The sequence below is a fragment of the Nerophis ophidion genome, linkage group LG25, assembly GCF_033978795.1.
Source record: "Nerophis ophidion isolate RoL-2023_Sa linkage group LG25, RoL_Noph_v1.0, whole genome shotgun sequence".
NCBI lineage: Eukaryota > Metazoa > Chordata > Actinopteri > Syngnathiformes > Syngnathidae > Nerophis > Nerophis ophidion.
Window position 1 is genome coordinate 36,920,884 of NC_084635.1, and position 72,089 is coordinate 36,992,972.

At 39.4% G+C, this 72,089-nt stretch overlaps 3 protein-coding genes across 8 annotated transcripts in view; all 3 read right to left on the minus strand.

Annotated features, from left to right (window-relative positions):
- Window positions 1–1,968: 1,968 nt before the first annotated feature.
- On the minus strand, window positions 1,969–28,592 carry LOC133542997 (high-affinity choline transporter 1-like). Its single transcript, XM_061887338.1, has 9 exons — window positions 28,542–28,592; window positions 28,045–28,244; window positions 24,978–25,091; window positions 17,510–17,665; window positions 17,273–17,421; window positions 12,089–12,232; window positions 9,103–9,256; window positions 6,885–7,102; window positions 1,969–3,328 (listed from the first exon to the last, which is right to left on the minus strand). Exons 2-9 carry the CDS (start codon window positions 28,226–28,228, stop codon window positions 2,654–2,656), a joined length of 1,794 nt encoding a protein of 597 aa, XP_061743322.1. The 5' UTR covers window positions 28,229–28,244; window positions 28,542–28,592; the 3' UTR covers window positions 1,969–2,653.
- An 11,543-nt stretch (window positions 28,593–40,135) lies between these two features.
- On the minus strand, window positions 40,136–59,331 carry arl6 (ADP-ribosylation factor-like 6). Of its 2 annotated transcripts, none has more exons than XM_061887659.1 (8): window positions 59,158–59,331; window positions 54,772–54,919; window positions 53,532–53,593; window positions 53,370–53,438; window positions 53,198–53,292; window positions 50,126–50,255; window positions 47,315–47,370; window positions 40,136–40,519 (listed from the first exon to the last, which is right to left on the minus strand). In XM_061887659.1, exons 2-8 carry the CDS (start codon window positions 54,889–54,891, stop codon window positions 40,494–40,496), a joined length of 558 nt encoding a protein of 185 aa, XP_061743643.1. In that variant the 5' UTR covers window positions 54,892–54,919; window positions 59,158–59,331; the 3' UTR covers window positions 40,136–40,493. The 2 variants fall into 2 exon arrangements, with proteins under 2 accessions (XP_061743643.1, XP_061743641.1); XM_061887657.1 differs by having other exon boundaries at window positions 47,299–47,370.
- Window positions 59,332–68,059: 8,728 nt separating this feature from the next.
- Window positions 68,060–72,089, minus strand: part of LOC133542827 (ephrin type-A receptor 6-like) — a 223,251-nt gene continuing 219,221 nt past the window's right edge. For all 5 annotated transcript variants that reach the window (XM_061887022.1, XM_061887021.1, XM_061887018.1 and 2 more), the window contains one exon: window positions 68,060–68,650. In XM_061887022.1, the coding sequence (XP_061743006.1) occupies window positions 68,536–68,650 (115 nt within the window). In that variant the 3' untranslated portion in view covers window positions 68,060–68,535. The remainder of the gene's footprint in view (window positions 68,651–72,089) is intronic.

Below are 72,089 nucleotides of genomic sequence, written 5' to 3' on the forward strand. Positions count from 1 at the left end.
AGTATTGTATCATCAGTAGTGTAGTAGGTTCTAGTCAGTATTGTATCATCAGTACTGTACTAGATTCTAGTCAGTATTGTATCGTCAGTAGTGTAATAGGTTCTAGTCAGTGTTGTATCATCAGTAGTGTAGTAGGTTCTAGTCAGTATTGTATCATCAGTACTGTACTAGATTTTAGTCAGTATTGTATCATCAGCACTGTGCTAGATTCTAGTCAGTACTGTATCATCTGTACTGTGCTAGATTCTAGTCAGTATTGTATCATCTGTACTGTGCTAGATTCTAGTCAGTATTGTATCATCTGTACTGTGCTAGATTCTAGTCAGTATTGTATCATCTGTACTGTGCTAGATTCTAGTCAGTATTGTATCATCTGTACTGTGCTAGATTCTAGTCAGTATTGTATCATCTGTACTGTGCTAGATTCTAGTCAGTATTGTATCACCTGTACTGTGCTAGATTCTAGTCAGTACTGTATCATCTGTACTGTGCTAGATTCTAGTCAGTATTGTATCATCAGTAGTGTAGTAGGTTCTAGTCAGTATTGTATCATCAGTACTGTACTAGATTCTAGTCAGTACTGTATCATCTGTACTGTGCTAGATTCTAGTCAGTACTGTATCATCAGCACTGTGCTAGATTCTAGTCAGTACTGTATCATCTGTACTGTGCTAGATTCTAGTCAGTACTGTATCATCTGTACTGTGCTAGATTCTAGTCAGTATTGTATCATCTGTACTGTGCTAGATTCTAGTCAGTATTGTATCGTCAGTAGTGTAATAGGTTCTAGTCAGTGTTGTATCATCAGTAGTGTAGTAGGTTCTAGTCAGTATTGTATCATCAGTAGTGTAGTAGGTTCTAGTCAGTATTGTATCATCAGTACTGTACTAGATTTTAGTCAGTATTGTATCATCAGTACTCTACCAGGTTTGAGTCAGTCAGTACTGTATCATCTGTACTGTAGTAGGTTCTAGTCAGTACTGTATCATCTGTACTGTAGTAGGTTCTAGTCAGTATTGTATCATCAGCACTGTGCTAGATTCTAGTCAGTACTGTATCATCTGTACTGTGCTAGATTCTAGTCAGTATTGTATCATCAGTAGTGTAGTAGGTTCTAGTCAGTATTGTATCATCAGTACTGTACTAGATTCTAGTCAGTATTGTATCGTCAGTAGTGTAATAGGTTCTAGTCAGTGTTGTATCATCAGTAGTGTAGTAGGTTCTAGTCAGTATTGTATCATCAGTAGTGTAGTAGGTTCTAGTCAGTATTGTATCATCAGTAGTGTAATAGGTTCTAGTCAGTATTGTATCATCAGTAGTGTAGTAGGTTCTAGTCAGTATTGTATCATCAGTAGTGTAATAGGTTCTAGTCAGTATTGTATCATCAGTACTGTACTAGATTCTAGTCAGTATTGTATCATCAGTAGTGTAGTAGGTTCTAGTCAGTATCGTATCATCAGTACTGTACTAGATTCTAGTCAGTATTGTATCATCAGTACTCTACCAGGTTTGAGTCAGTCAGTACTGTATCATCTGTACGGTAGTAGGTTCTAGTCAGTACTGTATCATCTGTACGGTAGTAGGTTCTAGTCAGTACTGTATCATCTGTACGGTAGTAGGTTCTAGTCAGTACTGTATCATCTGTACGGTAGTAGGTTCTAGTCAGTACTGTATCATCTGTACTGTAGTAGGTTCTAGTCAGTACTGTATCATCTGTACGGTAGTAGGTTCTAGTCAGTACTGTATCATCTGTACGGTAGTAGGTTCTAGTCAGTACTGTATCATCTGTACGGTAGTAGGTTCTAGTCAGTACTGTATCATCTGTACGGTAGTAGGTTCTAGTCAGTATTGTATCATCTGTACGGTAGTAGGTTCTAGTCAGTACTGTATCATCTGTATGGTAGTAGGTTCTAGTCAGTACTGTATCATCTGTACGGTAGTAGGTTCTAGTCAGTACTGTATCATCTGTATGGTAGTAGGTTCTAGTCAGTACTGTATCATCTGTACTGTGCTAGATTCTAGTCAGTACTGTATCATCTGTACTGTAGTAGGTTCTAGTCAGTACTGTATCATCTGTACGGTAGTAGGTTCTAGTCAGTACTGTATCATCTGTACGGTAGTAGGTTCTAGTCAGTACTGTATCATCTGTACGGTAGTAGGTTCTAGTCAGTACTGTATCATCTGTATGGTAGTAGGTTCTAGTCCACATTGCCGGCAGTAAGTCGGACACGACTGACTGCCCCCATTTGGCGTCGGAACCGTGCCAAAATCCACACGTGCAAAAAACCATGTATTTATCCACGAAGTATTTTCAGGAGTATTTCTACGTTGTGTTTTAGTGCAGCACAGCCGCCATGTTGTCAGGCGGCCACTGGCTAAATCGAAGGTTTATTCCGCGGGATCTCCGCACCGCTTGTGATCTTCGTGCGGCCCCGGGTGTTGTTGAACTACATGACGCCGTTGTTAAAGTTCTTAGTGAAGAAGAAAAAAGTCCAGTCGCACAACTTCCTGCTAAATGAGTAAGAAAGACGTTATTCCAGTCCGCGTTGTCCCTCGCGGTCGGTGAGAGGACTTTGGCTCGTCGTCTTTGATTGACAGCATGACCAGAATTGGGTCACCTTAAAAATCCCACCCCGAGTTGTTATTTTTGTCTTCATTCTTCATCGTGATGGGAGGAGTCCGGGCTTGACTCCTCCTCCTCCTCCTCCACCGTCTCCGTGGGCAGCGTGTCGCGGCGCGTGAAGGCGGCCGCCAGGGTCACGCTCAGCCGGGGCTTGACGGGCGCCATCTCCGACAGCCCGATGTTGTTGCCCCGGGTCACCAGCGTGGTCTTGTCCATGATCTCGCCGCTGTGCTTGGACACCACGGCGTCCAGAAAGTCGTACTTGTGGGACAGCTTGCCGCTCTCGAAGAGGTACTTGGCCAGGTAGGAGAAGGCCACGTTGCCGAGAAAGGAGGCCAGCATGGAGGCCGTCTTGAACGGGAACTTCTGGATGACCACGTCCTCCATTTCTCCCGTGATGTGATGCTTGCGCTGCTCCGTGGTCCAGCCCGGGTAGTGAATGAAAGGCGGCAGCTGCAGGTAGGGCTCGCCTCCGCCGATGCGCAGCACCATGCCGAAGAAGTAGGCGGCCACCGAGCCGTACGTGTTGGTGCCTTTGACGAAGAGCACGCTGAGGAGCTGAGGGAAGATGATGACGTAGACCAGGTCGGAGCTCAGGTACCACAGTCCGTAAACCGTGCCAGTGACCAGCGCCATCACCGTGGCCAGGCCGCCGAACACGAAGATGGTGATGCGCATCACCCACACGATCTCACGATCCGACGCCTGGGAGGGGGCGAGAGAAAGGGAGGAGGCGGAGACTTTAGAACAGGGGTTGGGAACCTAGGGCTCGCGAGCCAGGTGTGGCTCTTTTAAAGACCGCATCTGGTTCTCGGCCGAATCTGAGCTGACATTGCTTAACACGATAAGTAATGAATAATTAGGGACCGATGTCCTTTTATTGAATTTATAAGGTTTTATTATTATTATTATTCTTTCTTATTATACCGCCGCCTCTATGACACACACACCAGGACTAGAAAAAATTGCGATCTAATCAAAAAACCAAACCCCAAAACTCAAAATTGCGCTTTAGCGCCCCCTAAGAATAAAACACAGACAAAACTATCTGTAACTTCCTGTAGGAATGTCATAGAAACATGAAACACTATGTAGGTCTCAGTTAGACCTATATTTCATTCACTGAAACCCCCCGGCTAAAATCAATAGGAAGTTTGCTATTCCCACTTCAATACAAAAGTTGGTTAAAAAATGTCGCTGTTTTTCAAACATTGTCTACCCTGAGGCCGTTTGTCGCTTCGGCTTCAAATAAGCACAGAAGAGAGATTGAACCCTTCTGATTAATAGTTAAAGAAAGTGTTTAAATTACCACCCCGGTTTGGATTTTATGAGCCCGCATAAAACCATTGTGCTGCTGCTGTTGTCACAAAATGGCGGCTTTCTGCTCAGACAAAACTGTAGGACTGTCATACACACATGAAACAAAAACCCCAATGTAGGTCTCACTGAGACCTATATTTCACACACTGACCGCCCCCAACTAAAATCAACGGGAAGTTTGCTATTCCCACTTCAATACAAAAGTTGGCTAAAAAATGTCGCTGTTTTTCAAACATTATCTCCTCTGAGGCCGTTTGTCGTTTCGGCTTCAAATAAGCACAGAAGAGAGATTGAACCCTTCTGATTAATAGTTAAAGAAAGTGTTTAAATTACTACCCCGGTTTGGATTTTATGAGGCCGTATAAAACCATTGCGCTGCTGCTGTTGTCACAAAATGGTGGCTTTCTGCTCAGACAAAACTGTAGGACTGTCATACACACATGAATCAAAAACCCCAATGTAGGTCTCACTGAGACCTATATTTCATACACTGACCGCCCCCAACTAAAATCAACAGGACATTTGCTATTCCCACTTCAATACAAAAGTTGGCTAAAAAATGACGCTGCTTTTCAAACATTATCTCCTCTTAGGCCGGTTGTCGTTTCGGCTTCAAATAAGCACAGAAGAGAGATTGAACCCTTATGATTAATAGTTAAAGAAAGTGTTTAAATTATTACCCCGGTTTGGATTTTATGAGCCCGCAAAGAACCATTGCGCTGCTGTTGTCACAAAATGGCGGCTTTTTGCCCAGACAAAACTTTAGGACTGTCATACACACATGAAACAAAAACCCTAATGTAGGTCTCACTGAGACCTATATTTCATACACTGACCGCCCCCAACTAAAATCAACAGGAAGTTTGCTATTCCCACTTCAATACAAAAGTTGGTTAAAAAATTTAGCTGTTTTTCAAACATTATCTCCTCTGAGGCCGTTTGTCATTTCGGCTTCAAATAAGCACAGAAGAGAGATTGAACCCTTCTGATTAATAGTTAAAGAAAGTGTTTAAATTATTACCCTGGTTTGGATTTTATGAGCCCGCATAAAACCATTGCGCTGCTGCTGTTGTCACAAAATGGCGGCTTTCTGCTCAGACAAAACTGTAGGACTGTCATACACGAATGAAACAAAAACCGCAATATAGGTCTCACTGAGACCTATATTTCATACACTGACCGCCCCCAACTAAAATCAACAGGAAGTTTGCTATTCCCACTTCAATACAAAAGTTGGTTAAAAAATTTAGCTGTTTTTCAAACATTATCTCCTCTGAGGCCGTTTGTCATTTCGGCTTCAAATAAGCACAGAAGAGAGATTGAACCCTTCTGATTAATAGTTAAAGAAAGTGTTTAAATTATTACCCTGGTTTGGATTTTATGAGCCCGCATAAAACCATTGCGCTGCTGCTGTTGTCACAAAATGGCGGCTTTCTGCTCAGACAAAACTGTAGGACTGTCATACACGAATGAAACAAAAACCGCAATATAGGTCTCACTGAGACCTATATTTCATACACTGACCGCCCCCAACTAAAATCAACAGGAAGTTTGCTATTCCCACTTCAATACAAAAGTTGGTTAAAAAATTTAGCTGTTTTTCAAACATTATCTCCTCTGAGGCCGTTTGTCATTTCGGCTTCAAATAAGCACAGAAGAGAGATTGAACCCTTCTGATTAATAGTTAAAGAAAGTGTTTAAATTATTACCCTGGTTTGGATTTTATGAGCCCGCATAAAACCATTGCGCTGCTGCTGTTGTCACAAAATGGCGGCTTTCTGCTCAGACAAAACTGTAGGACTGTCATACACGAATGAAACAAAAACCGCAATGTAGGTCTCACTGAGACCTATATTTCATACACTGACCGCCCCCAACTAAAATCAACAGGAAGTTTGCTATTCCCACTTCCATACAACAACTGCATTACATTCACCATGCATTAGAGTCTCAAAATGGCGGCACCAAGGCGTTCTTATAAAATGCCCAAGCCACTTTACAACTGTTATTACTATGAGACTGATGTATAACACATGTGTATACTACTTTTTCTCTGTGTAATAATCCATCCATCCATCTTCTACCGCTTATCTGGGCTTGGGTCGCAGCCAAAGCGGTCCTGTCCATCGCTGCTTGCAGCTTTAATTCCACTTGTACTCAAAGTGTTAAAAATAACGTCCAAAATATAAAGCATTCTCATGCATTTTTAATCCATCCATATGTTTTCTACCGCACCTGTTCAAGAAGTTGCGGTAATGGTAAGAAGTAATTTATTTATTATTGGTTAGTGTGGGGCTTGACCTCCTGGGGGTTCTTCAGACCACCAAGCACCGACATGAGAGACTGTTTCAGGGTTACAATATTGTTTTATTTTTCAATAAGTCTCTCAGTTGCTTTCCAGCAATTGTCTTTTTCTCTTTCGTTCTCGCTCTGGCTCCAGCCCCAACCCCGTCTCTCCTACCGGCTGCTGCTTATATCAGGTGGTTAGATAACAAGGCCCAGGTGGGCCATCTACGCACCTGTCGCTGATTTTGAGGCCGATCCTGGCAACACCCTGCTTCGCTGCAGGCCCGCAGGCCACGCCACCTCCACAGTTAACTTCAGAATAACAATGTTATTACAAAGAATAAGAGACCCCGACTTAAACAAGTTGAAAAACTTATTGGGGTGTTACCATTTAGTGGTCAATTGTACAGAATATGTACTGTACTGTGCAATCTACTAATAAAAGTCTCAATCAATCAATCAATCAAAGCTATTATACTCTAGAAATGTTGGTCTTACTTAAAAATGCACGCGTTTAGTGTTAAAAAAAAATGATATGGCTCTTACGTAAATACATTTTAAAATATTTGGCTTCTTGGCTCTCTCAGCCAAGAAGGTTCCCGACCCTGCTTTAGAAGAAAGAACCCCCCAGCGGGGAAGGTCAACAAGCACTGACCGACTGTCTGAAGGCCAGCTGGTAGATGTTCCTGGCAAACATGGAGCTGGCCGACAGGATGGAGGAGTCGGCGGACGACATGACGGCGGCGGAGACGGCGCCCAGGCCGAAAAAGGAGACAAACGGCGGGCAGAGGTGCTGGAGAACGATGGGAAGGATCATGTCCGCCTGCTCCTTGTCCTTCGGAGGAATGGCCCCATAGGTGGTTTGGTTCCAGTCTGGATGAGGAAGACCAAGGAGCAGAATTACAAATTAATGACTGCGATTAACAAGTTAGGGTTGGACAATATACAAACCCTGTTTCCATATGAGTTGGGAAATTGTGTTAGATGTAAATATAAACAGAATACAATGATTTGCAAATCCTTTTCAAGCCATATTCAGTTGAATATGCTACAAAGACAACATATTTGATGTTCAAACTCATTAACATTTTTTTTTTTTTGCAAATAATCATTAACTTTAGAATTTGATGCCAGCAACACGTGACAAAGAAGTTGGGAAAGGTGGCAATAAATACTGATAAAGTTGAGGAATGCTCATCAAACACTTATTTGGAACATCCCACAGGTGTGCAGGCTAACTGGGAACAGGTGGGTGCCATGATTGGCTATAAAAACAGCTTCCCACAAAATGCTCAGTCTTTCACAAGAAAGGATGGGGCGAGGTACACCCCTTTGTCCACAACTGCTTGAGCAAATAGTCAAACAGTTTAAGAACAACCTTTCTCAAAGTGACATTGCAAGAAATTTAGGGATTTCAACATCTACGCTCCATAATATCATCAAAAGGTTCAGAGAATCTGGAGAAATCACTCCACGTAAGCGGCATGGCCGGAAACCAACATTGAATGACCGTGACCTTCCATCCCTCAGACGGCACTGTATCAAAAACCGACATCAAACTCTAAAGGATATCACCACATGGGCTCAGGAACAGTTCAGAAAACCGCTGTCATTAAATACAGTCGGTCGCTACATCTGTAAGTGCAAGTTAAAGCTCTACTATGCAAAGCGAAATCCATTTATCAACAACATCCAGAAACGCTGCCGGCTTCTCTCGGCCCGAGATCATCTAAGATGGACTGATGCAAAGTGGAAAAGTGTTCTGTGGTCTGACGAGTCCACATTTCGAAATGTTTTTGGAAATATTTGACATTGTGTCATCCGGACTTAAAGGGAAGCGAACCATCCAGACTGTTATCGACACAAAGTTGACAAGCCAGCATGTGTGATGGTATGGGGGTGTATTAGTGCCCAAGGCATGGGTAACTTACACATCTGTGAAGGCACCATTAATGCTGAGAGGTACATACAGGTTTTGGAACAACATATGCTGCCGTCTAAGCGCCGTCTTTTTCATGGACGCCCCTGCTTATTTCAGCAAAACAATGCCAAGCCACATTCAGCACGTGTTACAACAGCGTGGCTTCGTAGTAAAAGAGTGCGTGTACTTTCCTGGCCCGCCTGCAGTCCAGACCTGTCTCCCATTGAAAACATGTGACGCATTATGAAGCGTAAAATAGGACAGCGGAGACCCCGGACTGTTGAAGGACTGAAGCTCTACATAAAACACGAATGGGAAAGAATTCCACTTTCAAAGCTTCAACAATTAGTTTCCTCAGTTCCCAAACGTTTATTGAGTGTTGTTAAAAGAAAAGGTGATGTAACACAGTGGTGAACATGCCCTTTCCCAACTACTTTGGCACGTGTTGCAGCCATGAAATTCTAAGTTAATTATTATTTGCAACAAAATGTTGTCTTTGTAGCATATTCAACTGAATATGGGTTGAAAGGGATTTGCAAATCATTGTATTCTGTTTATATTTACATCTAACACAATTTCCCAACTCATATGGAAACAGGGCTTGTACGATATCAATATCGGCTAATATTTTATGGGGCCACCCCATTTGAACATATGTTAAGATTATTTTACAGTTTAAAAGTCTTGGCACGGCTTCAAACAGATACTTGGTGTGTTATTGAACGAGGACGTGCCAAACTGAGGGCTTTGAGGTGTGCACATACCAACACTACGGTGAGAACGCTGGTGATCCATGTAATTTGGTCCCTGGCCTGCGTCTGATGTAATATTTAAAAGCCGGCGCTGCTCCTTAATGAATGAGGTGAAGCAGCTGCTATTTACTCGGCTCTCTCAGATCTACCATGCGTGCTGAGCGACGCACACAAGCTGGCGGGCGCAGGATCCTCCTCACCTGTGGAGGCCCCGATGGCTCCGATGAGGACGGAGGGGACGGCCATGACCAGGCAGCCGAAGGCCGCCAGGAAGGAGAGGACTTGTGCGTAGGTGGCGGAGGACGAGGACAGGACTCTTTGGAAGTACACCTGCCAGGGAATGCCTCCGAGCATCTGGAGGCAAAACACACACCAAGAATCTTAAAGGGGAACTTCACTTTTTACCTGTCGTTCACAGAGAGACATTTTTATTTTTTATTTTAAAGATGATTCTGTTCATAACTTTTATGGACAGAATTTCTAGGCGCAGTCAAGGCGTTGAGGGGTTCCGGTTTGGTGGCCGCAGGATTAGGTCTCTGCTTTTTGCAGATGATGTGGTCCTGATGGCTTCATCTGACCGGGATCTCCAGCTCTCACTGGATCGGTTCCCAGCCGAGTGTGAAGCGACCGGAATGAGAATCAGCACCTCCAAGTCCGAGTCCATGGTTCTCGCCCGAAAAGGGTGGAGTGCCATCTCCGGGTTGGGGAGGAGACCCTGCCCCAAGTGGAGGAGTTCAAGTACCTCGGAGTCTTGTTCACGAGTGAGGGAAGAGTGGATGGTGAGATCGACAGGCGGATCGGTGCGGCGTCTTCAGTAATGCGGACGTTGTACCGATCCGTTGTGGTGAAGAAGGAGCTGAGCCGGAAGGCAAAGCTCTCAATTTACCGGTCGATGTACGTTCCCGTCCTCACCTATGGTCATGAGCTTTGGGTCATGACCGAAAGGATAAGATCACGGGTACAAGCGGCCCAAATGAGTTTGGGTCTCTCCCTTAGAGATAGGGTGAGAAGCTCTGCCATCCGGGAGGAACTCAAAGTAAAGCCGCTGCTCCTCCACATGGAGAGGAGCCAGATGAGGTGGTTCGGGCATCTGGTCAGGATGCCACCCGAACGCCTCCCTAGGGAGGTGTTTAGGGCACGTCCAACCGGTAGGAGGCCACGGGGAAGACCCAGGACACGTTGGGAAGACTATGTCTCCCGGCTGGCCTGGGAACGCCTCGGGATCCCCCGGGAAGAACTAGACAAAGTGGCTGGGGAAAGGGAAGTCTGGGGTTCCCTGCTTAGGCTGCTGCCCCCGCGACCCGACCTCGGATAAACGGAAGAAGATGGATGGATTTTAAAGATGCGGCTAATGGGGGTCACCAGTGTAGCCTCTAAAACAACTTCAAAACCCTCCATCAACATTTTATATACACACTGTATACATAATGTAGTAACAGACATGTTCATAACAATATGTAATATGTATACTATTTACCCCATTTTGGTCATTTTAATCAATGCCGGAACTAATTCTTTGGCGCAATTATTTCCGTTTCCATTGCAGTGCACGTTTGACTTCTGGCAACAAATGTGTGTCCCACTTCTGGATTCGGTAACAAACAACGAAGACGAATATTTTGGGACAAATGAGGATTCACAACCTTTTTGAAGCTGAATATAATGAGGAGGACCTTTTTGAAGCTGAAAATAATGAGGAGGAACTACTTGGGGCGGTATAGCTCAGTGAAGTGAAGTGAATTATATTTATATAGCGCTTTTCTCTAGCGACTCAAAGCGCTTCACATAGTGAAACCCAATATCTAAGTTACATTTAAACCAGTGTGGGTGGCACTGGGAGCAGGTGGGTAAAGTGTCTTGCCCAAGGACACAACGGCAATGACGAGGATGGCGTAAGCGGGGATCGGACCTGGAATCCTCAAGTTGCTGGCACGGCTGCTGTACCAACCGAGCTATACCGCCCCAGAGTGGCCGTGCCAGCAACTTGAGGGTTCCAGGTCCGATCCCCGCTTATGCCATCCTCGTCACTGCTGTTGTGTCCTCGGGCAAGACACTTTACCCACCTGCACCCAGCGCCACCCACTACTGGTTTGATTTATGTAAAGCGCTTTGAGTCACAAGATAAACTGTAATATTGTACATGGTAATTGTTATACAGTATATTGTACATAATATAATATGTCAGTATATACAATATACTGTACATATATTATGTAAATATCATTTTATATCGCTATATTTAGTCTATTTATCCTTTCCATCATTGTAACTGAGCTACTGTGTGGAACAATTAATGTTTGTCTAGGTCTTAGGAGAAAAGTGCTATATAAATATAATTCACTTCCCTTCTTCTAGAAGCGAGCACAAATGAAGAATGAGATGTTGGAGAAGACGGATGTAGGGTAGATAGTAAGTAGAGAGTAAGGTGAAAGTGACTCCAAGCGGAAAAATTTGGAATTTGAAGCCATGCTATTTGGACATAAATGGAGTGCTTACCCAAATAAACAGGGAAAAAAAGGTCCCCGGGCTGCTGGACCAAACGCACAACTGTCCAACTAGTGAGTTACACTTTATATCATGCCTGTTATTACAACCATGTACACTGTCCAGCTAGCTGTGTACAAACAAAACATGAAATAACACTTTACGGATACTGTAATATGATTGTTCATGTTTTTCAGTCAGTACAGATTGGTGTCTTACCGCGTTGTGTTGTGCATTACAAACTCTAAAAACACATCTCTTTCCGTATCTAGCTTTTACGGCTAATACCGAAGTACGCCGTTGTGTTACTGCGCTAGAAAAATAGTCCCTCAGTGTTGTTTCTTACGATAACAATGTCGCTACAGCCTGGTTATTACACAGATTAGAGAACGTCAATGAAGTATTGTTGACAGTTTTTGAATGCATTTTTAAAGTGATTAAAGAGATAGAATTAATTGATTGCTCCCTTTAAATGGATTGCTTGTCACGAAGAACGGGACACTTTTTATATGTTATAAAAAAAAGTTAATTAATGTTTTTGTCTTCTTGTCTCTCATAATGATTGTGAACGATAGGCAAAATTCCAAAAATAAGTGCAATTCCCCTTTAACTCCAAGTAAACCAGCAGCAAAATTCCAACATCCAACAATGTCGTTATTATTTGATTAAAAACAATTAGAGAAGAGAGAGAGATCAGAGTACCAGCAGGCAAAAATTGTCGATCCAGACCCAGGTGTCAGTCTTGTTGATGCTGCCTCTCCATGGCGACTGGTACACTTCCTGCACCGCCGTCACCGTGATGTCTGACACGGCCGGGTTGGTCAGAGCGAATGGAACGCTGATCCACTGCGAACAAGTGCAATATATGCAAGTTAGCACATTCCTCGTTACAGATGTGGATCATGAGGATTTTATCGATACGATACCCTTATCGATATTTATTGGTACTCTTACTGGGTCTACCGTATTTCATTGAATTACCAGCCACTCGTTGCAGCAAACACCACCCCGGTGTCTCTCGTGTCACTCGCGGTGGCATACAACTCCTTGGCCTTAATGCAGATCATTTTGCGGGACACAAGGTGGTTCAGTCCACAAAGGTGATGTATCCACTGACACAAATTAGCATCAAGCTCGTCGCTCACTTTCTTCTTTACCTCCGCCAGGTAAGCGAGCCCGTTTTCCATAGATTGCCGACTGAGATAGTAGTGCTCCCTTTTTTTTGTTTCCATTCGCGTACACGTTTTGGGTCAATGTGAAACTGCCTGGCTGCTGCCAAACCAGAATTCTGCTCCGCATACTTCACAACCGCTAGCTTGACCTTTAAGTCAAACTTTCTGTTCTTCTTCCCCCTTAAAGTATTCCCGTCCATCAGTTGTGGTGTACAGTTATACATGGTCCATTATTAGGAAGAGGCGTTTAATTCACAAAATGGGCTCAGACCCCGGGCAGCTATTAGGACATGGGTAGTTATTTGCCCAAGGGCGTTTACTTGGTAATATACGGTATATGTATATATATATGTACATATTTATACATATATGTGTGTGTATATATATATATATGTGTACATATTTATACATATATGTGTGTGTATATATATATATATATAAATATATACATATGTATATATATATATATATATATACATATATACACACATATATATATATGCATATATATATATATATGTATATAAATACATATATATATATGTATATATATATATATATGTATACATATATACACACATATATATATATATATAAGTATATATATATATATATATATATATATATATATATATATATACATACATATACCGTATATTACCAAGTAAACGCCCTTGGGCAAATAATCGCCCATGTCCTAATAGCTGCCCGGGGTCCGAGCCCATTTTTATTCTCTAAATTTGGCCCCCCAAGTCAAAGTAATTGCCTGATATATGGCATGCATGTGCAAAACAAAGACATTTTACATCATATTAAATATATCTTATAAATCACTACCATCAATTAGCATGTTATGTGGCTGTGCATTTTGTAAACATTGGAATTGTTATTTATCAACAACATCCAGAAACGCCGCTTGCTTCTCTGTGCCCGAGATCATCTAAGATGGACTGATGCAAAGTGGAAAAGTGTTCTGTGGTCTGACGGGTCCACATTTCAAAAAACTGATTTTGGAACTATTCGACCTCGTGTCATCTGGACCAAAGGGGAAGCGAACCATCCAGACTGTTATCGACGCAAAGTGTAAAAGCCAGCATGTGTGATGGTATGGGGGTGCATTAGTGCCCAAGACATGGGTAACTTACACATCTGTGAAGGCACCATTAATGCTGAAAGGTACATACAGGTTTTGGAACAACATATGCTGTCATCTAAGCGCCGTCTTTTTCATGGACGCCCCTGTTTATTTTGTAAACATTGGAATTGTTATTTCTGTTTATGTTGCACATGGACATATCTGAGTGGCGGGCCAGAAACCCTATTGAGTGTTAACAGCAACCCATGTATGTGTGTGTGTCAGTGTGTGTGTGTGTGTGTGCGTGTGTGTGCGTGTATTATATAAATAAAAAGACATCGGTGAGCAAGTATAATGCACGAGCGACAGAACTAACTCAGCAACATCGGTTTTAATGAGACGCAATGGAGTGACGTCAGACGCTAATCAGACACCATCAGTCACAGCGGGTGCCATCTCGCTTCAAAGCTACTTTATGGATTATTTTATCACCTCCATTTTTCATGAGAGGATTAATACTGGCCTGTTGACTAATGGATCGCTAGGAGGACGGCTAATAAAACGCGGCCGTGAGTAAAGTGCGTTCACTTCAAACTGACACGGGAACCTTTGAGTAGGAAATACTGTTGTTGCACACTTTTGTGTGGTGTTGCTTCCTTATTTGTCATTATTCTTAGCTGATTTTCATGCGTGTGTCATAATTACGTCGGTAGTATACATACACATCCCTATTCCTATTAGTTTAGTCTTTATTTGAAGGGACAGAAACATTGAGCTCAAAGACAGATATGTTGTGTACCAGATTATAGCTACATAGCTCATTTCCATCCGCAGTCCCTGGCTACCTAAATTAAAGGGATACTAAAATGATGACAATAAAATCATACCATAGCATGTAATCAAATTAAGAAAAGTCATAAAATGCCCTCTCATGTACACATACTTAATATACAATACAACCACACCTCATTTACATCATCACATAAAGTTAATACATGCTCTTGTTCACGTCTTTCATCATTTGTAGAAACAACCACGATTTTAACACACACACCTCACAATTTACACAAAAAAAAATGCTCTCATGGATAAATATAATACACATTAAGTAGTGGCCACCTTATTGACCGTGTGAGCAGCTTCGATTGCTCCAAAGCCACTTTTTAACTTCAATTGTGAATGAAGAGTAATCTGTTGAACTTTTCAAGTTTGTTGTGAGGTTGTTCCATTTCTTTATGGCTTTATATGAAAAGGCTGATTGTGCAAAAGATGTTTTGACATCTAAGTATGCTACACTGCCCCCTGGTGGAGGCTCGTGCGTTCCTAGTTGTCACAGCGGATGTAAACTGGACAAAATGCTTAAGCGGCGCTGGTGCAGAGTTATTTAGAATTGATGCTAGTCTTTAAATGCTAGCTCAATTTAACAATCTATTTTTTGGGAGAACTAAACAGTGATGTTGGTGTTGTGGTTTTTGGTCGAGGATTTTGAGCGACTGTTTGTGCAAAGTTTCCAATGGCCTCAGTGTCATTTTGCTCGCCTGCGACCATATACAATAATAAAAACGAGACACAGTCATTGCACTAAAGTAAGTTTGAGCTGGCTTCAGTGTTAATAATAATAATAATAATAATAACTTAGATTTATATCGCGCTTTTCTAAAGCGCTCCCAGAGAAGTGGGACTCAACATTCATTCACACCTGGTGGTGTTAATGAATTCCTGAGACATTTGAAGGTTTTTATATCGTATTTAAGACTCTGGCACATCTGTTTGATATGTTTTTTAAAGCTAGGTGTTGGGTCTAAAATGACACCCGGGCAACGATATTCACTAACATTTTGTATTGTTTACTTATTATCCGTTATGTTTGGAAAGGATGACTTTTTATATTTGTTTACAAGATACATTGTTGCCGTTTTCTTCATGTTTAATGTTAGACAAGAGTCATGTCGCCTTCTATTACCGTTTCCATATGAGTTGGGAAATTGTGTTAGATGTAAATATAAACAGAATACAATGATTTGCAAATCCTTTTCAAGCCATATTCAGTTGAATATGCTACAAAGACAACATATTTGATGTTCAAACTCATAAACATTTTTTTTTGCAAATAATCATTAACTTTAGAATTTCATGCTAGCAACATGTGACAAAGAAGTTGGGAAAGGTGGCAATAAATACTGATAAAGTTGAGGAATGCTCATCAAACACTTATTTGGAACATCCCACAGGTGTGCAGGCTAATTGGGAACAGGTGGGTGCCATGATTGGCTATAAAAGCAGCTTCCCAAAAAATGCTCAGTCTTTCACAAGAAAGGATGGGGCGAGGTACACCCCTTTGTCCACAACTGTGTGAGCAAATAGTCAAACAGTTTAAGAACAACCTTTCTCAAAGTGACATTGCAAGAAATTTAGGGATTTCAACATCTACGCTCCATAATATCATCAAAAGGTTCAGAGAATCTGGAGAAATCACTCCACGTAAGCAGCATGGCCGGAAACCAACATTAAATGACCGTGACCTTCGATCCCTCAGACGGCACTGTATCAAAAACCGACATCAATCTCTAAAGGATATCACCACATGGGCTTAGGAACACTTCAGAAAACCACTGTCACTAAATACAGTTTGTCGCTACATCTGTAAGTGCAAGTTAAAGCTCTACTATGTAAAAAGCGAAATCCATTTATCAACAACATCCAGAAACGCCGCTGGCTTCTCTGTGCCTGAGATCATCTAAGATGGACTGATGCAAAGTGGAAAAGTGTTCTGTGGTCTGACGAGTCCACATTTCAAAAAATTGATTTTGGAAATATTCGACATTGTGTCATCTAGACCAAAGGGGAAGCGAACCATCCAGACTGTTATCGACGCAAAGTTGAAAAGCCAGCATGTGTGATGGTATGGGGGTGTATTAGTGCCCAAGGCATGGGTAACTTACACATCTGTGAAGGCACCATTAATGCTGAAAGGTACATACAGGTTTTGGAACAACATATGCTGCCATCTAAGCCCCGTCTTTTTCATGGACGCCCCTGCTTATTTCAGCAAGACAATGCCAAGCCACATTCAGCTTCGTAGTAAAAGAGTGCGGGTACTTTCCTGGCCCGCCTGCAGTCCAGACCTTTTTCCCATGGAAAATGTGTGGTGCATTATGAAGCGTAAAATAGGACAGCGGAGACCCCGGACTGTTGAAGGACTGAAGCTCTACATAAAACAAGAATGGGAAAGAATTCCACTTTCAAAGCTTCAACAATTAGTTTCCTCAGTTCCCAAACGTTTATTGAGTGTTGTTAAAAGAAAAGGTGATGTAACACAGTGGTGAACATGCCCTTTCCCAACTACTTTGGCACATGTTGCAGCCATGAAATTCTAAGTTAATTATTATTTGGCAAAAAAAAAAATAGTTTATGAGTTTGAACATCAAATATGTTGTCTTTGTAGCATATTCAACTGAATATGGCTTGAAAAGGATTTGCAAATCATTGTATTCTGTTTATATTTACATCTAACACAATTTCCCAACTCCTATGGAAACGGGGTTTGTAAGACAAGAGTCATGTCGCCATCTATCACGATGTTAAATATATTGTGAGTGGCCATGCTTCAGCCACAATAAAACCAAGAGTTGGACCTACCAGGCCCACAAAGATGCAGAAGAGCTGCACCACGTCCGTGTACGCCACCGAGTAAAGTCCGCCCACCAGCGTGTAGAAGATGGCGATGAGGGCCGAGAGGACCACCGACATTTTGATGTTGATGTCCACGATGACGCTGAGCGTGGCACCTGGGGGGCGCAGGGATGACATCACTCGCAGTTCATCATTTTCCCGGGGTGGCACGCAGACGGTGAAAATGAAAATAAAACAACCTACCGAGAGCGGACAAGATGGCGGCGGACCAGAAGATCTCGCCCATCAAAGCGGGTATGAAGAGGAGGCCGCCCATGCGTTTGCCGTACATCTGCTGGAAAGGATCCAGCATGGTGACGTAACCTCGGGAGCGCATGGGCTTGGCGAAGAACAGTCCGCCTGAATGACAAAAATGTCTTCTTCATTATTTCAATAGAACAAATATTTCTGTCTTTTATGGACAGAATTTCTAGGTGTGGTCAAGGTGTTGAGGGTTCTGGTTTGGTGACCGCAGGATTAGGTCTCTGCTTTCTGCAGATGATGTGGTCCTGATGGCTTCATCTGACCAGGATCTTCAGCTCTCACTGGATCGGTTCGCAGCCGAGTGTGAAGAGACCGGGATGAGAATCAGCACCTCCAAGTCCGAGCCCATGGTCCAAGGGTGGAGTGCCATCTCCGGGTTGGGGAGATGTGTTATTTGCATTTTTCCCATCATGCTTTGCAATACATATGGGGGTGTAATTTTGAATTTTTATGGTGAATGGACGTTTTTTTATAATACCCACAAAGTTCAGTGAACATTTCTGTTAATGTTTTGTTCTAGTTAGATTTTTTTATTTTTTATTTTTCCACCATGACTAGGGAAGGTTATTTGTATTGGGTAATATACATAAATTCTACGCATGGGGTAGTTTGTAGCATGATAAAAGATCATTGACCAGGAACGACCATGCACCAAAAATGGTAAATGTGGGGAGTGTTTTACATTTTTCTCATCATGCTTTGCAATACATATGTGGGTGTAATTTTGAATTTTTATGGCGAATGGACGTTTTTTTATATTACCCACAAAGTTCAGTGAACATTTCTGTTGATGTTTTGTCTTAGTTAGATTTTTTTTCCCACCATGACTAGGGAAGGTTATTTGTATTGGGTAATATAAATAAATTCTGCGCATGGAGTAGTTTGTAGCATGATAAAAGGTCATTGACCAGGAAAGACCATGCATCAAAAATGGGTAAGTGTGGGGAGTGTTTTACATTTTTCCCATCATGCTTTTGCACCATGACTAGGGAAGGTTGTTTGCATTAGGTAATATACATCAATTCTGCGCATGGGGTTCTTTGTAGCATGATCAAAGGTCTTGGAACAAGAAAGACCATGCACCAAAAATGAATAGGTGTAGGGAGTGTTTAGCATTTTTCCCATCATGCTTTGCAATAGATATGTGGGTGTAATTTAGAATTTTTATGGCGAATGGATGTTTTTTTATAATACCCACAAAGTTCGGTGAACATTTCTGTTGACGTTTTGTCTTAGTTGGATTTTTTTATTTTTTATTTTTCCACCATGACTAGGGAAGGTTATTTGCATTGGGTAATATAAATCAATTCTGCTCATGGAGTAGTTTGTAGCATGATAAAAGGTTTTGAAACAAGACAGACCATGCACCAACAATGAATACATGTAGGGAGTGTTTGGCATTTTCCCCATCATGCTTTGCAATAGATATGTGTGTGTAATTTTTAATTTTTATGGTGAATGGACGTTTTTTATAATACCCACAAAGTTCAGTGAACATTTCTGTTGATGTTTTGTCTTAGTTAGATTTTTTTTTTTTCTTGCACCATGACTAGGGAAGGTTGTTTGCATTGGGTAATATAAATCAATTATACGCATGGGGAAGATTGTAGCATTGACCAGGAAAGACAGTGTGCCAAAAAGGGGTCAGTGTGGGTATTATTGTGCATTTTTCCCATCATGCTTTGCAATAGATGTGTGGGCCTTTTTCAGAATTTTAATGGTAAATGAAAGTTTTTTTTTATAATATCCACAAAGTTCAGTGAATATTTCTGTTGATGTTTTGTCTTAGTTAGATTTTTTTATTTTTTTATTTTTCCACCATGACTAGGGAAGGTTATTTGCATTGGGTAATATACATCAATTCTGCTCATGGAGAAGTTTGTAGTATGATAAAAGGTCATTGACCAGGAAAGACCATGCACCAAAAATGGGTAAATATGGGGAGTGTTTAGCATTTTTCCCATCATGCTTTGCAATAGATATGTGGGTATAATTTTGAATTTTTATGGTGAATGGACATTTTTTATAGTACACACAAAGTTCAGTGAACATTTCTGTTGATGTTTTATCTTAGTTAGATTTTTTTATTTTTCCACCATGACTAGGGAAGGTTATTTGTATTGGGTAATTTAAATCAATTCTGCTCATGGAGTAGTTTGTAGCATCATAAAAGGTCATTGACCAGGAGAGACCATGCACCAAAAATGGGTAAGTGTGGGGAGTGTTTAACATTTTTCCCATCATGCTTTGCAATAGATATGTGGGTATAATTTTGAATTTTTATGGTGAATGGACATTTTTTATAGTACACACAAAGTTCAGTGAACATTTCTGTTGATGTTTTATCTTAGTTAGATTTTTTTATTTTTCCACCATGACTAGGGAAGGTTATTTGTATTGGGTAATTTAAATCAATTCTGCTCATGGAGTAGTTTGTAGCATCATAAAAGGTCATTGACCAGGAGAGACCATGCACCAAAAATGGGTAAGTGTGGGGAGTGTTTTACATGTTTCTCATCATGCTTTGCAATACATATGTGGGTGTAATTTTGAATTTTTATGGCGAATGGATGGTTTTTTTTATAATACCCACAAAGTTCAGTGAACATTTCTGTTGATGTTTTGTCTTAGTTAGATTTTTTTATTTTTCCACCATGACTAGGGAAGGTTATTTGTATTGGGTAATTTAAATCAATTCTGCTCATGGAGTAGTTTGTAGCATCATAAAAGGTCATTGACCAGGAGAGACCATGCACCAAAAATGGGTAAGTGTGGGGAGTGTTTTACATTTTTCCCATCATGCTTTGCAATACATATGTGGATGTAATTTAGAATTTTTATGGCGAATGGATGTTTTTTTTATAATACCCACAAAGTTCGGTGAACATTTCTGTTGACGTTTTGTCTTAGTTGGATTTATTCTTTTTTTTTTGGCACCATGACTAGGGAAGGTTGTTTGCATTAGGTAATCTAAAACAATTCTGCGCATGGAGTTGTTTGAAGCATGATAAAAGGTCATTGACCAGGGAAGACCATGCACCAAAAATGGGCAAATGTGGGGAGTGTTTTACATTTTTCCCATCATGCTTTGCAATACATATGTGGGTGTAATTTAGAATTTTTATGGTGAATGGATGTGTTTTTATAACATCCACAAAATTCGGTGAATATTTCACTTGACGTTTTGTCTGAGTTAGATTTTACTTATTTTTTGCACCATGACTAGGGAAGGTTGTTTGCATTGGGTAATATAAATAAATTCTACGCATTTTTTTTTTGTAGTATGATAAAAGGTTATTGACCAGGAAAGAAAATGCGCCAAAAATGGGTAAGTGTGGGGAGTGTTTAGCATTTTTCCCATCATGCTTTGCAATAGATATGTGGGTATAATTTTGAATTTTTATGGTGAATGGACATTTTTTATAAAGTTCAGCGAACATATCTGTTGATGTTTTGTCTTAGTTAGATTATTTTTTTTGCACCATGACTAGGGAAGGTTGTTTGCATTGGATAATATAAATCAATTCTACACATGGGGTTGTTTGTAGCATGATAAAAGGTCATTGACCAGGAGAGACAGTATGCCAAAAATGGGTCAGTGTGGGTATTATTGTGCATTTTTCCCATCATGCTTTGCAATAGATGTGTTGTTGTTTTTTTTAGAATTTTTTATGTTTTTTTTAAATAAAATCCACAAAGTTCAGTGCACATTTATGTTGACATTTTGTCTTAGTTAGTTAGATTATTTTTTTTTTCCACCATGACTAAGGAAGGTTGTTTGCATTGGGTCGTATAAATGCATTCTACTCAGGGGTTATTAGTTGCATGATAAAAGGTCATTGACCAGAAAAGACAGGAGTTTATTAAATGGTGACAAAAATAGAACTGTCAACATTTTAGTACTTTTAAAATGGACAAAAGATACAAGCAATATGCGAATGCAATATTTTTTATTAGACTCGTGACGTCTCACGGGCCAATTTGAAGACATCGCCAGGCTGCATTTGTAATTTGGACACCCTTTAACGCACAATCTTAAGGATTGTCAGAATAATTGTATCTAAGTTATCACACAACTTTGTGTTACATTAAGTTCAGCTCGCACTGCGAGAGGACAAAAGCTGTCTTTGATCCTACCAAGAAGAAGGCTTGTAAAACTCCACCGTGTAGGATGGGGAGCAACATGAAGGGGTTCTGTTTCTTTGATGTATTGTAATCCACAGAGAGATTTTGTCCCGCTTCCTCTCCAAAGCGGAGAAGAAGCAGGGCCCGACTCTCCTCCAGGCACCTTTTCTTTGAACTCTTTTACAACCTTTTCTTTGAACCTACTTTTTCTTTGAACTGTTTTGTAATCAAAAGCGATGGCGGTTTATGACCGCGGTCCCTTTAGAAACAGCTGTTGTCATGTAATCAGGGAAAGTCCAAATATAAGAGGATGTGTACAATCTTTGGTCAGAGCGTGGTGACACTGTACAAGGGTACAGGTTGTACGCGTTTCTCCTCATTGAGCCAAATATAATTCTGCCTCTGTCTGATTCCTTGCTTCTTGTCTTGTTTAATAGATGTCATCAGTGTTTGAACCTGAAAAACATGTTATCTTTTTTTTCCTCGTTTTGCAGATATACACCTCAGCATCAAATATTTTTTTTACTTGACGAATGTTAGCATGCTAACGCTAGCTTTTTTTTTTTTTTTTTTTTTTTTAGCTAATTTTGTATCTACACCTTAGTCATGTTTTGGTACTTGATGTATGCTAACATTAGCATGCCAGCATTTTAAACACATTCTTCAGGTACACACCTCAGAGTAATATATTTTGTTACCTGATGCATGTTGCAACTAGCATTTTAGCATTTTTAGCTAATATAACTGGTATACACCTCAGTGTCATATATCTTGTTACTTGACGGATGATGCCTGTTAGCATGCTAACATTAGTTTGCAAGCTTTTTTTTTTTAGCTATTTTTGTTTTTACTTTTCAGTCATGTTTTGGTACTTGATGTATGCTAACATTAGCATGCTAGCATTTTAAACACATTCGTCAGGTACAAACCTCAGAGTAATATGTTGGTACTTGATGCATGTTGCAGTTTGTGTTTTAGCATTCTAGCTTTTTTAGCTAATTTAGCAGGTATATACCTCAGTGTCATATATCTTCTTACTTGACAGATGATGCCTTTAAGCATGCTAACATTCGTTTGCTCGCTTTTTAGCTAATTTTGTAGATATACACCTCAGTCATATTTAGGTACTTGATGCATGCTAACATTAGCATGCTAGCATTTTAAACACATTCTTCAGTTACACACCTCAGTGTTATATATTTTCGGTACTTAACACATGTTACCTGTTAGCACGCTCGCTTTTTCTGTAGATAATTTTGTAGGTGTGCACCCCAGTCATATTTGGGTACTTGACGCGTGTTACAGTTAGCATTTTAGCATTCGAGCTAACATTAGTATGTTCGTTTTCTTTTTTTTTTTTTTAAAGTTAATTTTGTAGATAGACACTTCATCTATTTTTTGACACTTGATGCATGCTAACGTTAGCATGCTAGCATTACAAACATATTCTTCAGGTACACACCTCAGTGTTATATATTTTTGGTACTGTTAGCACGCTCGCTTTTTCTTTAGCTAATTTTGCAGGTGTACACCTCAGTCATATTTGGGTACTTGACGCGTGTTACAGTTAGCATTTTAGCAGTCGAGCTAACATTAAGTATGCTCGATTTTTTTTTTTTTAAGCTAATTTTGTTATATACACCATCTATTTTTTTATACTTGACGCATGCTAACATTAGCATGCTAGCATTTTAAACACATTCTTCAGTTACACACCTCAGTGTTATATATTTTCGGTACTTAACACATGTTACCAGTTAGCACGCTCGCTTTTTCTGTAGCTAATTTTGTAGGTGTGCACCTCAGTCATATTTGGGTACTTCACGCGTGTTACAGTTAGCATTTTAGCATTCCAGCTAACATTAGTATGTTCGTTTTAAATTTTTTTTTTTAAAGTTAATTTTGTAGATAGACACTCCATCTATTTTTTGATACTTGATGCATGCTAACGTTAGGATGCTAGCATTACAAACATATTCTTCAGGTACACACCTGAGAGTAATGTATTTTCGGTACTTGACGCATGTTACCTGTTAGCACGCTCGCTTTTTCTTTAGCTAATTTTGTATGTGTACACCTCAGTCATATTTGGGTACTTGACGCGTGTTACAGTTAGCATTTTAGCAGTCGAGCTAACATTAGTATGCTCGATTTTTTTATTTTTTTAAGCTAATTTTATATATATACACCATCTATTTTTTGATACTCAATGCATGCTAATGTTAGCATGCTAGCTTTTTAAAAACATTCTTCAGGTACACACCTGAGAGTAATATATTTTCGTTACTTGATGCATTTTACTGTTAGCATGCTCTCTTTTTCTTTAGCTAATTTTGTAGGTGTGCACCTCAGTCATATTTGGGTACTTCACGCGTGTTACAGTTAGCATTTTAGCATTCGAGCTATGATTAGTATGTTCGATTTTTATTTATTTTTTAAGCTAATTTTGTAGATAGACACTTCATCTATTTTTTGATACTTGACGCATGCTAACGTTAGCATGCTAGCATTATAAACACATTCTTCAGGTACACACCTCAGTGTTATATATTTTTGGTACTGTTAGCACGCTCGCTTTTTCTTTAGCTAATTTTGTAGGCTTACACCTCAGTCATATTTGGGTACTTGATGCGTGTTACAGTTAGCATTTTAGCAGTCGAGCTAACATTAGTATGCTCGATTTTTTTATTTTTTTAAGCTAATTTTATATATATATACACCATCTATTTTTTGATACTCGATGCATGCTATCGTTAGCATGCTAGCTTTTTAAACACATTCTTCAGGTACACACCTGAGAGTAATATATTTTCGGTACTTGATGCATGTTACTGTTAGCACGCTCTCTTTTTCTTTAGCTAATTTTGTAGGTGTGCACCTCAGTCATATTTGGGTACTTCAGGCATGTTACAGTTAGCATGTTAGCATTCAAGCAGTTTTGGCTAATCTAGCAGGTTTGCACCTCAGTATTGTATATTTTAGTGTTGCACTCATGCTAACTGTAAGCATGCTGTTGTTAGCATGTTAGCATAGTGTTGTTAGAATTTTTTTTTTAAATAATTTTTGTATCATTTGTATACTCTGGGCCTGCACACAGTAACACATGTGACACTGTGGGCATGTACACCAAATAATATACAATACGTATTGTGTGGAGCACAAGGAAGTGTGTCTTATATTGATGTTTTCCCTTCAAGATGCGGTGGCGAGGACGACACACATGCGAGGACGACATCGGGCTACATGCGAGGATGACATCGAGCTACAGCGGAGCGTCACTCACCAACCACGAGACTGAGGGCGTATCCAAAGGGGGCTTGTGCCCAAGCCAAGCCGTAGTCCGGGAGATAAACATACTCAGCGGTGCCATTAATGTATCCTCCTCCCACCCAAGTGGCTGCAATCACATTTCAAAAAGGGCAACACGGTAAGCACATTTTCAATCATGAATATCATCATGTTTTATTATTAGCTTGGCGTGGGGCCACTCCATTAGGTACACCTAACGAGCTACAAACAGCAAATGTGTCAAGTCGGCCCCCTTTTGCCCTAACGAGTATTCAAATGCAGCGCTGTAAACATTTCCATGTGTGTTGTTACGGCTTTGAAATGATTTTAGAACACATTTTATGACTGCTGACTAGTGACGTCATCTTTGGGGCTGATGGTGAATAATAACACGTTCATAACACACATTAAGTAGCACAAATAACAAAAGTTTGTATGCGATTGTGAATGATAACGTGTTAATAAACAAATGAAATAATGTTCATAACATAAAAAAGTTTATGTAATGGGGCTGATTGTGAATGATAACACACATTAAATAATGTTAATAAAAGTTTTCATGCGATTGTGAAATATAACACGTAGATAAACAAATTAAATAATGTTCATAAATTAAAATAGTTTTCATGTAATGGGGCTGATTGTGAATAATAACACATTAATAACACACATTAAATAACATTAATAACAACATAGTTTTCATGGGATTGTGACTAATAACACATTAATAAACAAATTAAATAATGTTCATATCATAAAATAGTTTTCATATTGTGACTAATAACACATTAAACAACACACATTAAGCAACAATAGTAACAAAACAGATTTCATGTGATGTGAATAATAACACATTTATAAACACATTAAATAATGTTAACATAAAATAGTTTTCATGCAATGGGGCTGATTGTGAATAATAACACACAATAAATAACAATAACAAATTGGTTTTCATTCGATTGTGAATAATTACACGTTAATAAACAAATGAAATAATGTTATCATAAAATAGTATTTATGCAACGGGGCTGATTGTGAATAATAACACATTAATAACACATTAAATAACATTAATAACAACATAGTTTTCATGTGATTGTGACTAATAACACATTAATAAACAAATTAAATAAAGTTCATAACATAAGATAGTTTTCATATAATGGTGCTTATTGTGTATAATAACACATTAATAACACACACCAAAAACAATAACAAAATAGTTTTAATGTGATTGTGAATAATATGTTAATAAACAAATCAAATAACGTTAATAACATCAAATAGCTTTCATGTAATGGGGCTGATTGTGAATAATAACACATTAACAACACACATTAAGTAACAATAACAACTAAATAGTTTTCATGAGATTGTGAATAATAACATGTTAATAAACAAATTAAATAACGTTAACATAAAATAGTTTTCATGTAATGGTGCTTATTGTGACTAATAACACATTAATAACACACATTAAATAACATTAATGACAAAATATTTTTCATGTGATTGTGAATAATAACACGTTAATAAACAAATTAAATAACCTCATTAACATAAAAAAGTGTGCATGTAATGGGGCTGATTGTGGATAATAACACATTAATAACACACACTAAGTAACATTAATAACAAAATAGTTTTCTTGTGATTGTGAATAATAACACATTAATAACACACGTTAAATAACATTAGTAAAATAATTGTTTTCATGTGATTGTGAACAATAAAATGTTAATAAATTAATCAAATAACATTAATAACATAACAAATGATTTCCTGTAATGGGGTTTGACTGTGAATAATAACACATTAATAACACACTAAGTAATATTAATAACAAAATAGTTTTCTTGTGATTGTGAATAATAACATTAATAACACACATTAAATAACATTAATAAAATAATAGTTTTCGTGTGATTGTAAACAATAAAATGTTAATAAATTAATTAAATAACGTTAATAACATAACAAATGTTTTAATGTAATGGGGTTTGACTGTGAATAATAACACATTAATAACACACACTAAGTAACATTAATAACAAAATAGTTTTCTTTTGATTGTGAATAACACATTAATAACACACATTAAATAACATTAATAAAATAATAGTTTTCGTGTGATTGTAAACAATAAAATGTTAATAATTTGATTAAATAACGTTAATAACATAACAAATTATTTCATGTAATGGGTTTGACTGTGAATAATAACACATTAATAACACACTGAGTAACATTAATAACAAAATAGTTTTCTTGTGATTGTGAATAATAACATTAATAACACACGTTAAATAACATTAATAAAATAATTGTTTTCATGTGATTGTGAACTAAAACTTTAATACATTAATTAAACAACATTAATAACATAACAAATGTTTTCATGTAATGGGTTTGACTGTGAATAATAACACATTAATAACACACATTAAGTAACATCCATCCATCCATTTTCTACCGCTTATTCCCTTTTGGGGTCGCGGGGGGCGCTGGCGCCTATCTCAGCTACAATCGGGCGGAAGGCGGGGTACACCCTGGACAAGTCGCCACCTCACCGCAGGGCCACATTAAGTAACATTAATAACAAAATAGTTTTCATGGGATTGTGAATAATAACACATTAATAAACAAATTAAATAATGTTAATAACATAAAAAGGACAAACTAGTTTTGCAGCACAAACGGGACAACTTGGGGGGGGGGGTGGAGGACGTCACTATAGTCAGAAAATGTATTTTAGAATCGCTTATAATTTATAGAACTTAACTAAACCGTAATGGCACGGATGTCAATGTTTACAGCGGTGCTATTTTATTATTGCCAACGACAAGCAACCAGAAATGATATTTTACAAAAACATAAACATTTATTTTAACGAGCTCGGCTTTAGAAGTTTGTAGAGAATTGCTGCGCCGGTGTACCTAATGAACTGGCCGCCGGCGTCCATCCAAACCAAAACACGTCATCTCACAAGTGAAAGTGAAAGTAAATACAAATGTATTTGTGTGTGAATAATTAAATAAAATGTATGTAATCCACGTCACCCGTCATAGTGAATCCCCCGACGAACAGGCCGATGTCTCTGCCGCCCACCATGATGCTCTCACTGCGGTCCGTGCCCTCCGCCTCTCCGGAGTGTTTGTTCTTCCACGCCGCCCAGATGCCCACGAAGAGGATGAGCAGGTAAAAGACCGCGATGGCCACCAGTCCTTCCACGTGGATGGTCATGGCCGCGCCGGTGCACCTGCGTGGGTGCGCGCGCATGTGTGTCAACAACAACTTCATCAAAAAGACACCAAATGAGGGACAATATGTCACAATTACGACAATACATTTATATGTTTTATAAAACATATAAAACAAGACTTTACACTTGACAAGAAGTTATTAGAAATAAAAGAGCGGTGGTTTGCGTTATTTAGTAATGTACCAAATCCGTGCGTAATTACGCGCGAGAAGTGACTTCCGCGCCCACGTTAGACTTGCAAAAAAAAAAGGGTAAATAGTTCGACAAAAAGCTTAAAAGTCTTTCCCAACGTACCTGAGGAGCGTCTAGAAACATGTGCCGACGTTTCCGTGGGAGAGACTGCGTGGAGCGCCAGTGAGACAATGTGGAGAGTCTGCCGGGGACTTTGGTGGCGCTCCCCCCCCTCCAAGTGTGTGTGTGTGTGTGTGTGTGTGTGTTGGGGGGGGGGGGTTATGTCAGAGAGAGGACGGTAACATACGTCAAAGGAAGTGAATGCCCCGCCTTGCAATGATACCTTTACACCAGGGGTGTCCAAACTTTTTCCAATGAGGGCCACACATGAAAAATTAAAGTTTAAAGACCTACTGAAAGCCACTACTAGCGACCACGCAGTCTGATAGTTTATATATCAATGATGAAATATTAACATTGCAACACATGCCAATACGGCCTTTTTACTTTACCAAATTGCAATTTTAAATTTCCCGCCCAAGTATGTGCTGAAATGTTGCAGTATGATGACTCATGCGTGTGACGTCACGGATTGTGGAGGACATTTTGTTCCAGCACTGTTCCCAGCTATAAGTCGTCTGTTTTCATCGCATAATTCCACAGTATTCTGGACTTCTGTGTTGCTGAATCTTTTGCAATTTGTTCAATGAATAATGGAGACATCAAAGAAGAAAGCTGTAGGTGGGAAGCAATGTATTTCGGTATTTCGGTGTTTCATTGTTTACATTCCCGGAAGATGACGGCGAAGCTTTACTACTGAACAGAGCGGTCAAGCGAACACGGTTGGATTGGACCACACACACAAAGTACAGTGTTTATGCAGCAAACATTTCGAAAGATTGTGTTTCGAAGAGGGTCCTTTGCGAAGGGCAGAGAAGGGCTGGTGCTAAAGAAATTAAACAAATGCATAAAAGTAGCCCTTATGATGAATTAAAAAAAAAACAGATTAAAAGCAGTTTTGAATTTAAACGAATCGTGATTATTCTGTCAATTACTTGCTTCCAAAAGTTACATGAACCTACAGAAAGACACAAATTCAATGTCATGCACAAACATTTTATAACATGTTTTTTTCACTTAAAGGCCTACTGAAAGCCACTACTAGCGACCACACAGTCTGATAGTTTATATATCAATGATGAAATATTAACATTGCAACACATGACAATACGGCCGCTTTACTTTACTAAATTACAATTTTACATTTCCCGCCCAAGTATCATGCTGAAACGTCGCGGATTGTAGAGGACATTTTGTTCCAGCATCGTTCCCAGCTATAAGTCGTCTGTTTTCATCGCATAATTCCACAGTATTATAAATATCTGTGTTGCTGAATCTTTTGCAATTTGTTCCATGAATAATGGAGACGTCAAAGAAGAAAGCTGTAGGTGGGAAGCGGTGTATTGCGGCCGCCTTTAGTAACACAAACACAGCCGGTGCTTCATTGTTTACATTCCCGAAAGATGAGGGTGAAGCTTTACTATGGAACAGAGCGGTCAAGCGAACGTGGTTGGATTGGACCACACACACAAAGTACAGCGTGTCATGCAGCGATCATTTCGAAAGATCGTGTTTCGAAGAGGGTCCCTCGCAAAGGGCAGAGAAGGGCTGGTGCTAAAGAAAGGTGTGGGGCCGACCTTCAGGTTGTACAGGTACGACCATATAATCTCACTAAAACACTAGTAACTCAATAAGCATATATGGGATTTTTCAGAATTATCCGAGTAAATTTGTCTAATAACATCTAAATCACTCCCACTGTAGTCTTTTTTTTCCTAGTCCTTCACTCTAAATTTCCTCATCCACAAATCTTTCATCCTCGCTCAAATTAATGGGGAAATCGTCGCTTTCTCGGTCCGAATCGCTCTCGCTGCTGGTGGCCATGATTGTAAACAATGTTCATTATTTGACAACCAAATAATAAAACAAGGTGACTCTGTAAAAAATCAGGGTATTATCTTCGACCCAACTCTCTCCTTTGAGTCACACATTAAAAGCGTTACTAAAACGGCCTTCTTTCATCTCCGTAATATCGCTAAAATTCGCTCCATTTTGTCCACTAAAGACGCTGAGATCATTATCCATGCGTTTGTTACGTCTCGCCTCGACTACTGTAACGTATTATTTTCGGGTCTCCCCATGTCTAGCATTAAAAGATTACAGTTGGTACAAAATGCGGCTGCTAGACTTTTGACAAGAACAAGAAAGTTTGATCACATTACGCCTGTACTGTATATACCTTTATATACATATATACATACATATATACCTATACTGTATATACCTTTATATACATATATACATACATATATACCTATACTGTATATACCTTTATATACATATATACATACATATATACCTATACTGTATATACCTTTATATACATATATACATACATACAGTATATACCTATACTGTATATACCTTTATATACATATATACATACATATATACCTATACTGGCTCACCTGCACTGGCTTCCTGTGCACTTAAGATGTGACTTTAAGGTTTTACTACTTACGTATAAAATACTACACGGTCTAGCTCCATCCTATCTTGCCGATTGTATTGTACCATATGTCCCGGCAAGAAATCTGCCTTCAAAAGACTCCGGCTTATTAGTGATTCCTAGAGCTCAAAAAAAGTCTGCGGGCTATAGAGCGTTTTCCGTTCGGGCTCCAGTACTCTGGAATGCCCTCCCGGTAACAGTTCGAGATGCCACCTCAGTAGAAGCATTTAAGTCTCACCTTAAAACTCATTTGTATACTCTAGCCTTTAAATAGACCTCCTTTTTAGACCAGTTGATCTGCCGCTTCTTTTCTTTCTCCTATGTCCCCCCTCCCTTGTGGAGGGGGTCCGGTCCGGTGGCCATGGATGAAGTACTGGCTGTCCAGAGTCGAGACCCAGGATGGACCGCTCGCCTGTATCGGTTGGGGACATCTCTACGCTGCTGATCCGCTTGAGATGGTTTCCTGTGGACGGGACTCTCACTGCTGTCTTGGAGCCACTATGGATTAAACTTTCACAGTATCATGTTAGACCCGCTCGACATCCATTGCTTTCGGTCCCCTAGAGGGGGGGGGTTGCCCACATCTGAGGTCCTCTCCAAGGTTTCTCATAGTCAGCATTGTCACTGGCGTCCCACTGGATGTGAATTCTCCCTGCCCACTGGGTGTGAGTTTTCCTTGCCCTTTTGTGGGTTCTTCCGAGGATGTTGTAGTCGTAATGATTTGTGCAGTCCTTTGAGACATTTGTGATTTGAGGCTATATAAATAAACATTGATTGATTGATTGAGATGTGAGGAGCTCCACAACCCGTGACGTCACGCCCACATCGTCTGCTACTTCCGGTACAGGCAAGGCTTTTTTATTAGCGACCAAAAGTTGCAAACTTTATGGTGGATGTTCTCTACTAAATCCTTTCAGCAAAAATATGGCAATATCGGGAAATGATGAAGTATGACACATAGAATGGAGCTGCTATCCCCGTTTAAATAAGAACATCTCAGTAGGCCTTTAAAATGTAAATCAGTAGGCCTTTATCATGTAATTACTGAAAAGCTAATAAAAGCATGATCTAAAAGTCCTGTTGGAGTTTATTGTGAAAACAACATTCTGGGACCTGATGACTGATCTTGTATCAACACACGCTGCCATCCAGGACACAAGGAATGTACCGGCTAAAAAAATTCATTAAAAAATATATATATATTTTCATAAAACTCCAAACCAATTGTGTGGTTAATCTGAAACTATACATGATTAATGTGATATTTTTTATGATTAATCAGGCCTTCAATCGATATGTTTGACAGCCCTAAAAAAATAAAAATAAAAACAATATTAAATGATTACAATGGATTTGCATATGACAAAAAAGGAGATTAAAATGTATTTTGTATTTATTGTTAACATTTCTTTCCTCCCAACTAGAGCTGGGCGATATGGTCTTTTATTAATATCTGGATATTTTTCGGCCATATCGCGATACATAATATATATCTCCATATTTTGCCTTAGCCTTGAATGTTCATGTTTTGTTTTGGTCATGCTATGTTTAGGTTTTTGGACATTTAGTTCTGTTTTGCATTTCCTTGTTTGTCTTGTTACCATGCCAACTGATTTAGTTTTCTGTCATGTCTGATCATGAGTTTTGTGTGGCCATATTATCCTGAGCATCCCCGATCTTATCTGTTCTCAAAGCTAAGCAGAGTCTGGCCTGGTTAGGACTTGGATGGGAGACTGCCTAGGAATACCAGGTGCTTTTGACCCTTTGGACTCTAAGTTCCTTTTTTGTTACCATGACAACCAATTAGTTCACCTGTGTTTTCTCACACCTGTTTTCACTTATGTTCATTATTTAAGCCACAGTTACCAGTTAGCCAGGCTGGCAACATCACCTCCTTCACGACCTGGATTATCTGCTTCATGCCTTGCAATGCTGACCATTTTGTCCACGTAAGTTTTTGTTATTCATGCCACCGCGCAAGTGGTTTTGTTTCATGTTTGTAGTTTATAGCCTTTGTGCTAGTCTTTTGTTTCATAGCCCAGTTTTTTGTACCGCCATTGTTGCGCACTTTTTCTTGGTCCCTGTTTTTAGTTTTAGTGTTAAAATAAAGATGTACCTTCCTTCACGCCGTTTCCACTCCATTCGCTTTGCACCTCGGGGAAACAACCCAAGACCAAGTCCAAGCCTGACAGAATGAACACTTGATGCATATAATGACAGCAGTATGATGATTCTATGTGTCTACATTCCAACATTCTTCTTCATACTGCATTCATATATGCTACTTTTAAACTTTCATGCAGAGAAGGAAATCACAACTAAGTCAATTGAGCAAAAGTGTATTTATTAAACAGTTATTAAGCAGTGGCACAAACATTCATGTCATTTCAAAACAGAAAGTGCAAGATTGTCAGAGACATTTTAAAACAAGCTATTAGTGCACTTTTGTGCATGATGTCACTAAGATGACATATCAAAACAACACTAAATTGCACTTTTTGTACAGAACGCCACTACAATAGTTTTAAACATATAAAGTGCACTTTTGTGCATGATGTCACCAAGATGACATATCAAAACACTAAATTAAAGTGCACTTTTTGTACAGAACGCCACAACAATGGTTTAAAACAAATAAAGTGCACTTTTGTGCATGATGTCACTAAGATGACATATCAAAACAACACTAAATTAAAGTGCACTTTTTGTACAGAACGCCACTACAATAGTTTTAAACATATAAAGTGCACTTTTGTGCATGATGTCACTAAGATGACATATCAAAACAACACTAAATTAAAGTGCACTTTTTCTACAGAACGCCACAACAATGGTTTAAAACAAATAAAGTGCACTTTTGTGCATGATGTCACTAAGATGACATATCAAAACAACACTAAATTAAAGTGCACTTTTTGTACAGAACGCCACTACAATAGTTTTAAACATATAAAGTGCACTTTTGTGCATGATGTCACTAAGATGACATATCAAAACAACACTAAAGTGCACTTTTTGTACAGAACGCCACCACAATAGTTTAAAACAAATAAAGTGCACTTTTGTGCATGATGTCACTGAGATGACATATCAAAACAACTTTAAATTAAAGTGCACTTTTTGTACAGAACGCCACTACAATAGTTTTAAACATATAAAGTGCACTTTTGTGCATGATGTCACTAAGATGACATATCAAAACACTAAATTAAAGTGCACTTTTTGTACAGAACGCCACAACAATAGTTTAAAACAAATAAAGTGCACTTTTGTGCATGATGTCACTAAGATAACATATCAAAACAACACTAAATTAAAGTGCACTTTTTGTACAGAACGCCACTACAATAGTTTTAAACATATAAAGTGCACTTTTGTGCATGATGTCACTAAGATGACATATCAAAACAACACTAAAGTGCACTTTTTGTACAGAACGCCACTACAATGGTTTAAAACAAATAAAGTGCACTTTTGTGCGTGATGTCACTAAGATGACATATCAAAACAACACTAAATTAAAGTGCACTTTTTGTACAGAACGCCACTACAATAGTTTAAAACAAATAAAGTGCACTTTTGTGCATGATGTCACTAAGATAACATATCAAAACAACACTAAATTAAAGTGCACTTTTTGTACAGAACGCCACTACAATAGTTTAAAACAAACAAAGTGCACTTTTGTGCATGATGTCACTAAGATAACATATCAAAACAACACTAAATTAAAGTGCACTTTTTGTACAGAACGCCACTACAATAGTTTTAAACATATAAAGTGCACTTTTGTGCATGATGTCACTAAGATGACATATCAAAACAACACTAAATTAAAGTGAAGTGAATTATATTTATATAGCGCTTTTTCTCAAGTGACTCAAAGCGGTTTACAAAGTAAAACCCAATATCTAAGTTACATATTAAACCAGTGTGGGTGGCACTGGGAGCAGGTGGGTAAAGTGTCTTGCCCAAGGACACAACGGCAGTGACTAGGATGGCAGAAGCAGGAATCGAACCTGCAACCCTCAAGTTGCTGGCACGGCTGCTCTACCAACCGAGCTAAACCGCCTCACAGTACAAAAAGTGTACTGTGGGGCGTTCTGTACAAAAGTGCACTTTTTGTACAGAACGCCACTACAATAGTGTAAAACAAATAAAGTGCACTTTTGTGCATGATGTCACTAAGATGACATATCAAAACAACACCAAAGTGCACTTTTTGTACAGAACGCCACTACAATGGTTTAAAACAAAAAAAGTGCACTTTTGTGCATGATGTCACTAAGATGACATATCAAAACCACACTAAAGTGCACTTTTTGTACAGAACGCCACTACAATGGTTTAAAACAAAAAAAGTGCACTTTTGTGCATGATGTCACTAAGATGACATATCAAAACAACACTAAAGTGCACTTTTTGTACAGAACGCCACTACAATGGTTTAAAACAAATAAAGCGCACTTTTGTGCATGATGTCACTAAGATGACGTATCAAAACAACACTAAAGTGCACTTTTTGTACAGAACGCCACTACAATGGTTTAAAACAAAAAAAGTGCACTTTTGTGCATGATGTCACTAAGATGACATATCAAAACAACACTAAAGTGCACTTTTTGTACAGAACGCCACTACAATGGTTTAAAACAAATAAAGTGCACTTTTGTGCATGATGTCACTAAGATGACATACCAAAACAACACTAAAGTGCACTTTTTGTACAGAACGCCACTACAATAGTTTTAAACATATAAAGTGCACTTTTGTGCATGATGTCACACAAGATATTTCAATAAGTGTCAAATAAAAATGAGCTGCATAATAGTAAATCAAACAGTGTATGTCCTGCGGACATTATCTCCTTCTGTTGTTGACTATTTTTTTTCATACGGTGTTGATCTGGAAATAGTTGCTTTAGTATTTTGTTGGTGTGGCATCAGCCGGAGATGTTGACATGCGGAGTTTCAAGCACTCTTCATTCTCCAGCGGGTGACTTTTCAAATGATGCTACATTAGCAATGCTGCTACTTTTTGTAGCAACGCTTTTGCCGCATAATTGTGAAACATATTCCCGCTTGAAGTCAAACCACCGCCAGACGATGGACCCCCTGCTGTTTTTCTTGGGAATTACTTCCTCCTCCATTTGTTAGCAGATTCGCACCTTCTTTCTCTCGTATTACCACCCTCACCTCACCATTAGCATCACAGCTAACATTACCATGTCGCTACCTCTCCCCAACACTTGTCTTTCATTAATGCCCCATCCATTTTTTTAAATAAATTGTGCTTTTCTTGTCAAACAGTTTCCTCCAGTATCTCTTCATTGTTATAATAATTATGTATTTATTATCACACAACTCTTATGCTTAAGGGCCGTTGCTATAGTTATTATCAATTGTGTTGAAGTTGTACTTCCATCTGTGCAAAGCCAGTCGACTCGCATCAGTGTTTGTTTCCATTATCAACCTGCTGACTGGCAAGGGCGAACATCGAGTACTGTGATGCAGACCGAGCAGAGACAGGGCGATATCGAGAGTGTCAGCACATTTTGTATTTCATCAATAGTCATATGTTGTGTCTAACTGGAGCTGCTGAGATTACCCCCTTCCTTCAGCGGCAGCTTCAGTGATGTAACCAGGGACCTCGAGGAAGCACGTAGGCTGGACTTTAGAGTGTAGTTTGGATCTGTAACGGGGTACAGCCCAAAAAACGTCTCCTCATTTGAGCCAAATTGAACTCTGTCTCTGCAAGATTCCTTGCTTCTTGTCTGTTTAATAGATGTCACCAGTGTTTGAACCTGACATCTTCTTGGTCCTTCGAGCTGGATTCTAACACCTCTGAGGATTCCAGCTGGGTGAGTAAAACCAGAAGACCATGGCAAACCATCCACCATTGAGGAGCTGCTTTTCTTCAGCTCAGCTGGGATCTGAGGATTGACGGGAAAAAAACCGAGGACAACAGGAAGGAACGCAGATTTCAGTGAGTCCAAATTGAACTCTGTCTTTGCATGATTCCTTGCTTCTTGTCTGTTTAATGGATGTCAGCAGTGTTTGAATCTGACTTTCACATTAATATAGTCAGCTTAATTAATCAAACTTAAAAAAAATTATATATGTATGTATATTATACATATATATATATATTTATTATACATATTTATATACATATTTTATACATATATACTTTTTATACATATATATGTATAAAAAATATATTATTTATAAATACATATATATATATATATTTTTTTTTTAATGCAAACATATAGATAGATAGTACTTTATTGATTCCGTCAAGAAAATTTAAAAAATAACTATATATATATATATATATATGTATATGTGTATTATACATATATATATTTACTATACATATTCATATATATTTTATACATATATATTCTTTATACATATATATGTATAAAAATATATTATTTATAAATACATATATAATATATATATATATATTTTTTTATGCAAACATATAGATGGATAGTACTTTATTGATTCCTTCAGGAAAATTAAAAAAATAACATACATACAGTGTGTATATATATATATATATATATATATAATTCATTCAATTTATGAATATATTAAGACTTAATTAATGAAGAGATACTGGAGGAAACTGACAAAAAAAGCAACATTTATTTGAAAAAAAGATTTTATATAAATATATATGAATATCTATCTGTGTTGGCCCTGCGATGAGGTGGCAACTTGTCCAGGGTGTACCCTGCCTTCCGCCCGATTGTAGTTGAGATAGGCGCCAGCGCCCCCCGCAACCCCGAAAGGGAAAAAGCGGTAGAAAATGGATGGATGGATGGATGTATATATATACATATATATGTGTACATATATATACATACACACACACACACACACACACACACACACACACATATACATATATATAACATCCTTTTTAAATGTAATCATATAAAAGGGTTTTATATATAAATATATATTTATATATAATTATTCGTGTACAATAGTGTTATATATATATATATATATATATATATATATATATATTACTAATTATGTTTAGTCTTATTTCATTGACTGTCATTAAACATTTTTTTCTTACTTTTATTTTAACATATCTAATTTTTATTGCAATTATTCCTTTCTCTTCAAATACAAAACAGCAACAATTAAACACAGGGAGTGAACAAACTTGAAAATTAAAATATGTACGTAAGCTTGTAATGTTCCAACCACAAAAAAACATTCAACAATTCAATACCTTCTCTCCTCGGCCGTATTAATATACCTGCAAACATTTTTTGTACACCTTTGTCTAAGATCTGTGTACATTTAGCAAGTAATGCCGTGTAGTCACCCTCGTGGCACACCTAAGTGTGTATTGTCTGAAGGTAAACCCAAAGTGCCACTTTGCCTTCATGCGGTGTCAGTGTGAATAAAGTGGAGCTGCTTGGTGGCGTCCTGCATGAGACGGGCAGTTAGCGCATGTGCCAGCTGACAGGTAGCCAATTAGGATGGATGGCGGGGAGCAGCAGGGAGAAACTCTAATGACACATCTGACTTTTAAAGTCTTCCTGGCGCACACACGATGCTCGCCCGCCAAGTGCAGGAGCACACAAACATCCACAGTGCTGCACAGCTCAGGGCTAATTGAAAGAAGACCATGTTGAAGACTTTGAGCACGTGCACTGCCCCCTGCTGGCACAGCAGCGGTATGGCGCCTTTCAGCACCATGGACAGTTACAAAACATACAGCTGCAATATTAAATGGTCCAAGTCAGGGACTCTAAAGCAGCCTGTGGAACGTTCTAAAAATCCATCCATTTTCTACCGTTTGTCCCTTTTGGGGTCAGTGGAGCCTATCTGAACTATATTTATATAGCGCTTTTTCTTTTTTTTTTCTCTAGTGACTCAAAGCGCTTTACATAGTGAAACCCAATATCTAAGTTACATTTTAAACCAGTGTGGGTGGCACTGGGAGCAGGTGGGTAAAGTGTCTTGCCCAAGGACACAACGGCAGTGACTAGGATGGCGGAAGCGGGGATCGAACCTGCAACCCTCAAGTTGCTGGCACGGCCGCTCTACCAACCAAGCTATACCACCCAGTATACTACCCATTCGGGCAGAAGGTGGAGTACAGCAAATACTTATATATATATATATATTAAAAAAAGGTGAACTGTTGACTCCAAAAACAGAAAATTGCCATGCAGGCTGCTTTGTTTTCCCTATAAAAAGGTAATTGCTAAAAAAAAACATGACTCAAAATCAATGTTATGAATTATTGATCAAGGCTCCGATTATTTCATATCAAATATTAAACTTTAAAATATTTTGGGACTGGAATTTATTAATATTTTGTCTGCCATGTCAAAAACACATGTTTCTTTGACAAAAAGGAAATAAAACAAATTAGAAAAAACAATTCAAATTTAATAATCAACAAATAAATCTGAAGTTGATCTGGAGACTTATTAAGAGTTAAAACAAACAAAAAAAACGTGACTTATTTTTAACACTTTTATGAGTGGGGCCCTTCTCCATCCATAATAACTTTAGTGGGATTAAAAAAAAAACTGTCATTGCTCAAAAAATTATAATAAACATTGGTGTTATGAATGATTGAACAAGTTGTCACAAGAATTGTAGTAGGATTTTAAAAAAAACTTGTCACTGCTGAAAAAAATTACAATAAAAATTGATGTTATGAATGATTGAACGAGTTGTCACAAGAAATTTAGTGGGATTGAAAAAAAACTGTCATTGCTCAACAATTATAATTAAAATTGGTGTTATGAAGGATTGAACAAGTTGTCACAAGAATTGTAGTAGGATTAAAAAAAAAGTCAATGCTGAAAAAAATAATAATTAAAATTGATGTTAGGAATTATTGAACAAGTTGTCACAAGAAATTTAGTAGGATTTAAAAAAAAAAACTGTCATCGTTAAACTGTTTAGTTTAACGGTGGAAAGAAGTACAATAAACAATGTGAGAAATAAAATTTGTACCAGTAGGGGGAAAAAAATAAAAAATAACCGTATGAAAGCTATTAAACTACCATAATTTTGAATTGGCCCATTTTGTTAAATGTATAAAATTGTATTTACTTGTGTTGTTTTATCTATGGAGGTACAGTGCATGATCATTGTGATGCTTTGAAATATTTTATTAGACAACATGTTTTCCCAAGATAACTATTGCCAATATACACAATATACAAAATTGTATAGAAAATAAAATACACACCAGAAAATGATTTACAGTACTGCAAACAATCGGGAGAAACCAAGAATATTTTCAAACATGAATTATATCGATGATTTAGACAGAAGCAAATTACACTTGTAATAGAATATATTTGCCCAAAAACACCATTATTGTGATTCTTGCTGACTTAGCAAAACTGGTGTCCGTGATCTGTTCTAAGAAATATTTGTCCCAGTTGTGCTCAGATTTAAACTTAACCACATCTGAAATGTTTTTGGTACCTTCTTCTGGTCTTCAAGTCCTCATGTCCTCAACGACTTGATTTGATCTGGAAATAACACACACATGCATTTCATTGTACGTACATGTACCGTATTTTTCGGAGTATAAGTCGCAAAATGCATAATAAAGAAGGGAAAAAACATATATAAGTCGCACTGGAGTATAAGTCGCATTTTTGGGGGAAATGTATTTGATAAAACTCAACACCAAGAATAGACATTTGAAAGGCAATTTAAAATTAAAGCTGCAAGCAGCGTTGGTCGGGTCCGCCTTTGGCTGCTGCCCCCGAGACCCACGGCCGGATAAGCGTTAGAAGACGCCTTGGTGCCACTATTTTGAGAATCTAATGCATTGTGAAAGTAATGCAGTTGTTGTATTGAAGTGAAAATATCAAACTTCCTGTTGATTTTTGCTAAAGTATGTTTATTATTAAAATGTAGGTCTAAGTGAGACCTACATAGTGTTTTTTGTTTCATGTCTCTCTGACATTCCTACCGGAAGTTACAAGCAGTTTTGTCTGTGTTTTCTTCCTAGGAGCAGTTTGTCCGTGTTGTATTCCTAGGGGGGCGGTGGAGCGCAATTTTGAGTTTTGAGGTTAGGTTTTTTCATCAGATGGCAATTTTTGCCAGACCTGATGTGTGTGTCAAGTTTGGTGAGTTTAGAAGCATTTTAAGGGGGTCAAATAACAGCTCAAAGAGGCAAAAATGACATTTTTTAGGAGACTTTGCACAGGGGTTCTTTGAAGGCGCGTAAAATTAAAACCTGAGAACTTATCAAAACTCTGTTTTATACTTTTAATCAGAAGGGTTCAATCTCTCTCCTGTGCGAGTTTGAAGCCAAAACAACAAACGCACTCAGAGGAGATAATGTTTGAAGAAAGGTGACCGGTTTTTACAAAACTTTTGTTTTAAAGGGGGATTGCAAACTTCCTGTTGATTTTTGTTGGGGGTTGTCAATCTATGAAATGTAGGTCTAAGCGAGACCTACATAGAGGTTTTTGTTTCATGTCTCTCCGACATTCTTACCGGAAGTTACAAGCAGTTTTGTCTGTGTTTTCTTCCTAGGAGCAGTTTTTTCAGTGTTTTATTCAAAAATAGCGCTAGAGCGCAATTTTGAGTTTTGGGGTTTGGTTGTTTCATTAGATCGCAATATTCGCCAGTCCTTATGTGTGCGCCAAGTTTGGTGACTTTTGAAGCATTTTAAAGGGGTCAAATTACAGCGCAAAGAGGCAAAAATTGCATTTTTTGCGAAAATTATATTTTGAAGGGGTTTTTGCCAACTTCCTGTACATTTTTGCTGAAAGAAGTGAGTGTATGAAAATTGGGTCTAAGTCAGACCTACATAGGAGTTTTTGTTTCATGTTGCTATGACATTCCTAACACAAGTTACATGCAGTTTTGTCTGTCATTTTTTCCTAGGGGGCGCTACAGCGCAATTTTCATTTTGGGGGATTGGTTGCTTAAAATGTTGGGAAGGTTTGCTATACCGACGTGTGTGTCAAATCTGGTGAGTTTTGAAGCATGTTAAGGGGGTCAAATTACAGCGCGTAGGTGCGGAATAATAATAAAACACAGCAGTGTCAATAGGGTCCTTGGTCCATGGCAAAGGACTCCTGTGGAGTCCTTTGCCATGGACCAAGGACCCTAATAAATAAAGAATAGTGAAGAACAGGCTGAATAAGTGTAGGTTATATGAGGCATAAATAAGCAACTGCTATGTTAAGCTAACATATTATGGTAAGAGTCATTCAAATAACTATAACATATAGAACATGCTATACCTTTACCAAACTATCTCTCACTCCTAATCCATAAATCCCATGAAATCTTATACTTCTAGTCTCTTACGTCAATGAGATGAATAATATTATTTGTTATTTTACGCTAATGTGTTAATAATTTCACACACAAGTCGCTCCTGAGTATAAGTCGCACCCCCGGCCAAAACTGTGGAAAAAACTGCGACTTATAGTCCGAAAAATACAGTAATTATTTATAGGGAGGAGTGGAAAACACTCTGACTATATAACAAAGATTTGTCTTAATGTCTTACACCTTTCCACCACTAGTGGCAGTAGCGAGTCAGTCAGTTGATGCGTGACGATATCAAACAATGAGAAGAAGTCTAATATAAAAGTCATGGTTTGGGTTTGAGCGCTAAAATGATGACCAAAGTGTCGAAGCTTCATTTTTATTTACACTTTAATTTTATTGACAGTTTATTTAGATAACATTTATCTTTAAAGATGTCCGATAATATCGTACTGGTGATATTATCGGCCAATAGATGCTTTAAAATTTAATATCCTAAATTATCGGTATCGGATTCAAAAAAGTAATATTTCTGACTAAAACGCGGCTGTAGGGAGAAGTACCGAGCGCCAATAAACCTTAAAGGTACTGCCTTTGCGTGCCGGCCCAATCACATAATATCATCTGTATACTCTAGCCTTTAAATAGACCTCCTTTTTAGACCAGTTGATCTGCCGCTTCTTTTCTTTCTCCTATTTCCCCCCTCCCTTGTGGAGGGGGTCCGGTCCGATGACCATGGATGAAGTACTGGCTGTCCAGAGTCGAGACCCAGGATGGACCGCTCGCCTGTGTATCGGTTAGGGACATCTCTACTCTGCTGATCCGCCTCCGCTTGAGATGGTTTCCTGTGGACGGGACTTTCGCTGCTGTCTTGGATCCGCTTTGAACTGAACTCTCGCGGCTGTGTTGGAGCCACTATGGATTGAACTTTCACAGTATCATGTTAGACCCGCTCCACATCCATTGCTTTCGGTCCCCTAGAGGGGGCGGGGGGTTGCCCACATCTGAGGTCCTCTCCAAGGTTTCTCATAGTCAGCATTGTCACTGGCGTCCCACTGGATGTGAATTCTCCCTGCCCACTGGGTGTGAGTTTTCCTTGCCCTTTTGTGGGTTCTTCCGAGGATGTTGTAGTCGTAATGATTTGTGCAGTCCTTTGAGACATTTGTGATTTGTAGCTATATAAATAAACATTGATTGATTGATTGATAATATCTACGGCTTTTCACGGAAGTAGCGGTGGGGGTGTATATTGTAGCGTCCCGGAAGAGTTAGTGCTGCAAGGGATTCTGGGTATTTGTCCTGTTGTGTTACGGTGCGGATGTTCTCCCGAAATGTGTTTGTCATTCTTGTTTGGTGTGGGTTCACACATAGTTGTAACAGTGTTAAAGTTGTTTATACCGCCACCCTCAGTGTGACCTGCATGGCCGTTGACCAAATATGCTTGCATTCACTTGTGTGTGTGAAAAGCCATAGATATTATGTGATTGGGCCGGCACGCAAAGGCAGTACCTTTAAGGTTTATTGGCGCACTGTACTTTTCTCTACGTCCGTGTACCACTCTGTACAGCCGCGTTTTAGTCATAAATATTACTTTTTTGAAACCGATACCGATAATTTATGATATTAAATTTTAAAGCATCTATCGACAATATTGCCAGTCCGATATTATCGGACATCTCTAATCGTGACTTTGTATCGTGACACTTTCTGTGATATGGGTCACGATATTTGTCACAAATCGTGACATATCACGACAGAAGTCACACTTAGCGTCACCGCTTTTCATAGCACCATAGTATTTGATTCCCAATACGTATCAGACCACTTGAGTTACAATACATTACTGTATTGTCATTTTGTGATATGGAATATTGCAATATATCGGCATATAACGATATTCTACCGTATCTTGACTCAAGTACCGTGATCTGTATTGTGACTCTGATAAGATGATACTTACTATGATACGTATCGTCCCACAATATGGGTCGCAATACTGTATTGTATTGTGACTGAAATATTGTAATATCTACTGTGACCCCCATCGTGGTATGTTTCACGATATTTTACAGGAATGGCGACACATATGACAGTCACAATATGCGTCACGTTTTTTTTGTCGCAATACAGGTTGCGATACTGTCACGGCGGGTATCGTAGTATTTGACTGACAATACGGTACTGTATTGTGATTTTGCGAGATGAAATATTGTAATATAACGCCATGTAACAATACTGCATCGTGTCATGACTCAAAATATCGTGATACCCATTATGATGCGTACCGCGGCTCAAGTCACAATGTTTGAGTCACCACGATACTTGGGTCACGATACGATGCGGTATTGCGATATGTGTCGTGACTCAAATATCGTGATATCTGTCGTGATAAGTGTCACAATATTTGACACGAAACATGACACATATCACGACAGCAGTCAAAATACGCGTCACCATTTTTTTGCGATACTGTCACAACAGGTATCATGGTATTTGATACTTGTGTCACGATATGTTAGTTTTGTGATTTTGCGATATGAAATATTGTAATATAACGCCATGTAACAATACTGCATCGTGTCATGACTGAAAATATCGTGATACCCATTATGATGCGTACCGTGACTCAAGTCACAATGTTTGAGTCACCACGATACTTGGGTCACAATACGATGCGGTATTGCGATATGCGTCGTGACTCAAATATCGTGATATCTGTCGTGATAAGTGTCACAATATTTGACACGAAACATGACACATATCACGACAGCAGTCAAAATACGCGTCACCATTTTTTTGCGATACTGTCACAACAGGTATCATGGTATTTGATACTTGAGTCACGATATGTTAGTTTTGTGATTTTGCGATATGAAATATTGTAATATAACGCCATGTAACAATACTGCATCGTGTCATGACTCAAAATATCGTGATACCCATTATGATGCGTACCGTGGCTCAAGTCACAATGTTTGAGTCGCCATGATACTTGGGTCACGATACGATGCGGTATTGCGATATGTGTCGTGACTCAAATATCGTGATAAGTGTCATAATATTTGACAGGAAACATGACGCATATCACGACACCAGTCAAAATACGCGTTACCGTTTTTTTTTGTCGCGCTACAAGTTGCGATACTGTCACAACAGATATCATGGTATTTGATACTTGAGTCACGATATGTTAGTTTTGTGATTTTGCGATATGAAATATTGTAATATAACGCCATGTAACAATACTGCATCGTGTCATGACTCAAAATATCGTGATACCCATTATGATGCGTACCATGGCTCAAGTCACAATGTTTGAGTCACCACGATACTTGGGTCACGATACGATGCGGTATTGCGATATGTGTCGTGACTCAAATATCGTGATATCTGTCGTGATAAGTGTCACAATATTTGACACGAAACATGACACATATCACGACAGCAGTCAAAATACGCGTCACCGTTTTTTTGCGATACTGTCACAACAGGTATCATGGTATTTGATACTTGAGTCACGATATGTTAGTTTTGTGATTTTGCGATACTAAATATCGTGACCCGCGTGCCGTGATATCCATGGTGACTCAAATAGCGTAATACAATTATAAAATTGTGCTCAGTTTCATTTTGAGTCACGATACGGTATTGTGATACAGTATGTATCGTGACTCAAATATTGTGATATCTTGTGACACCTGTCACGATATTTGTCACAAATCGTGACACGTATCACGGCAGCAGTCACAATACGCGTCCCGTTTTCTTTGTGTCGAAACTGTCGCGATAGGTATCATAGTACTTGATTCACAATACATATCACACAACTTGAGTCAGAACAAGGTAGAGAATTGTGCTGTGGAATTGTTAGAATTGTATCCAAGTTATCACAAAACTTTGTTACATTGAGTTCCTGGCAAGAAGACAGAAGCTGTCTTAAATCCTACCAAACAAATTGCTTGTAAAACTCCACTGTGTAGGATGGGAAGCAACATGAAGGTGTTCCGTTTCTTCAATGTATTGTAATCAACAGAAATATATTGTCTTACCCAAGAACTACAAACTGGGGAGGAAGCAGGGCCTGACTCCCCTCCAGGCACCGCTCAATTGAACTGTTTTACAACCTTTTCTGTGAACTGCTCTGTAGCCAAAGGCGATGGCTGTTTATGACCCCCCCCTCCCTTAGAAACAGCTGTTGGCATAGCTCGGTTGGTAGAGTGGCCGTGCCAGCAACTTGAGGGTTACAGGTTCGATTCCCGCTTCCGCCATCCTAGTCACTGCCGTTGTGTCCTTGGGCAAGACACTTTACCCACCTGCTCCCAGTGCCACCCACACTGCTTTAAATGTAACTTAGATATTGGGTTTCACTATGTAAAGCGCTTTGAGTCACTAGAGAAAAGCGCTTTATGAATATAATTCACTTCACTTTACTAATCAGGGAAAGTCCAAATAAAAGATTTGGCGTACAATCTTTCGCCAGAGCGTGCCGGGGACTCTGCAAGAGTACAAGCCCAGACGTTTCTCCTCAAATTGAGCCAAATGTAATTCGGTCTCTGTTTAATTCTTTGCTTCTTGTCTTGTTTCATAGATGTCATCAGTGTGTGAGCCTGACAGGAATATAGCACTATATCACCATGTAAAAATACCGTATCGTATCGTGACTCAAGTAGCGTGATATGTATCGTGACTCAAATGTAGTGATATGTGTCATTTTGAATCACGATACGGTATTGTTTTTTAGTGATTTGGAATATCGCAATATATAGCTATATCACAATACTGTATCATATTGTGACTCGAATATCGTGTTACTTATGACACGTATCGCGACACAAATATCATGCTCCCTATTGTGAAATGTACGATACGTATACATCCATCGTGATACTTTTTATATCATAAAGTCCTTGCCAATACCCAGCTGTAGGTGATGACATTAATTAGTTTTGGAAAATACCTTTTTTTTTTAGCATATTAATGCAAAAACTACAAGCAGACACGTGCAAACACACACCTCGTGTCAAGTTTACCTTGTAACCATTCCACTCCCTCTTGTAAACCATCTCCTCTTAGAGCGTCGGTGCCACTGAAACACATCAACACTTACATCAATATCACCACATTTTACTTTACATGACCATCTTTTACTGCAGATGTACGATAAATAAGTGAGATGTGATTAAAATAATACACGTTTAATAAAGCTGATACCGTATTTCCTTGAATATAGTATGCACCTGACTAGAATTACTGCCGGGTCAAACTCGTTTCGCTAAATATTAGGGATGCACCGATTAATCGGTAACCGAATATATTCGGCCGAATATGGCAAAAAAAGCCACATTCGGCCTTCGGTGGAATGAGTTAAAAACAAGGCGGAATAGTGGCGTGTGACGCAAGTTTTTGACGCAGTGACGCAATTACGGACGGCGTGGCGCAGTGGGGGGAGTGGCCGTGCGCAACACGAGGGTCCCTGGTTCAATTCCCACCTAGTACCAACCTCGTCACGTCCGTTGTGTCCTGAGCAAGACACTTCACCCTTGCTCCTGATGGGTGCTGGTTGGCGCCTTGCATGGCAGCTCCCTCCATCAGTGTGTGAATGTGTGTGTGAATGTGGAAGTAGTGTCAAAGCGCTTTGAGTACCTTGAAGGTAGAAAAGCGATAAAGTACAACCCATTTAACCGATTTAATTAACCAACGTGCAGTGACGTTGGGATATGTTGTGTACCTGTATAAGTGTATGAGGTTACAATGTTGTGTACCTGTATAAGTGTATGAGGTTACAATGTTGTGTACCTGTATAAGTGTATGAGGTTACAATGTTGTGTACCTGTATAAGTGTATGAGGTTACAATGTTGTGTACCTGTATAAGTGTATGAGGTTACAATGTTGTGTACCTGTATAAGTGTATGAGGTTACAATGTTGTGTACCTGTATAAGTGTATGAGGTTACAATGTTGTGTACCTGTATAAGTGTATGAGGTTACAATGTTGTGTACCTGTATAAGTGTATGAGGTTACAATGTTGTGTACCTGTATAAGTGTATGAGGTTACAATGTTGTGTACCTGTATAAGTGTATGAGGTTACAATGTTGTGTACCTGTATAAGTGTATGAGGTTACAATGTTGTGTACCTGTATAAGTGTATGAGGTTACAAGCACACACTTATTGAGATATACTTGAGCCTTCTGTTTACATTATTAGCATATCTACTGTGGCTAAGCAGACTTTTGCCAAAAGGACAATAATTCATTTGTTGTGGGTTTATCCACTTTAATGCACTTTATTTTTTTTTGGAATGCATGTTTTGTTTGAAGGCCTAATATAAATGAAAAACTTTGTGCTTTTTTTTTGAAAAGCAAAGACTACTGGAATATTAAAAAAAGTGTCAATATTCAATAAAAAATTACTTTATTTGAAAAAAATGTCTAAATATTTATTCTAGGCTATTTATGCAATATTTAAAAAATTGTGAAAAACTGCATTCATTATTCGGCCTTCAGCAAAGCGTTTAAATTTTATTCGGCTTCGGCCACACATTTTAATTTCGGTGCATCCCTACTAAATATTATTTTTATTAGTGCAAGTCTACTATTGTGGAAAGTGCTTTAAAGTTGCTTACACATTTTGTGTGAAAATAGTCCAGCTACGAACAAAATACATTTAACGCTAGAATGTACACGAACAACAGCAAGCATAAAATGAGTCCAGACTAGGGATGCACTGAAATGAAAATTTGTGGCCGAAGCCGAATAAAATTTAAACGCTTGGCCGAAGGCCGAATACCGAATAATGAATGCAGTTTTTCACAATTTTTTAATATTGCATAAATAGCCTAGAATAAATATTTAGACATGTTTTTCAAATAAAGTAATTTTTTATTGAATATTGACATTTTTTTAATATTCCAATAGTCTTTGCTTTTCAAAAAAAGCACAGTTTTTCATTTATATTAGGCCTTCAAACAAAACATGCATTCCAAAAAAAAAACAAAGTGCATTAAAGTGGATAAACCCACAACAAATGAATTATTGTCCTTTTGGCAAAAGTCTGCTTAGCCACAGTAGATATGCTAATAATGTAAACAGAGGCCCCACTAAATCTCAATAAGTGTGTGCTTGTAACCTCATACACTTATACAGGTACACAACATTGTAACCTCATACACTTATACAGGTACACAACATTGTAACCTCATACACTTATACAGGTACACAACATTGTAACCTCATACACTTATACAGGTACACAACATTGTAACCTCATACACTTATACAGGTACACAACATTGTAACCTCATACACTTATACAGGTACACAACATTGTAACCTCATACACTTATACAGGTACACAACATTGTAACCTCATACACTTATACAGGTACACAACATTGTAACCTCATACACTTATACAGGTACACAACATTGTAACCTCATACACTTATACAGGTACACAACATTGTAACCTCATACACTTATACAGGTACACAACATTGTAACCTCATACACTTATACAGGTACACAACATTGTAACCTCATACACTTATACAGGTACACAACATTGTAACCTCATACACTTATACAGGTACACAACATTGTAACCTCATACACTTATACAGGTACACAACATATCCCAACATCACTGCACGTTGGTTGATTGCGTCACCGCGTCAAAAACTTGCGTCACACGCCACTATTCGGCCTTGTTTTTAACTCAGTCCACCGAAGGCCGAATGTGGCTTTTTTTGCCATATTCGGCCGAATATATTCGGTTACCGATTACTCGGTGCATCCCTAGTGCAGACTTCATGAAAATAAATACTAATAATATGTTCTTACCAGATTTGCCACGGTTTGTCCCTGATATTTTCCAAGCAAAGCAGCTGGGAGACTTTGACCGAAGACAAAGCGTCTCGGACGTCCATCTTGTTAGCCAAGAAGAGGATGGGAATTCTCCTGTGCTTGATGTCTGTTGTGCGCACATCAAGAAATATACTTTAGCAGTACTCTTTAGGTTAAGCGCTTGATTAAAGAGACATTTTGGAAAAAAATAAAAAATCATCTTTACAAACAGAGCACAAACTTTTGCCCAGTCTAAAAAAAAGATCACCTATTATTAAAATCTATCAGGTCCCTTCATTCAGTCACCAGTGTTCTCAGGTTTGAGAGAAAAGGTGCTCAAGTGGTCACTTTCACGTTCTTTTTAAAAAACTCATTCATGGTAATTTACATGATAAAGCTGTAAGTTTTAAAATGTCAAATAATGTAATACGTCGCTGTTAAGATGCACCTTTCACATTAAAGCTGAAAAGGTTCCAAGTACCTGGGAATTGATAGTTACTCAACAGTACTAATTATCAATACTTTTGTGTGCGTTAATGCAGTAATACCATAACCTAAAGTACATTTCAGACTACACGCCACTACTAAAACTTTACGAATAATTGATGGATTTTTTATTTGCTGACAGCCGTAATGCAAATTGTTTGATAAAAACACAAAAACAAGCAAATACCCTGAAGAGGTGTGTTACCATGAATTGATTAACGTGGACCCCGACTTAAACAAGTTCAAAAACTTATTGGGGTGTTACCATTTAGTGGTCAATTGTACGGAATATGTACTGTACTGTGCAATCTACTAATAAAAGTATCAATCAATCAATATTGTTTGTGCTACGGCGCCATCTTTTGAACGAGTTTGCGTACTGCGGGTGTTGCAGTGTCCTTTCATTTAGTGCTTTTAACTCGAAGTAGAAGTGCTGATCTGTCCTCGACGTCCATAGCGTTTCTACTCGTATGGATTCCTCATTCATCACTCCGAGCCACGTTTTGTAAGTTTTACAATTGAACTCTACCTGTTTATACTTACTAAACCATCCATGTGTGATGTCTGTAGGAGTGTTTTCATGCACATTTGTATGCGCTATCATAATCGATAATGAATTAATCGTGACACGTATCACGACAGCAGTCACTGTACGCGTCCTGATTTCTTTGAATAGGTAACATGGTAACGTTAATCATGGTAGTTTTGTTCACCATAATTCGGGGGGTTAAAAACGTCCATGTAAAATCGCTAAAGCTAATGATTTTGAAACGTGTAAATTAGAGATGTCCGATAATGGCTTTTTTTGCCGATATCCGATATTCCGATATTGTCCTTCTCTCAGTTACAGATACCGATATCAACCGATAAATACAGTGGTGGAATGAACACATTATTATGCCTAATTTTGTTGTGATGCCCCGCTGGATGCCTTAAACTATGTAACAAGATTTTCCAAAATAAATCAACTCAAGTTATGGAAAAAAATGCCAACATGGCACTGCCATATTTATTATTGTTTTAAATTATTTATTTATTATTATTATTATTATTTTCAACATGCCTCAAAACAGCAGCTTGGAATTTGGTACATGCTCTCCCTGAGAGAGCATGGGGAGGTTGAAGTGTGTGTGTGTTGGGGGGGTGGGGGGTATATTGTAGCGTCCCGGAAGAGTTAGTGCTGCAAGGGTTCTGGGTATTAGTTCTGTTGTGTTTATGTTGTGTTACGGTGCGGATGTTCTCCCAAAATGTGTTTGTCATTCTCGTTTGGTATGGGTTCACAGTGTGGTGCATATTTGTAACAGTGTTAAAGTTGTTTATACGGCTACCCTCAGTGTGACCTGTATGGCTGTTGACCAAGTATGCATAGCATTCACTTCCGTGTGTGAAAAGCCGTAGATATATTATGTGATTGGGGCGGCACACAAACGCAGTGCCTTTGAATTGTGAATTGTATTTTATATAGCGGTTTTCTCTAGTGACTCAAAGCGCTTTACATAGTGACACCCAATATCTAAGTTACATTTAAACCAGTGTGGGTGGCACTGGGAGCAGGTGGGTAAAGTGTCTTGCCCAAGGACACAACGGCAGTGACTAGGATGCCACAAGCGGGAATCGAACCTGCAACCCTCAAGTTGCTGGCACGGCCACTCTACCAACCGAGCTATGCCGCCTTTAAGGTTTATTGGCACTCTGTACTCCTCCCTATGTCCGTTTTAAAAAGTCATACATTTTACTTTTTAAAACCCATACCGATAATTTCCAATATTAAATTTTAAAGCATTTATCGGCCGATAATTTCGGCGGTCCGATTTTATCGGACATCTCTAGTGTAAATGTGTTAATGCTAATCAGTATCATGTACATGGAAATAATCCATATTTTACATCAGAATTTAAAATAATTAAACATAACATTTTGTTGCTGTTAAGATGTGATCGTAGGGATTTGTACTTTTCACTTTAGAACTGACAAGCTACCAATTCCCGGTACCTGAGAATCAACAGTACCAAATTATTGGTACTTTTGTGTGTGTTAATGTAGTAATAATGTTACTTTCTTCATAATAAATCTTTTTTTTATTCCAAATTTAACAGTGAGCTGATAACTACTGTGCTGTCCAGTAGTTAACTTCTTTTTACACCTCTATGAGTCTCATTTGCATGTATTATATTATTATATATCTTGGATTTTGTTGAACCCTAAGTGTTCGGACACCCGCAAGTGCGTGGCGCTGTTGAGAGAGCGGTCGTGCCAGCAACCTGAGGGTTCCTGGTTCGATCCCCACTTTCTACCGACCTTGTCACGTCCGTTGTGTCCTTGAGCAAGACACCTCAACCTAAGCTCCTGATGGGTGGTGGTTAGGGCCTTGCGTGGCAGCTCCCGCCATCAGTGTGTGAATGGGTGAATGTGGAAATAGTGTCAAAGCACTTTGAGTACCTTGAAGGTAGAACATTGCTATACAAGTATAACCCATTTAGCATTTATTTATTACACATCAGCTAGCTGTAGTTTTATTTACCGTAATTGGGTACATTTTTAGCACAGCTAAAAATGTAAAAGATAGGCCACAAAAAAACTTACCAGGATGATTTAACAAAGTGTCCAATTCTTCTTTGGCCACAACCATCCTAAGCTTATCGGCGCTATCGATGACAAATATGACAGCCTGGCCCTCCCTGACAACACAAACGTGGCAGCGACGTTAGTCAACATGATAACAACGATGAGGGAAAGAAAAATGCGGCACACTGACTTGTAGTAGTGCTCCCAGAGGTTTCTGTATCTGCCCTGGCCAGACATGTCAAACACTGTGAAGGAGAGACTGAACCAAGACAAGGACACACCTTTCATTTCAAGCCAGATGGAATCAACAACAACAACAACAACACGCTGCTCTGTTATCATGAAAAGCTACCTGGATGTCTTGAACTTCTCTATGCTGAACCCAATGGTCGGGACGATGTCTTGAGCCTGGGCCTGTGAGACAGATTTTGGACGTTATTATTAAAGTCTTCATGGTGAACACACACAGGAAAAATGACTTATTGTATTTTTAGGGATGTGGCGATCCATTGGCCACAGATCAGTACCAAAACGGTATGTAATCGCCATCAATACTGTATTTAATATCAGCTAATTAGGTGTCTCCATACACAGTGTGGAGCCGCTCTTCTAAGCTAAGAATAATCACCTCCATTGCAGCAAATAAACTACATTTCTTAGTATGTTAGTATTAATTATCAATTAGTAAACAATAACACTGCAATATTGTTTTCATAACATGGTCACTACTGTCTTATTTTGTTTCCATTATTCCCACATTATTTACTTTTTAAATTCAATATCAATTCTGTACACTGCTGCTGGAATTTTACTTTTCCTCAGGGAAATCTCCTGAAGCCATCAATAAAGTTCCCCTTCCTTCCTTCCTTCCTTCCTTCCTTCCTTGCTTCTTTCCTTCCTTACAGGACCCAAACCATCCTAATTGCTTGCTTCCTTCCTTCCAGGACCCAAACCATCCAAATTCCTTCCTTCCTTCCTTCCTTCCTAACCATCCTAACCATCCTAATAGCATATGACTTCAACTTTATTGTTAGTTTTTAAGCCAAAATCTGTCCATTTTCCCTTTTCTATCTCCATTCTGTTTCTGCTGGTAAGTACTCCACGCGTTGTCTAACTGTTCTTTTACAAGCAATGCAAGAAAACAGTACCAGTATTTTTCAGAAGCAGTGTAGTACCATTTTTAATTCATTAGTATTGCAGTACTTTATTAGTACCGGTATACTGTACTACCCTAGTAGATAGTACTTTCTATTCTTGATTAGTTTTGTGTATTAATACCTTTGTTATGTGCAAACAGTTGTATGTGATAAAAGAGAATAAGGAACTAGTTTAAATATTGTGTTGATACGGTTAAAATGTCAGTAAAAGTCACCATATATAAACTGAAATATGTACAGCTAATAAATGTGTTTGGTATCGGCCAATCTCATTTACGGACGATCAGTATCGCAATCGGCAGTATGAAACCCTCCACATATCTACGTTTTTCTATTTCACCTAGAAAGAAAGCTGTAGTTTTGGGTAATGTTTCACTCATTTGGAATAATATTATTGATACATAGTAAGAGCCCAACAAACAGACGTGAACCTACGTTGGAAGGTTTGAGTTTGTTGATGATGGTGGTTTTCCCGCTGTTGTCCAGGCCCAGACAAAGCACGTTCACCTCCTTCTTGAAGCCCAGCCATCCTGCCAACTTGTCAAACAGCCCCATTGGCAGCAACCATCCGCTGTCGTCTTCTCTGCAACACAAGTAACAACTCACTGTGGGAAAACTCACCATATTTATATATATATATATATATATATATATATATATATATATATATATATATATATATATATATAATATATATATATATATTATATATATATATATATATTCTTATTCCGCCAAAGTTTGCCTGCTTTTTCCACCAAAGTTTGCCTCCTTACACAGTCCAGTTTTCTTCCGATCGGAACCGTTAAGATATCAAAACTTTCGGTTCGATTAGGAATTGTGAGCTCAAAAAGAAATTTTGTTTACAGATTATACGCAATCTGTTGTTGTGTTCCATAATTTGAGTGTACATAAATGAAGGTGTGTATTGCTGAGCCCGACCTGGACATAAACTGGACTGGACCGGGTTTTAAGAACCCTTTAAACAATTTAATTTCATTTACAACCTGGTCTGGTGAAGATAAGGTCCTTTTAAAAAAAAAAAAAAAAAACATTTTATTGAATAAAAAAGAAAGTAAAACAATATAAAAACTAGTAATTAATGAAAATGAGTCAAATTAACTGTTAAAGTTAGTACTATTAGTGGACCAGCAGCACACACAATCATGTTTCACAGACTGTATTGATATATATTGTAAGAACCAGAACATTAATATAATAAAAATAAATATAATATAAATATAAAATATAATAATACAAAAATAAAAATAAAAAAAGGAATTTTCAAAAATATCTCAGATTACCCAGAATTTCCGATTTTTCGGGACATTTTTCTCATTGAAAATGACTGGGCCATTTTTCAAACTTGCACAATTCCCACATTTCTCACCCGATTCGAAGTGTTCCACTTTCAACACATTACAGTCGTCCCGGACAATGAAACTTTTTTTTTTTTTATTAAAAAAAGAAAATTCTGAATTTACACTTTATAGCCAACACGTTACCGAAGAGTCATGCGTCACATGGTAATGTTTATGTTGGCCAGGTATTCTCAAACTACACTTAATAGCAACCAATACCAAAGCGTCATGTGTCACATGGTTTTGTTTTTGTTGGCCAGGTATTCTGAAATTGCACTTTATAGCCAACAAGTTACCGAAGAGTCACATGGTAATGTTTTTGTTGGCCAGGTATTCTGAATTTACACTTTATAGCAGGGGTCTCAAACATGCGGCCCGTTATTTTGCGACCAGCACTTTAATAAGACAATTTAATGTTGGTGCGGCCAACATTAATATGAACGGCGCTTGATAGCATCATTCTTGCCAACGATTTTCCCGGGAGTCCTCTGAACTTCAGGGCATCCATTCTCTCGAGATCCCTGTCGATTTTTACCCAATCAACAGTGTTCAGGGGGTGCCATAATGGCACTGCCTTTAGCGCCCTCTACAACCTGTACTGACAGCGTGCAAGCCCAAATTTATGTTACATCTGACTGTGTCATATGCAAGTCATATTTGATCAACAGCCATACAGGTCGCACTGAGGGTGGCCGTAAAAAACACTCTAACACTGTTACAAATATGTGCCAGACTGTGAAGCCACACCAAACAAGAATGAATTCATTAAAAAGTGCATGTTAGATTTTTTAATAAATCTTTACTTGCGGCCCAGCCTCACCCAGTTTCTGCATCCAGTGGCCCCCAACTAAAATGAGTTTGAGACCCCTGCTTTATAGCCAACACATTATCGAAGAGTCATGCGTCACATGGTAATGTTTATGTCGGCCAGGTATTCTCAAACTGCACTTAATAACAACCAATACCAAAGCGTCATGTGTCACATGGTTTTGTTTTTGTTGGCCAGGTATTCTGAAATTGCACTTTATAGCCAACAAGTTACCGAAGAGTCACATGGTAATGTTTTTGTTGGCCAGGTATTCTGAATTTACACTTTATAGCAGGGGTCTCAAACATGCGGCCCGTTATTTTGCGGCCAGCACTTTAATAAGACAATTTAATGTTGGTGCGGCCAACATTAATATGAACGGCGCTTGACGGCGTCATTCTTGCCAACGATTTTCCCGGGAGTCCCCTGAATTTCAGGGCATCCATTCTCTCGAGATCCCTGTCGATTTTTACCCAATCAACAGTGTTCAGGGGGTGCCATAATGGCACTGCCTTTAGCGCCCTCTACAACCTGTACTGACAGCGTGCAAGCCCAAATTTATGTTACATCTGACTGTGTCATATGCAAGTCATATTTGATCAACAGCCATACAGGTCACACTGAGGGTGGCCGTAAAAAACACTATTAACACTGTTACAAATATGTGCCAGACTGTGAAGCCACACCAAACAAGAATTAATTCATTAAAAAGTGAAATGTTAGATTTTTTAAGAAATCTTTACTTGCGGCCCAGCCTCACCCAGTTTCTGCATCCAGTGGCCCCCATCTAAAATGAGTTTGAGACCCCTGCTTTATAGCCAACACGTTACCGAAGAGTCATGCGTCACGTGGTAATGTTTTTGTTGGCCAGGTATTCTCAAACTGCACTTAATAGCAACCAATACCAAAGCGTCATGTGTCACATGGTTTTGTTTTTGTTGGCCAGGTATTCTGAAATTGCACTTTATAGCCAACAAGTTCTCGAAGAGTCACATGGTAATGTTTTTGTTGGCCAGGTATTCTGAATTTACACTTTATAGCAGGGGTCTCAAACAAGCGGCCTGTTATTTTGCGACCAGCACTTTAATATGACAATTTAATGTTGGTGCGGCCCGCGAGTTTAATATGAACGGCGCTTGACAGCATCATTCTTGCCAACGATTTTCCCGGGAGTCCTCTGAATTTCAGGGCATCCATTCTCTCGAGATCCCTGTCGATTTTTACCCAATCAACAGTGTTCAGGGGGTGCCATAATGGCACTGCCTCTAGCGCCCTCTACAACCTGTACTGACAGCGTGCAAGCCCAAATTTATGTTACATCTGACTGTGTCATATGCAAGTCATATTTGATCAACAGCCATACAGGTCACACTGAGGGTGGCTGTAAAAAACACTATTAACACTGTTACAAATATGTGCCAGACTGTGAAGCCACACCAAACAAGAATGAATTCATTAAAAAGTGAAATGTTAGATTTTTTAAGAAATCTTTTCTTGCGGCCCAGCCTCACCCAGTTTATGCATCCAGTGGCCCCTAACTAAAATGAGTTTGAGACCCCTGCTTTATAGCCAACACGTTACCGAAGAGTCATGCGTCACGTGGTAATGTTTTTGTTGGCCAAGTATTCCATCCATCCATCCATTTTCTACCGCTTATTCCCTTTCGGGGTCGCGGGGGGGTGCTGGCGCCTATCTCAGCTACAATCGGGCGGAAGGTGGGGTACACCCTGGACAAGTCGCGATTGGCCAAGTATATTCTAAATTTAAATTATTATTATTTTTTTTTTACTAAAAAAAGAAAATTCTGAATTTACACTTTATAGCGAACACGTTACCGAAGAGTCATGTGTCACATGGTAATGTTTATGTTGGCCAGGTATTCTCAAACTACACTTAATAGCAACCAATACCAAAGCGTCATGTGTCACATGGTTTTGTTTTTGTTGGCCAGGTATTCTGAAATTGCACTTTTTTTTTTTTTAAAGGTTTATTTATACATTTCAACAATTACAAACAGTAAGTCAAACAACAATATAAAACATTATGAAAACAGTACAAAACAGCGCCAGGGGGTTGTAAGTTCAAAATAATAAAAATAGAATACAAAAAAAAATATATATATATATAATAAACAAAATGCAAAGCCGTAGGCTTATTCAGATTCATCAAACAACTTGAATTTGGAACACAGCATCATCGTTTTCACAGCTTTTTTGTTGTTAGAGGTAGAGAGCGTTTTAATGTAAAGTTCCAGATCTTTTTTAAAGGCAGAAATTGCACTTTATAGCCAACAAGTTCTCGAAGAGTCACATGGTTTTGTTTTTGTTGGCCAGGTATTCTGAAATTGCACTTTATAGCCAACAAGTTGTCGAAGAGTCACATGGTAATGTTTTTGTTGGCCAGGTGTTTAAAACAAGATGCCCGCATTATTAGCTGGTTATCCGCTAAAGAGAATTAACAGCCGCGGTGCCATTATGTTAATCTTCTCTACATGCCACCACGCTAACGCTGCACTTTGTGAACGTGCGACACAATTAAACGTGTTTTCCAAGACAAAACCCAAGAAATTACTCAAGTAAAAAAAAAAACAACGTAAACAGCTAATAATCAAGCTAGCTGGGCTAAGGCTAACGTGCAAGCTGCAACTCTTACCAGATGCTTGTCTTGCTTGGAATGTCCTGGATCGTACCGGGGATTGAACACCGAGTTGCTGATGCCAGTGTGCTGCGCTTCAAGCAAGTTTATTCCATCAGCAGTAAGTCCAGTGTTTCATTATTGTTTCTCTCATGGTGACCAGGATACACTCCTGACTTATGCTGCCTTCAAGTGCACTGGTGGGTGCGGGATTTTGGAGTACCAAGGCAGTTAAACGGTGCGCGGAACGCCCCCTTTAGTTACGAATTTGCGTCCCTCGGCATAAACTAATTAAATTTACACTAACGTGGAAACAATTGATGATTTATCTGGGTTGGTGTCGATAAATTAAGCAAACTTACCTCAGTGTGTTAGCTCGGAATCGGAGGGGCGAAAAATAATCACATAAAAAAACAAAATGATCCTATGTGGTCACCTTTATCTGTACTAATACATTGGAATTGTATGAATCATTCGTGTATTTGACGTAATTGTACGTGTGCGCGCGAATTAGATGCAATTTATCAAAGTACTCTACTTTCCGTGGGTCCTTTAAACGCGCATTGTTGTTGCCGTGCGACCACAGCGCCCGACTCCATCCTGACATCTGCAGGCCAAATAGAGGTATTGCTCAAAAAGAAAGCATCAGGGACATGTAAATAAATAAATACATGTTTTATTTATTTATTTCTGATCATTTTAATAATACACTATAGATTATAAAATCATAATCAATATGACTCGGGAACTATCGTGTATAACCACTGTGGGTCAGGCACTGAAAAAATCATAGCATTATAAAAAAAACCAACTCATTTTTAAAATCATTAAAAATATACTTTATTTTTGTTTTTTGTTTCTCCTCTCAAATTTGGTCCCGGTGAACCGGAAGGGTCTCAATCATAAACATTTATAAAAAAAAAAAAAAAATATATATATATATATATATATATATATATAACGCTTTATAATAATCATTATAAAGTTTACTTTTTTTGTTACGTTTTATGCCCTTTTTGTTAAAAAAACAAACATGTTTTTTTTTATGGCAAAAACACAAAATATGCAACATTTACCCCTCAAAAAATTCAAAGTGAAATATTTGATTCAAATTAATTGGAGCTTTAAATGGATCAATAAGTCATAACAATGTTGATATTAATTTATTATTATTATTTTACCAATGGCAGTTTAAAACTAATCCCACTAGACTTCTCAGGGATCCAAAAAGGCCGCACTCATTAAAATCTTAAAAATCTGTAGATCAACTTCAAATCTGTATATAAATTAAACAATTTTTGGATTTATTTTTTTTTGTTTTATGTCCTTATTGTCATACAAATCCCCAAACATGTCCAAGAGGAACATTTGATGTTAAGTAATTTGAGCTATTAATTGGTTAATAATTAACAACAGCATTAATTTAGATTCATTATTATTTTGTGTGCAATGACGGTAAAAAAAAATTCTATAAAAAATTATAGGAATCCAAAAACTGTTAATAAAAAGGTCATACGTTTTTTTAATTTATTTTTTTAATAACATGTAATGCTTAAGTCTCTGGTTTAACTTCAGTTCTCTCTGCCAATTAAACATTTTTATAACTTTTTAATGTTTTTTTATTTGTTTGTTTGTTTTATGCCTTTTTTTACCTCGCAAACACACAAAATATGCAACATTTTCCCCAATAAATATGTCAAAAGTGATGTGGAATAATCGGAGTCTGAAATAGGTCAATAATTGATAACACTGTTTTTGATTCATTATTATTTTTTGAGCATTTTTTTAATTTAATCTTTTACTTTTTTGAGGTTAAATTCCTAGATTAACTTCAGATACATTCATCTATTATATTTTTTTTAATTGTGTTTGTTTTGTGCCTTTTTTGTCTAAGAAAACTTATTCTTTTATGTTGCAAATACAGAAAATATACCATGTTTTTCCGAAAAAATATTTCAAAGTACAATATTTGGATGTTGAATAATTGAGACCTTCTTAGAAAGGGTTTTAAAAGCGCAATACAAGTACAACCCATTTACCTTTTCAAAATGTCAATAATTGACAACAACATTGATTTTGATTCATTATTATTTTTTGAGCAATGACAATTAAACAAGAAAATCACACTAACATTCTCAGGGATCCATAATGTATACACTCAAAAGTGTTAAAAAAACAAATCATACATTTAAAAAACAAAAGTTTTTCGTTTGTTTGTTTTATGCCCTTTCGTCAAAGGAAACTTTGTTTTTTATATTGCAAACACACAAAATATCCAAACTGTTTCCCCAAAAATATTTCAAAGTGGAATATTTAATGTGAAGTAATTGACACCTCTAAAGACCTTAGTGGCCACATGCGTGGACAGCACCTTTTAGTGAAGTGAAGTGAATTATATTTATATAGCGCTTTTCTCTAGTGACTCAAAGTGCTTCACATAGTGAAACCCAATATCTAAGTTACATTTAAACCAGCGTGGGTGGCACTGGGAGCAGGTGGGTAAAGTGTCTTGCCCAAAGACACAACGGCAGTGACTAGGATGGTGGAAGCGGGAATCGAACCTGCAACCCTCAGGTTGCTGGCACAGCCACTCCATCAACCGAGCTATACCGCCTCTTATTTCCAAAATTGTGTACACTACTGAATTGGGGTCTTAAGGCCACTTATGTGGACACTTATACTGTCCTCTGGTGGTGTCAGAAGAGTATAACATACAATGGGATTTGGAAAAGAAAGTGTAAAAATAAGAATTAGCATGTCACTAAAAATGAAGTACATGTTTGTGTACGTATGGACTAAGTACGTCATATAAAAAGACGATTCTTAGTTTTTTATTCTAATTAGGGTCCAATAAGCCTAAATAGCAAAGAGAAATAAAAAAACAAACATGTAAACAAACAGCTTACATAGGTCTGGTGATAATGTTCCCCTTTAAGAGGTTTTTAAGTATGTCAATAATATAAAACAACATTGATTTTGATTCATTATTTATATTTTTTCAGTGGTGACAATTAAAAAATAAAAACACACTAAAATTCTCAGGGATCCAATACATTTTAATTTTTTTTGCTGGTTTTTCGTGAAAGAAAACATTTTTTTATGGTAAACACACAACATATGAAATATGTTTCCTAAAAATAATTCAATTGATGTGACGTAATTTGAGCCTCGAGTAGGTCAATAATTAATTAAAACATTGATCTATATTTGTTATTATTTCTTGAGTAATGACAGTTTTAATGAAAACAAAACAGCCTTTGTGTTATTAGAGTCAACATTGCGATGGTTTCTCGTTTTATTTCACTTTTATTAAATATGGATGATTTTGTTTAATTAAGAATGTGCCACAGGTAGCTACAAAACTGATGTGTGGGCTCCTGGTCCGTACTTTTCACACCTGTGTGGTGTGTAGCCCACACAAGCACCTGCTTGTCAAACTCACCTGACAACACTCCATGTCCAGAAAACCTGTCAGTCTCTTGAGTGACGGCTAAGAGGACGTTTCCATGGATACACCAGTGACATGCGGTGAGATATACAGTATAGCTGCTGAGGCACGGACATAATCACAATCAGGTTTACAAATATACAGTTTGCACTCTGCACAGACTATTTACCATTTGATTGGCAGCAGTTTACGAGTTACCGTATTTCCTTGAATTGCCGCCGGGGCGTTAATAATTTAAAACCTCTTCTCACTCCGGCGCTTACCAAAGGCATGCGGTAAATTTAGGCCTGCGCTTATAAATTTTGAGTGTGATGCAAGGATACCATCATGAAAAGCACATTTATTAAAAAAAACTTTATTATAGTCTTACCTTTACTTATAAATGAAGTCCATGCGCAGCTCCTTCTGATCAAAAGCATCGATAACTTGTTTATAGAAGTCTTCCTTATCTTTCTTCAGTTTTAAAAGTCTCTCTGTCTCGATGGAGATCTTCCTTTATTACCTCCTGCTTCCATTGAAAGTCCAGTTTAGAAAACTGTTTTATTTTAGATATGTAATCCTCCATGTTAAAAGTGCAAGCGAGAGGAAAAAAATAAAGGATCGCTGCTCACTCTTGCTGCTTGTTGTCACTTCTTCTGCAGCCGAGTATTCGCAAGAAGGATCACTAGCGCCCTCTACCACCAGGAGGCGGGAGTCATTTAATGACTCATATTTGACACACGCAGCTACGGTATATTAATAAAACATAGCTGCTTACTGTTCTTTTTAGCATATTCAATAGCTTGGACCTTAAATCCTACTGAATAGCTCTTAATCTTCCCTTTATGTGATTTCAAATGATTGAAATCAGCCTCAGGGCTTCACGGTGGCAGAGGGGTTAGTGCGTCTGCCTCACAATATGAAGTTCCTGCAGTCCTGGGTTCAAATCCAGGCTCGGGATCTTTCTGTGTGGAGTTTGCATGTTCTCCCCGTGAATGCGTGGGTTCCCTCCGGCTTCCTCCCACCTCCAAAGACATGCACCTGGGGATAGGTTGATTGGCAACACTAAATTGTCCCTAGTGTGTGAATGTGAGTGTGAATGTTGTCTATCTGTGTTAGCCCTGCGATGAGGTGGCGACTTGTCCAGGGTGTACCCCGCCTTCCGCCCGATTGTAGCTGAGATAGGCGCCAGCGCCCCCCGCGGCCCCAAAAGGGAATAAGCGGTAGAAAATGGATGGATGGATCGATGAATGAAATCAGCCTCCTCCATTTTGAAAATGATGACAGTTGAAGTGTCACTCGGGACGTGACGAGTTTGACCCGGTGGAAATTCTAGGCATATGCTAATTATTTGGCAAAACGAGTTTGACCCGGTGGAAATTCTAGACATGCGCTAATAAAAATATTATTTTGTGAAACAAGTTTGACCCGGCAGTAATTCTACACAGGTGCATACTTATATACCCGGCGGCAATTCAAGGAAATACAGTATATTTCATTTCTGCATTCTTTACACATAAAAACTGTCGCCCACGAAATGTGCGTTTCATTAAAAACAAAACACAAACAATGTTATCATCGTCTTACCTTTACTTATAAAGGAAGTCCATGCGCCGGTCCTTCAGGATAAAAATATCTGTATCTTTCTGGTAAAAGTCCTCCTTCACTTCCTTCAGTTTTAAAAGTCTTATAAGTTACAACATAGTTGCCACGACTAGCAGAGCTCATACTCTCATCATCTCCACAAAATGCTAGCTGCTGTTTGGCGAGGAAGCAGGTCTCATTGATGACTTCTTTTAAAATCTCTCGGTTCTCTTTGATCTCAGCATTGTGGACGCTGGTGTTGAGTCGCCGATGTTCATCCAAAGCCAAGTCTATCCTCCTCATCCCAAACATTTTTAGCACAATCTAGCTTTGAATACGAGCGGCCGACCGCTCATGTTTGGTGAGGCTTCTTGGCAAATTCTTTAGGTCACAAAATCCCATTTGAGTCCACACAGATCCACAGTTTAAAAAAAGAAGGCAAGGAAAGCAGAAAAGGTGGTTTCTTGCAGAACATCCACAAAGCCAGTCTCTTCACGTATACCACTCCGTTTGGAAAGAGAGAGTAACTTTCCGTCCTGCTGATTGAAACAAACCATTCAGCTCTTCCTTTAGTAATGATCTCCTGCTTTGCTTGAAAGTCCACTTTAGAAAACTGTTTTAAGTGCGGAAATGTAGTCATTTATGTTGAAAGTTGGGGTGCATGAGACGGAAAAAATAAGTCGCTGCGGCACTTACCCACTGAGGCCATCGTATGTCTGGGATCATGAGGGCCCCGCCCCTATCATGAGGCACGAGAACTGTTTGCCTCACCTCAGACTTTTTTTCTCTGCTGTTTTGATGGCTCAACCAACACACAAAACATGTTACTCGCCGCGGCACTTGACTCGCTTACGCCACCGTATGTCTCTGATCATGAGGCACGAGAACTGTTTGCCTCACCTCAGACTTTTTTTCTCTGCTGTTTTGATGGCTCAACCAACACACTAAACATGTTACTTGCCGCGGCACTTGACTCGCTTACGCCACCGTATGTCTCTGATCATGAGTGCTCCTAAAGTGAGGCACGAGAACTGTTTGCCTCACCTCAGACTTTGTTCTCTGCTGTTTTGATGGCTCAACCAACACACAAAACATGTTACTCGCCGCGGCACTAGACTTGCTTACGCCACCATATGTCTCTGATCATGAGCGCCCCTAGCGTGAGGCACGAGAACTGTTTGCCTCACTTCAGACTTTTTTTCTCTGCCGTTTTGATGGCTCAACCAACACACAAAACATGTTACTTGCCGCGGCACTTGACTCGCTTACGCCACCGTATGTCTCTGATCATGAACGCCCCTATCGTGAGGCACGAGAACTGTTTGCCTCTTCTTGGACTTTTTTTCTCTGCCGTTTTGATGGCTCAACCAACAGACAAAACATGTTACTCGCTGCGGCACTTGACTCGCTTACGCCACCATATGTCTCTGATCATGAGCGCCCCTAGCGTGAGGCACGAGAACTGTTTGCCTCACCTTGGACTTTTTTTCTCTGCTGTTTTGATGGCTCAACCAACACACAAAACATGTTACTCGCCGCGGCACTTGACTCGCTTACGCTACTGTATGTCTCTGATCATGAGCGCCCCTAGCATGAGGCACGAGAACTGTTTGCCTCACCTTGGACTTTTTTTCTCTTCTGTTTTGAGGGCTCAACCAACACACAACATATGTTACTCGCTGCGGCACTTGACTCGCTTACGCCACCATATGTCTCTGATCATGAGCGCCCCTAGCGTGAGGCACGAGAACTGTTTGCCTCACTTCAGACTTTTTTTCTCTTCTGTTTTGATGGCTCAACCAACACACAAAACATGTTACTCGCCGCGGCACTTGACTCGCTTACGCCACCGTATGTCTCTGACCATGAGCGCCCCTAGCGTGAGGCACGAAAACTGTTTGCCTCACCATGGACTTTTTTTCTCTGCTGTTTTGATGGCTCAACCAACACACTAAACATGTTACTCACCGCGGCATTTGACTCACTTACGCCACCGTATGTCTCTGATCATGAGCGCCCCTAGCGTGAGGCACGAGAACTGTTTGCCTCACCTCGGACTTTTTTTCTCTGCTGTTTTGGTGGCTCAACCAACACACAAAACATGTTACTCGCCGCGGCACTTGCCTCGCTCACGCCACCTTATGTCTCTGATCGTGAGCGCCCCTATCGCGAGGCACGAGAACTGTTTGCCTCACCTCGCACTTTTTTCTCTGCCATATTTTGATAGCTCAACCAACACACTAAACATGTTACTCACCGCGGCACTTGACTCGCTTACGCCACCGTATGACTCTGATCATGAGCGCCCCTAGCGTGAGGCACGAGAACTGTTTGCCTCACCTCAGACCCTTTTTCTCTGCCGTTTTGATGGCTCAACCAACACACAAAACATGTTACTCGCCGCGGCACTTGACTCGCTTACGCCACCGTATGTCTCTGATCATGAACGCCCCTATCGTGAGGCACGAGAACTGTTTGCCTCTTCTTGGACTTTTTTTCTCTGCCGTTTTGATGGCTCAACCAACACACAAAACATGTTACTCGCTGCGGCACTTGACTCGCTTACGCCACCATATGTCTCTGATCATGAGCGCCCCTAGCGTGAGGTCTGAGAACTGTTGGCCTCACCTTGGACTTTTTTTCTCTGCCGTTTTGATGGCTCAACCAACAAACAAAACATGTTACTCGCCGCGGCACTTGACTCGCTTACGCTACTGTATGTCTCTGATCATGAGCGCCCCTATCGTGAGGCGCGAGAACTGTTGGCCTCACCTCAGACTTCTTTTCTCTTCTGTTTTGATGGCTCAACCAACACACAACATATGTTACTCGCTGCGGCACTTGACTCGCTTACGCCACCGTATGTCTCTGATCATGAGCGCCCCTAGCGTGAGGCACGAGAACTGTTTGCCTCACCTTGGACTTTTTTTCTCTGCTGTTTTGATGGCTCAACCAACACACAAAACATGTTACTCGCCGCGGCACTTGACTCGCTTACGCTACTGTATGTCTCTGATCATGAGCGCCCCTAGCATGAGGCACGAGAACTGTTTGCCTCACCTTGGACTTTTTTTCTCTTCTGTTTTGAGGGCTCAACCAACACACAACATATGTTACTCGCTGCGGCACTTGACTCGCTTACGCCACCATATGTCTCTGATCATGAGCGCCCCTAGCGTGAGGCACGAGAACTGTTTGCCTCACCTTGGACTTTTTTTCTCTGCCGTTTTGATGGTTCAACCAACACACAAAACATGTTACTCGCCGCGGCATTTGACTCACTTACGCTACCGTATGGCTCTGATCATGAGCTTCCCTAGCGTGAGGCACGAGAACTGTTTGCCTCACCTTGGACTTTTTTTCTCTGCCGTTTTGATGGCTCAACCAACACACTAAACATGTTACTCGCCGCGGCACTTGACTCGCTTACGCCACCGTATGTCTCTGATCATGAGCGCCCCTAGCGTGAGGCACGAAAACTGTTTGCCTCACCGTGGACTTTTTTTCTCTGCTGTTTTGATGGCTCAACCAACACACAAAACATGTTACTCGCCGCGGCACTTTACTCGCTTAAGCCACCGTATGTCTCTGATCATGAGCGCCCCTAGCGTGAGGCACGAGAACTGTTTGCCTCCCCTCAGACTTTTTCCCCTGCCGTTCAACACACCAGACAAGAACGCGCTCTAGCCGCACGGCAGACAGAAAAGTTTACGAGGGATTGCGAAAATTGGTGAAGCTAAATGAAAATTAAAAACTAACAATTACAATTATTCTATCATTATATATTTTATTTCCTTTCATGATCACAGGTGAGGCACTGCCTCCCCTCACTGCACGCCACTGGGACACACGTGTGTGTGTGTGTGTGTGTGTGTGTGTGTGTGTGTGTGGGGAGTCATTAAAAGGGAGTTAAAATAGAGTCGTTTATTAAGGAAGAGACATACACCTTTTACATGACTTCCAGTACAAGACACACTTTAATACCATGGATGTGGATCTATAAAATCTTTTGACATTCAGTGGTCTTCAGTTCATTAATAGGATCGTATTTACCATTTTTGTCATGACATAACTCAATAAACCATGGTTAAATTTGCTATGAAAACACCACACGTTGCTCTGGTGTTGAGGTATCGGATTCAACCGTGGGATTGTCGCTGGGAGAGAGCCGAGTTCTTCACTGACCGCCACTACAACCCACACACTCAACTCAAAGCTGTCCTAATGTTTGCTGAGCTAACGAGACCCGGCTGAGGTTGGCGGCTGTCCAAAGAGCGATAAGATGATGAGGGACCAGACGGCGGACGGCTCTGGTCGTGTGACGCCCCCTGACCCCGGCGGTCTGGCGGCTGCTCGCCAGCGGAGTGGCGTCCACACGCGGTCCGTTACACTTGAAAGCCGCTCTGTTGGATGTGGTGGAACTGCAGGCGCAGGGATTGGATGCTGCTTATGATCCTCCTCTGGTGGCCGATCAGGCAGATCCCGATTCGCCGGATGTCGCTGAGGGAGAAAAGCAGTTTGAGTGGAATTGTTCGAAAAACAGCAACAGTATTTGGGAGGATTTACTTCCTAAAGGTTCGGCGACAATGAACATTTTCTCTTAAGAAACAATTCATGGTAATGCTTTCCCTCACCACCTTGTAATTCACTCACCACCATCTGCCCAGCAGGCACAAGACGTTGAAACATACTTGCCAACCCTGCCGGATTTTCAGCGCCTCTCCCGAAAACCTCCCAGGACAATTTTTATCCCGAAAATCTCCTGAAATTCAGGCGGAGCTGGAGGCCACGCCCCCTCCAGCTCCATGCGGACCTGAGTGACGTGTCCACAGCCTGTTTTCACGTCCGCTTGCCCACAATATAAACAGCGTGTCTGCCCAATGATGTTAAAACTGTAGAATGAGGGCGAGTTCTTGGTTTCTTCTGTGGGTTTATTGTTAGGCAGTTTCATTAACGTCCTCCCAGCGCGGTAACAACACACAACAACAGCAGTCATGTTTTCGTCTACCGTAAAGCAGTTCGTCTGCCATAAACAGCAATGTCGTGACACTCTTAAACAGGACGATACTGCCGTCCACTGTACATGCATATGTGACAATAACATCTACAGCTTTTAGAAAGTGCAGTGAAGGTCTTTCTCAGGAAGCAAAGATTGACCGGTTTTGGGCCATGCTAGGGAGAGATGGAAGATTCCAGCTCGGTTGGTAGAGTGGCCGTGCCAGCAACCTGAGGGTTGCAGGTTCAATTCCCGCTTGTGCCATCCTAGTTACTGCCGTTGTGTCCTTGGGCAAGACACTTTACCCACCTGCTCCCAGTGCCACCCACACTGGTTTAAATGTAACTCAGATATTGGGTGTCACTATGTAAAAGCGCTTTGAGTCACTTGAGAAAAGCGCTATATAAATATAATTCACTTCACTTCACTTCACTAGTGCATTTGATGAAAGCACTTTTGTGCGTGCCACACAGCAATGCATCATCAGAGAGGGTGTTCATTATGGTTAAAAATAGTGACAGAGAATAGAACAAGAATGGACAATTCAACCCTTAACTCAACAATGACTAGATGAGTGTTATGTGTGTGTATATGTGTAAATAAATGAACACTGAAATTCAAGTATTTCTCTTGATATATATCCATCCATCCATTTTCTACCGCTTATTCCCTTTCGAGGTCGCGGGGGGCGCTGGCGCCTATCTCAGCTACAATTGGGCGGAAGGCAGGGTACACCCTGGACAAGTCGCCACCTCATCGCAGGGTCAACACAGATAGACAGACAACATTCACACTCACATTCACACACTAGGGACCATTTAGTGTTGCCAATCAACCTATCCCCAGGTGCATGTCTTTGGAAGTGGGAGGGGCCTATCCCCAGGTGCATGTCTTTGGAAGTGGGAGGAAGCCGGAGTACCCGGAGGGAACCCACGCATTCACGGGGAGAACATGCAAACTCCACACAGAAAGATCCCGAGCCTGGATTTGAACCCAGGACTGCAGGAACTTCGTATTGTGAGGCAGACGCACTAACCCCTCTGCCACCGTGAAGCTCCTTGATATATATATATATATAGATATATATATATATATATCCATCCATCCATCCATCCATTTTCTACCGCTTATTCCCTTTCGGGGTCGCGGGGGGCGCTGGCGCCTATCTCAGCTACAATCGGGCGAAAGGCGGGGTACACCCTGGACAAGTCGCCACCTCATCGCAGGGCCAACACAGATAGACAGACAACATTCACACTCACATTCACACACTAGGGACCATTTAGTGTTGCCAATCAACCTATCCCCAGGTGTATGTCTTTGGAGGTGGGAGGGGCCTATCCCCAGGTCCATGTCTTTGGAGGTGGGAGGGGCCTATCCCCAGGTGCATGTCTTTGGAAGTGGGAGGAAGCCGGAGTACCCGGAGGGAACCCACGCATTCACGGGGAGAACATGCAAACTCCACACAGAAAGATCCCGAGCCTGGATTTGAACCCAGGACTGCAGGACCTTCGTATTGTGAGGCAGACGCACTAACCCCTCTGCCACCGTGAAGCCTATATATATATATATATATATATATATATATATATATATATATATATATATATATATATATATATAGCTAGAATTCACTGAAAGTCAAGTATTTCTTATATATATATGAAATACTTGACTTGGTGAATTCTAGCTATATACTCCTCCTTTCTTAACTACGCCACCAATCACGCCTCCACCCCACCCCACCCTCCACCTCCCGAAATCGGAGGTCTCAAGGTTGGCAAGTATGCGTTGAAACAACGTTGAGAACTTATTAAATTAGGTCCTGACGTTGAGCAACTCAAACACAACGTTGAAACAACGTGCTTTTTGACGACGTTTAATCATTCAAGTTTGGTCATTTCCTGACCATTTTTCTACAAAACTCATATAACGTTGAAACAAGATGATTTTGATGACGTACAACTTACAACGGCATTCTTTTTGGGTCTTTTCAGTGTCACCAATGCCTCAGTAAATTCACCAAAACGTCACCAAGGAGTTATTGAGTCTGTTCAGCTGATTGGACAGCCAGCTTGCGCAGCTCGTGGGTACGTGACGACGACTTCTGTTTTGTTTGAGCAGCCGTTTTACTGCCGCGTCACAGACGCCTTTGGGAAACAATTAAGGTATGTAAATAAACATCTTTCTGCGTAAATAACTCATTTCACAACGTATATATATGCCACTTATTGTGTGGTGCGGCTTATATAAAGAAAAAATGTTCTTTCTTCTATAATTTGATGCACCGGTGCGCTCTGTAGTCCGGAAAATACATTCATTTATAAAATCGCAAGTTGATTACCGCATTTTTCGGATTATAAATCGCTCCGGAGTATACGTCGAACCTGCCGAAAATGCATAATAAAGAAGGAAAAAAACATATATACGTCGTACTGGAGTATAAGTCGCATTTTGGAGGGAAATGTATTTGATAAAACTCAACACCAAGAATAGACATTTGAAAGGCAATTTAAAATAAATAAAGAATAGTGAAGAACAGGCTGAATAAGTGTAGGTTATATGAGGCATAAATAAGCAACTGCTGTGTTAACCTAACATATTATGGTAAGAGTCATTCAAATAACTATAACATATAGAACATGCTATACCTTTACCAAACTATCTCTCACTCCTAATCCATAAATCCTCGATGTTGCTTCTAAACAACTCTGCCAACTCCAGAGGTATGCGCCGCTTTCTCTTGTCCTTTTCTGCTGCATATTTCACTACATCCATCTTGGAATCTACACTACATGATTTCCTTTTCAGCGCCATTTTTGTTCAGCCCTTCTCACTTTTTATAAGTTACCGCCAACGTTGAAATGATCCATTTTAATAGCTACGGCAGTAGCATTTAGCATATAGCAGTTAGCATTCCATGACCCACAATGCACTTTTGCC

Coding starts and splice junctions, on each gene's coding strand:
- LOC133542997 (XM_061887338.1), bottom strand. CDS start 28,228: ATGACCATCCACGTGGAAGGACTGGTGGCCATCGCGGTCTTTTACCTG. Junction 17,666..24,977: donor CGCCCTCAGTCTCGTGGTTG/GTGAGTGACGCT, acceptor TTTGTCATTCAG/GCGGACTGTTCTTCGCCAAG. Junction 17,422..17,509: donor CGCCATCTTGTCCGCTCTCG/GTAGGTTGTTTT, acceptor TGCGCCCCCCAG/GTGCCACGCTCAGCGTCATC.
- arl6 (XM_061887657.1), bottom strand. CDS start 54,891: ATGGGGCTGTTTGACAAGTTGGCAGGATGGCTGGGCTTCAAGAAGGAG. Junction 50,256..53,197: donor CACTTTGTTAAATCATCCTG/GTAAGTTTTTTT, acceptor TGCGCACAACAG/ACATCAAGCACAGGAGAATT. Junction 47,371..50,125: donor GACAAACCGTGGCAAATCTG/GTAAGAACATAT, acceptor GATGTGTTTCAG/TGGCACCGACGCTCTAAGAG.